The 67,306-nt window shown below is 53.6% G+C and overlaps 4 protein-coding genes across 11 annotated transcripts; 2 read left to right on the top strand and 2 right to left on the bottom strand.

Moving 5' to 3' along the window:
* Positions 1-1,862: 1,862 nt before the first annotated feature.
* Positions 1,863-12,635, top strand: SET (SET nuclear proto-oncogene). Of its 3 annotated transcripts, none has more exons than XM_044264751.1 (8): positions 1,863-2,037; positions 8,393-8,450; positions 9,127-9,269; positions 9,624-9,727; positions 9,833-9,946; positions 10,698-10,868; positions 10,957-11,103; positions 11,718-12,635. In XM_044264751.1, the coding sequence occupies exons 1-8, from the start codon at positions 1,929-1,931 to the stop codon at positions 11,739-11,741; spliced, it is 870 nt and encodes a 289-aa protein (XP_044120686.1). In that variant the 5' UTR covers positions 1,863-1,928; the 3' UTR covers positions 11,742-12,635. The 3 variants fall into 3 exon arrangements, with proteins under 3 accessions (XP_044120686.1, XP_044120685.1, XP_044120683.1); XM_044264750.1 differs by having other exon boundaries at positions 1,877-2,037; positions 10,957-11,062; XM_044264748.1 differs by lacking the exon at positions 1,863-2,037 and adding an exon at positions 6,482-6,834.
* Positions 12,636-17,579: 4,944 nt separating this feature from the next.
* On the top strand, positions 17,580-28,478 carry PKN3 (protein kinase N3). 2 transcript variants are annotated; one of them, XM_044264744.1, is made up of 22 exons: positions 17,581-17,843; positions 20,010-20,250; positions 20,459-20,604; positions 21,090-21,201; positions 21,295-21,422; positions 21,638-21,821; positions 22,971-23,117; positions 23,201-23,310; positions 23,416-23,559; positions 23,944-24,019; positions 24,104-24,266; positions 24,443-24,545; positions 24,652-24,719; positions 25,008-25,071; positions 25,222-25,313; positions 25,583-25,759; positions 26,671-26,733; positions 26,836-26,912; positions 27,328-27,470; positions 27,558-27,665; positions 27,836-27,916; positions 28,019-28,478. In XM_044264744.1, exons 1-22 carry the CDS (start codon positions 17,634-17,636, stop codon positions 28,229-28,231), a joined length of 2,850 nt encoding a protein of 949 aa, XP_044120679.1. In that variant the 5' UTR covers positions 17,581-17,633; the 3' UTR covers positions 28,232-28,478. The 2 variants fall into 2 exon arrangements, with proteins under 2 accessions (XP_044120678.1, XP_044120679.1); XM_044264743.1 differs by having other exon boundaries at positions 17,580-17,843; positions 21,090-21,422.
* ZDHHC12 (zinc finger DHHC-type palmitoyltransferase 12) lies at positions 28,415-31,797 on the bottom strand. Of its 3 annotated transcripts, XM_044264746.1 has the most exons (6): positions 31,659-31,797; positions 30,086-30,222; positions 29,634-29,711; positions 29,269-29,435; positions 29,213-29,226; positions 28,415-29,112 (listed from the first exon to the last, which is right to left on the bottom strand). In XM_044264746.1, exons 1-6 carry the CDS (start codon positions 31,756-31,758, stop codon positions 28,796-28,798), a joined length of 813 nt encoding a protein of 270 aa, XP_044120681.1. In that variant the 5' UTR covers positions 31,759-31,797; the 3' UTR covers positions 28,415-28,795. The 3 variants fall into 3 exon arrangements, with proteins under 3 accessions (XP_044120681.1, XP_044120680.1, XP_044120682.1); XM_044264745.1 differs by lacking the exon at positions 29,213-29,226 and having other exon boundaries at positions 28,415-29,083; XM_044264747.1 differs by lacking the exon at positions 29,213-29,226 and having other exon boundaries at positions 28,779-29,061.
* A 3,371-nt stretch (positions 31,798-35,168) lies between these two features.
* On the bottom strand, positions 35,169-65,680 carry ZER1 (zyg-11 related cell cycle regulator). 3 transcript variants are annotated; one of them, XM_044264737.1, is made up of 16 exons: positions 65,542-65,680; positions 53,498-53,750; positions 51,024-51,174; positions 50,380-50,816; positions 49,902-50,078; positions 48,969-49,083; positions 48,661-48,807; positions 48,144-48,317; positions 43,973-44,188; positions 43,229-43,270; positions 42,949-43,068; positions 41,824-41,939; positions 41,326-41,514; positions 39,831-39,928; positions 38,118-38,220; positions 35,169-36,867 (listed from the first exon to the last, which is right to left on the bottom strand). In XM_044264737.1, exons 2-16 carry the CDS (start codon positions 53,653-53,655, stop codon positions 36,810-36,812), a joined length of 2,301 nt encoding a protein of 766 aa, XP_044120672.1. In that variant the 5' UTR covers positions 53,656-53,750; positions 65,542-65,680; the 3' UTR covers positions 35,169-36,809. The 3 variants fall into 3 exon arrangements, with proteins under 3 accessions (XP_044120672.1, XP_044120673.1, XP_044120671.1); XM_044264738.1 differs by lacking the exon at positions 65,542-65,680 and adding an exon at positions 55,284-55,398; XM_044264736.1 differs by lacking the exon at positions 65,542-65,680 and having other exon boundaries at positions 48,150-48,317.
* Between the last annotated feature and the right edge of the window lie 1,626 nt (positions 65,681-67,306).

Here is a 67,306-nt window from a genome sequence, read left to right as displayed (position 1 = left end):
CTCGGTGGCTCAGTGGGTTAAAGCCTCTGCTTTTGGCTTGGGTTATGATCACAGGGTCCTGGGATCGAACCCCGCATCGGGCTCTCTGCTCAGCAAGGAGCCTGATTCCCTTCCCCTCTCTCTGGCTGCCTCTCTGCCTACCTGTGATCTCTGTCAAATAAATAAAATCTTAAAAAAAAAAAAAAAAAAAAAAAGACCAGAAACCTGGCCACAGAGATTTCACGAATCAGACACAGTGACGTAGCAAGTCCGAAATCCAGAAACAGGAACCCAGAGGACTCCAGAGGCCCCTGGTGCCCTCTTTTCAATGACATCTCTCCTCAAGGCTAGTTTAGCTACTCTCCAGACTTCTCCTAAGCATTGATCAGTTTTGCCTGTTTCTGTACTTTATATAAATGAAATCACACAGCCTATCCTATTTTGTGGCTTGTGTCTTTCGTTCAACACTACACATTGTAGGCTACAGCCACATCATGGCATGTAGTTGTGGTTTGGTTATTTTCATTGCTTTATCATATTCCATTGTGTGAATATTTCACAATGTATGCATTCAAGTATTGATCGTTTCATTTTCAGATTTTTACTACTGGGGCCCCTGAATGGCTCAGTCATTAAGCATCTGCCTTACAGCTCAGGTCATGATCCCAGGGTTCCAGGATGGAGCCCCACATTGGGCTGCCTGCTTCTCCCTTTCCCACTCCCCCTGCTTGTGTTCTTTCTCTCGCTGTGTCTGTCAAATCAATAAATAAAATCTTTAAAAAAATTTTTTTTTACTATTGTGACTCTTGGTATGAACATTCTTGTACATGTCTACCACACATATTAGAATACATTGGTAAGCATTTCTGTTGGGAATATAACCAGGAGCCGAAATGCTGAACACGAATTCAGTTTTGGTGGAGTTAGCCGTTTTCCAGAGTGGTTGTACCACTCTGCCTTCCACTGGCTCTGGTGAAACCTAGTTGCTTGCTTATTCATAGATATTATCTGACAGGCTATGAGCTCTGAAGTTTGTGACCTCCCCCCACCCCCACCCTGACACCAACTCCCCAGACAAGATGCCTTCTAAAGATTCTTCAAACTCAACCTTCTTTTTCCAAAATGAGTGTAGAATGAGATGCTCCGAGTCTTCTCAAGAGCACCTTCTTTTCCCTCTTCCTTTGTAATTCTTGACTGGGAATCCTGTATTTCAGTGTTCATTTCTTTCTTTCTTTCTTTTTTAAGATTTTATTTGTTTATTTGACAGAGATCACAAGTAGGGAGAGACCAGGTGGCGGCGATGGGGGCGGGGAGCAGGCTCCCTGCTGAGCAGAGAGCCCTATGGGGGGGCTCAATCCCAGGACCCTGAGATCATGACCCGAGCTGAAGGCAGAGGCTTTACCCCACTGAGCCACCCAGGCACCCTCAGTGTTCATTTCTGTCTCCAAGCTGAGACCTGGAGTTTGGGTGGGGGTTAGCCAGACACGGATGAGAGTGAAGGTTATGGCTCTGAGGAATGTTCCAGGCTGAGGTGAAGCAAGGGTATGTTTAAATCTAGAAGCCAAAAGAAAAAAAAAATTAAGAAGAGGACACGTTCTCAATAGGGTCAGGTCTGCCTATCTAGAAGATTTAGGAAAGGCTCACTAAGGAGAGGGTCTTAGAAGACACAGAACTTCTCCCACAGGAAATACCTCCTCCCGCCCACCGAGAGCCGAGAATGCCCCATAGGGAATTGCAGAGAGCAACTAAAAGAAGTTGATCTTGATTGGAGGGTGGGAGAGAAGGGATGAGACGGGGGAGGGGATGGGGTGGGTGTCCCACTGTCATGTAAATATCCCTTCCTGCTGGCCGCGGCTCCGGTAGATTTAAACCTCGCCACCTGGGGCAGCTCCAGCAATCAGAGCTTCCAGACGTTCCTCTCTCCCGGTTTCCTGGAGTTTCCTCGCAGCATGGCCCCCAAACGCCAGTCTTCGCTCCCGCCTCAAACGAAGAAACCGAGACAGCCTCCTGCCCCCAAGCCAGGGCAGACATCAACATCTCAGCACTTGCATAAAGGAGGTAAGTTCCTACACTAGACTTTATGGGAGACTTACAGGATTTTTTTTTTCTTCCCAATGCCTTTTGAGATATGACCCCAAACACCTTGAAGGCTTTCAGCACAGGGTGGGTGACTGGATTAGGGTGATGTGAAGAAAAAACTAGAAGGCAAAACTGAGAGACCAGGAGCACGTGGGAGCTCATCCCTGCCCCCAACCTAACACCTAAGCTGGTCTATCTCCCAGCCCCCAAACTCACTCCTCTTGGGTTCCCGGTCTTGGTAAGGGGCACCCCCAGCCAGCCTGAGGCTGGGTGATGCATGACCCTTTCCTCTCATTCACCGCCCCCCCACCCCCCACATCCAGACAACTCCCCCAGTCCTGGTGGTTCTACCTCCTGAATACCTCTCAGATGCGTCCACTTCCTTCCTGCGGCTGCTGCCTGGCCACAGCTCTGGCCGGATTACTGCCACTCCTCTGGCTTCCAGCTTCCTCCTCCTCCCGCCCCCCACCCACCCATCCAGCCAGTGCAAAGCCAATCACGTGACTCCCTGGTTAAAAACCCTTGCCTCCCCATCACCCTCAAGGAGCCGACTAAGAGACTTCCCTTGTCCATCTGGCCCCTGCCCACTTCTCCAGGTTCCTCCTCCTTCTGGCACCTTTCACTGCTCTTCTCTCTCTCTCTCACCTCAAGGGCTGGAAGCCCACTTTTCCAATGCCTGGATCACTCTTGTCTCCTTACCTGCGCTCCTCTCCTTCTGCCCTTTCTGCTGATAAGTCACTTCTTGCCGGTGTTCTTTGAGCCACAGCTGCTGGGTGTTAGGAGCCCCCTTCTGCCCTTGTAGCGAAGTGCCCAGAGTCCCCCCAGCCTCCCCCTTATCTCATTACATTGTAATTGTCTGTTTCACGTCTACCCCTTCCCCTACATTAACTGTTAACTTGGAGGTAAGGTCTGTGTTTTCCAGACACACTGCTTGGAGCCAGTCACAACGTGGTCTGTTTGTGAGATTAGGTCTCTCCCAATAGAGTGGGGATATGTGGGGCCTTCGAGGGAGCTGGGTCCCGATACGTGGAAGACAGGAAAGCGTTGCCCTAGGAAAATGTGACAGCATGCTGCCTAAGTGCAGAGGGGAGCAGCTCGGAGCCCATAAATATTCCTAATTTGCTGACATGGCTGAGATCCAGTCGTGCTTGTGGAAGGAGCACTGGATGAGGAGTCCATATCTTGGTGCTCCCGTGGGTCTGCTGGGTGACCTGGCAAGTTTGACTTGAATGGGTCCCAGTCCATCCCCTTCCAAATGAGATGTGAAAGACCTGCCCAGCTGATGCCTCCCTGTGATAAAGCTGGACAGCCAGGGTTCTAAATCTGGCTCTGGCTGACTGTGTGATCTCATTGGGCAAGTGACATAACTTGTGCTTCCTTCTTCTGCAAGATGGGCTCAACAGAATCCCTCTGTTAGGCTTGCAGTACGGCTTAAATAGATATGAAACACTCAAGACATCAAATGGCTCATAATCAGAGCTCTTGATGGCTCGTAAATTTCTTCCCACTTTTGAGCAGTAAAATATGGATGAGACCTCCTGGTCACCTTCTGTTTAGCTCCTTGGGAGAATCGACAGGACCGAGATGGATTAGAAGATAGAACCATAGCTCCTCCAGGCTGGTTCATCTAAATCCAGATGACAGCTCATGCCTCTCCCTGGGCACCCATCAGGCAGGCACATCAGCTCTCAAAACAGAAGTTGTGAATAATCCCATTTGACAGATCAGGAAAAGGAGGCTCAGAGAGGTAGACAGGATAGGTTTCGAAGGCCATCCTTGCTAACATTTCCTGGTCATCTTGGGACACTGCGGTGTTGTAGAGAATTCCCACATCTTTCTGACAATCTTTAAGTTGCGGGGCTGTCCCCCCTCAAAGAAAGCTGGGGAGGAGAAGAGAGAGGTCAAGGAGAGAAAGCAGAGCTCATGGTGTTAGATTCGGGGAGACCACAGTGACTAATTCAGCATGGGTGAATTATCTCTTGGCGTGTCCATGCCACTCCCTTGTTTACTGAAAATCTTGCCCTTTTGCTTTCTCTTTCTCTTCCACTTCCTAGTGTGGGCTCCCTGCATTCATCTTGAGAAATGTTGTGGGAAAGGTCAGGAAGAGGAGCGGAATGCTTCTAAGGGCTGGGATGGTTGGAGACGAGACTTGGAGCCCTGGCGGATGTGTGGGATATTCAGGTAGATCAGACACTTAGGAAATGCTCTGGGTCACTGGTACTCAAAACCTGTGAGTAGGCTTTGTCTGAAAACAGCAGCCCTCAGCACAGTGTTTTTCAGACCATTTCATCTCATTAATGGGTCACAAAATCAATTTAGTGGAGTGCAACCTGCATTTAAAGAAAATAAAATAGAGTAGAAAATTAAGAGGCACATCACACTTAGTAAGGGTAAGTATTATTTTGTGTCTAGGTGTCTAGTGAGTCCTGATGTCAAATGTCATGTCAAAAAATGGAAAAACGATCTTCGGGCAGGGGCCTTATTATCTGCTGGTGTGCCACTCACATCAGAAAAAGTTGGATTTAGCTGCGAGATGAGGATATTAATACTTGCTTTGTATTTTATGAGGATTAAATGAGAAAACACCTATAGGTTTTTTTTTTTAAAGATTTTATTTATTTATTTGATAGACAGAGATCACAAGTAGGCAGAGAGGAGGAAGCAGGCTCCCCGCTGAGCAGAGAGCCCGACGCGGGGCTTGATCCCAGGACCCTGGGATCATGACCTGAGCCGAAGGCAGAGGCTTTAACCCACTGAGACACCCAGGCGCCCCAAAACACCTATAGTTTATCACAGCCTGTGGCCCAGGGTGCATTCTTCAGCAGTGCACTAGAGCCTTGTGTTTTAACTCAGAATTGTTCAGTGACATCACAGTGGTGGCAGGAAATTGGCCAGGAGAGTACTGATACACCACGGAAATCAGCAAATGCTACAAATCAGGGGTTTTGGTGCGTGTATGTGTTTTTTCCCTTCTGGGAAACGGTTGTCAAACATTGACCAACTTATCACTGGTACTAATAATTCTTCCTTTAAGAAGCCTGTCCAACTGAGACAGGTGCGGGATTGAGGTGGGCTCGGTCCCAGGGAGCTAGTTCAGGCTTTTTGTGGTCCACCTTTTGGGGCTATGGAAGAGGGAGTAGAACAGTGGTGCATTTGCATTATCTGAAAAACATTATTTATTAGAGAGAGAGAAAGCAAGAGAGGGGAAAAGGTTAGAGGGAGAAGCAGATTGATGGGAGGAGCTGGGAGCCAGGTGCAGGACTCCATCCCGGGCCTTTGAAATCATAACCTGAGCCAAAGGCAGACACTTAACCGACTGAGCCACTCAGGCGCCCTGAAAAAGATTATTTAGACAGACATGTCTTGGCGGTTGAAGCAGGTCTTGTAGGTCCCTTTCCCTTCTCTGACGTGGTGAAATGAATTTAACACCGTCTACGCCATCGGACATTTGTGCGCCTCAATGAGATCCACTCCTATTGCTGTCTCCTAGCCTTCGGTACTGTTTCTCCTAAGCGTTAGGCACGGAGTTGGGCAGAAAAGGCGCGGATAAATGTGGTATCTCCCTGCCTTCAGAGGACGTCCAGTTTGGCACCAATCACACAACGTTCCCCCTTGTCAGCCTTTTTTTGAATTACATAATTTCACAACAGAAATAGGCACAGAGAAGGAAAGTGACCTGCCCAAGTGCACACAGCCGTCGGGGAAGAGCTTGGACTAGAAGTCAGGAAAAGGCCTTGTAAGTGGACTGGACACCTGCGGGGTTTGCAGAGAAGCTTGAGTGAATCCCAAGGGCAGCTTCCCCACCTGGAAAATAGGATGGAGATGCCGTCTTCCTTCACCCACTGAGAGTGATGCCCCAGCAATGTCCCAGGGCGCCGAGCCCGGGGTGCGTGTATTTCTGGGCCCCGGTGTGAAGCTAGGCTACAACAAGGCCTGCACTTCTGGGGGGCTGTAACACCCCACTCCCCCGCGCTCCGCGCCACCCGGCGGAGAAGGGAAGCCGCTCCGCCACCACGTGATACGCCCGCCGGGGGGCCTGCGCGCAGCCCGGCTAGGCCCCGCCTCTCGGGCCGCCGCGCGCCCGTAGCGCGCAAATGTCCCGGGTCGGGCTGGAGAAGGGGAAAGCGGGGGAGGGGAGCGCGGCGCGGGGGGCCGGCCCCGTACGTCGCGGCGTTCCTTCCTCCCGCCTCTCGGCAGGGCCCTGTGTCTCCTCGCCGCGGCTCCGCCCCCTCGTCCCGGAGCTCCAGCCAATGGCGGGCCGGCGCGAGCCTCTCCGGCCGGGGGCGGGGCGTGCGCGCGGGGCCTGGCGCGCCTGCGCCCTGCCGCCCGCCCCTCGCCGTGAGGAGGAGGTGGTGGAGGAGGCGGCTCGGGGAGAGCGAGCAGCGAGCTGGACCGCGGAGCGTGAGTGAGGGAGCCGAGCCGCCTGCCTGCCCGCCCGCCGCCGCCTCCCCTCCGTAAGCAGGAGCCCGGGCCGGGGCCCGGCACGCCGCCCCAGCCCCTCCCTCGCCGTCAGGCCGCGAGGGCAGCGCGCGCGAGCCAGGGGGAGGGAGAGCGAGCGAGCGAGCGAGCGAGCGAGCGCCGGGAGGAGGCGGCCGGACCGAGCGAGCGCCCGCGCGTGTGGCGTGAGGGGAAGCCGCTGCCCGCCCCCTTCGCCTTCCCTTCTCTCCCCCTCCCCGCTCCCCCCCCGACCGCGGAGCAGCACCATGTCGGCGCCGGCGGCCAAAGTCAGTAAAAAGGAGCTCAACTCCAACCACGACGGGGCCGACGAGACCTCAGGTGAGGAGCAGGCGAGGCGGGGGCCGGCCCGCGCCGCCATCTTCGCCGCCCGCCCGGCCCGGAGGCCGCCGGCGGGGCCCGGGGCGCGCGGGGGGCGCTGGGCGGACGGGCCGGCGCGCGCCTCGGCGCCCTTTTTTGTGCGCGCGGGGCCGGGGCCAGGGTGGCGCCGCGGCGGCGGGCGGCGCTGCGAGGCGGGGGCGCTGCGGCCTGCTCGGCGCGGGCGGAGGAGACCCCCCCTTCCTCTCCCCCCTCCCTCGCTCTCCTCCCCCTCCCTCCCTCCCGAGAAGCCTCTCTTTATTGTGCTCCGCCATGATGCCTCGCTCCCATCAGCCGCCGCCGCCGCCACATGGTGCGGCCGGACGCGGCCCCGCGGCCGGGCCTCCGCGCGGCTCCCCCTTCGCGCCCGGCCTGCGGGCGGCGCCCCCGCACCCGCACCCGGAGGCCGGCCCCGGCGCGGCCCTCCGCCTGGAGCTGGGGCGGGGTGGGGGCGCGGGGGAGCACGCGGCCGGCCGCGCACTGGGCCTGGGCCGCCCGGGAGGATGCTCTCGCCGGCCCGGGGCACACTTCCCACGTGGGGTAGCCACCCCGTCGCGGCAGAGCGCTGTGAAACCTGGCCCGGCGGCCAGCGTGTCGGAGGGGCTTTACAATGGCTCTCAGCAAACCTCCCAGCCTTGGCCGTAAAGGCTTTCTCGGCAGGGGGGCTGCAAAACCCGGGATGGTTACCGGAAATGAACCGCGCGATCGGGCCCCTTCACGCCCACTTAGCTTTGTAGGTTCTGCAGTCTTCGCCGGACAAAAGGGCACCTCTTCCATAGCACACCCCTTTTCCTCCTCTGCCTTCGGTGGCTCACAGTTCTCAGCCTTCATGCTTGCTCCCTCTGAGTGTGCTCCTGAATCGTGTGGGGCCGCGTCTGAGATAAGCCCGCCTGAAACTGGGTTGGGGAGGGGAGAGAAAGGTCAGGGTGGAATCCCAAGGTTCCTATTCTAAGAAGGTAAAGTCCAGTGTTTACGATGGTCGGGTAGATTCAAGGGTCTTACCTGTCAGGCGTGTCTGATGTCTTAATTGTAATCGATGCGGAGCGGTATTTTCAACTTTGTGTAAGAAGTGATTCTACCAGTAAGATAGGTGGTGTCCCCATTTTCCTTATGGTCTTGGGTTAGTTTCCGTATTGGCATTAACAGCTGGCATCATTTCTGTTAGCAGGTATATAATTTGATAAGAAACAGTAAGAGTTTTTGAATAAGGCTTATTCCTTATCTTTCATAAGAGAAACTTTGGTAACTGGTCTTGTTCTTGGAAGGGAAGTCTTGAAAAAGTGCTGCAGATATTTTGAGTAGCCTAGCAGATTGCATTTGTGAATAGTCTTTTAATTAAAAAGCAATTTGTCAACTACAGGCATGAACACGTGGAGAGCATGCCGTGTAGTAGGCAGTTTGTTTTTTGCAAAACTGCTTTATTGATATGTCACATCACAGACTCTGTTGACCTCAGGAAAACTAATTTTATATTTTAACTGGTATTGAGTCTTGTATATCTTTTTTTTTTTTTTTTTTGCAGAAAAAGAACAGCAAGAAGCAATTGAACATATTGATGAAGTACAAAATGAAATAGACAGGTAAAGTTTTTTGTAGTTTACTTTGCAGAAGTTTTCTGAGATGCCACTTACAGTCTGGTAATCATTGAAACTATGGTCAAATAAATCTGTATCCACTGCCTAAGTGGAGATGGTTATAATTTGGTTGGAAATGTTTTGAAAGTTCAGAGTTAGTTTCCTGTGAAATACTTGTATGTGGACCAAAAAGTTTTTGAGGAAAGTACATTGACCTCCTAAAGCCAGGGTTTGCTTTCAAAGGCTACAAATTGTCTGAATTGCAGTGCCTGGACTTCTGATAGTTCGGTATTATGGCATCAGTGTTGCTCCCACTTGGGTTATAACTTTGTTACTTTACTGGCAACTTTTTTTTTTTTTTGTAAACAGTCTGTTTGAGGTTGAAACAGTTGAAGTTAGTCTGGAGATAGAGTTGGTGATGTAAATATACAATGTTACCAAAATGCTCAGTTTGGGCACTTTGAGAACTGTTAATTATTGAGAATGTGTGTTGGTGAAGCCCATCAAATTGCCATCTTTGTTTTGACTTGTGTCTCTAACTACAAAAATATAGGTGTTTCGGTTATTATAAATAAGTACTTTGTATTCTTCTAAAGCTAATAAGTAAATATTCTGGAGTTTCAGCAGTTTTTGTGTTTGTCAGTAACCATCATCATCAACATGGTTTTTTCATTTGCTTCAGACTTAATGAACAAGCCAGTGAGGAGATTTTGAAAGTAGAACAGAAATATAACAAACTCCGCCAACCATTTTTTCAGAAGAGGTCGGAATTGATCGCCAAAATCCCCAATTTTTGGGTAACAACATTTGTCAACCATCCACAAGGTATGTTGTATCAGAACATTTATTCTAGGGTATGGGATGTCTGTGCTTGTTAAAGTGGAGGGACTTGGCTGGAGAGCTTAGTTGAACATGTTGGTTTTACAAAGATTAAAACACTTGAGAGGGGAGGCTTCCTTTTAATGCTTTCTCTATTTCAGAAGAGACTGTATTGTGGTTTGAGATTCTCTTTAATTACTTGGTAAAAGATAGTGACGGCTCTGACACTGATCTGTCTGGTTTGCATTTAATGGATTTATGAAGTCAAAGATAATCCTTTGGAAAATTTTTAAAGGCATCACTTGAATTGTTTGTTAATATTTGTTTAATACTCATTTGACCTATAATTTGGTCACCTAGTGTCTGCACTGCTTGGGGAGGAGGATGAAGAGGCGCTGCATTATTTGACAAGAGTTGAAGTGACAGAATTTGAAGATATTAAATCAGGTTACAGAATAGATTTTGTAAGTATCAGTAACTCTTCTTATTGGCCAGGGTGGAAATGAATTGGAGCTTTGGTTTGAAGACCTGTTTGTATTGATTTCCAGTTCTCCCATCTTTTATTATAGTATTTTGATGAAAACCCTTACTTCGAAAATAAAGTTCTCTCCAAAGAATTTCATCTGAATGAGAGTGGTGATCCATCTTCAAAGTCCACTGAAATCAAATGGAAATCTGGAAAGGTATTTGAGGAATTGTTGGGTGAAGGTATCATTTCGTGTATTTTGGTTTAGTTAAACCACTTAACCAATACTGCTGCTTTGGTAATGTGTGTGATACAAGTCCTTAATATAAAAAAAGAAAGAAAGAAAGAAAAAATCTCTAGTGTGTTAAAGCCAAATACCATGGCTTGGAGCTGTTGTTACAAATTCTAGTGCAAGTCTTTAAAGAAACAGGCTGCATTGTTTTGATTTTCATATTGGTGGTTGAGCTTTTTCAAATAAATGGCTTGCTACTTCCCAAGCTGCATTTATGTCTGCGTCTAAGTGGTGAACCCATTTAAAAATTTTTTTAAAGATTTTGTTTATATCAGAGAGGGAGAAGCACACTCCTTGCTGAGCTGAGAGCCCTATTCAGGGTTCAGTTCCAGGATGCTGAGCCACCCAGGTGTGCCTCCCCCTTCCCATGTTAAGTTATTATACTGTGTTATGGTAGTGGTTGTCAAACTGGACCCAATTTTGTTAAAAAGCCAAATTTATATGGTACCTTTTCAGGAAAAGCTTCTATAAACTTAACAAGTCTTTGCAGACCTAGAATTCTAGGATTTATTTAACTGCTATTGGTTTCATAATTTGTTTTAGATAGCAAGTGTAGATAACATATAAGTATTACCCCCACCCCCCACCCTGCTTTTGGGTTAAAATCTTAATTTATAGGGAATTTAGGTGTTGTGGAGAACCTGTCTCAAAAGTTCTTCTATCTTCATTTATTTAGGATTTGACGAAACGTTCAAGTCAAACACAGAATAAAGCCAGCAGGAAGAGACAGCATGAGGAACCAGAGAGCTTCTTCACCTGGTTTACTGACCATTCTGATGCAGGTGCAGATGAGTTAGGAGAAGTCATCAAAGATGATATTTGGCCAAATCCATTACAGTACTACTTGGTGAGTTGAGAATGTGCCTTTTTTCAAAGTTGTATTTGTCTCCTTTGTTTGAAAATTAGTTCCTCAGGTAACTCTTGGTTTTTTTAAGGTTCCCGATATGGATGACGAAGAAGGGGAAGGAGAAGAGGATGATGATGATGATGAAGAAGAAGAAGGATTGGAAGATATTGATGAAGAAGGAGATGAGGATGAAGGTGAAGAAGATGAAGATGATGATGAGGGGGAGGAAGGAGAGGTAAAAGAAAGTTTGGTTAAGTCCAAAAAACGATCATCTCAGGATTTAGCTTGTTACTTTGTGGGTTTAAATGTATTATATGATAGAACTGGCCAACTGATCGTGGGAGGATTTGTAGGTGAGATCAGCTATTTTGTTGTCTGGGATGGAAGGAGATTTTAATAAGGTCCTTGTCTCCGTGATGTAACTATAACTAGTTCTGCCTTTGTGGTTAGTACTCCATCCTGTCCTTCCCTGGCCAGTACTTAATGAAGTTGATACGGATAGTGCAGCTGGTCAGATTCTGAGAAATCTAAGTAACAGATTCACATGTTTTGGGCAAACATTAAAATTCTCAAAGTGCAATTGAGATAGATGGGTTTTTGTTTGTATTATTTGGTGTGAAAGAGGTGAGTGATTTTAGTGAGTGCTGAAAGGTTAACTAATTTATCTGAAACAACATCACTGTGTTTTTCAGTTGAGATTTGATAAAGACTGATTCGTAGGTTCGTAAAATTAACGAGTACCGGTAACGTGGCAGTAGGTTCTGTGGAAGTCCGTCAGTGTTTGTGTGAATGTTGAGAAATGACTTCGAATTAACCCTGAAGATTGACTGCCCACTTTTTTTCTTCCAGGAGGATGAAGGAGAAGATGACTAATGGAACACTGATGGATTCCAACCTTCCTTTTTTAATTTTCTTCAGTCCCTGGGAGCAAGTTGCCGTCTTTTTTTTTTTCCTTTTTCTTTTTCTTTTCTCCTCTCGTGCTCATTCGCCCTGTTTTTTGAAGTCTCCTTTTTCTCTCCCTTTATACCATGGTTCTCAGCTTATTTTGGGGGGAAATACCTTGAGCAGAATACAGTGGGAAAAGAATCTCTACCCCTTTTTGTTCCAAATTCATTTTTGTCCCTTCCTGTCTTGACAAAAACAAAAACTTTATGGAATCAACACCACCGTGCTCTGTGGGAAAAAAGAAAAACCTTCTGCTCCCTTAGCTCTGCTGGAAGCTGGAGGGTGCTAGGCCCCTGTGTAGTAGTGCATAGAATTCTAGCTTTTTTCCTCCTTTCTCTGTATATTGGGCTCAGAGATTACACTGTGTCTCTATGTGAATATGGACAGTTAGCATTTACCAACATGTACCTGTCTACTTTCTCTTGTTTAAAAAAAAGAAAAAAAAACTTAAAAAAATGGGGTTATAGAAGGTCAGCAAAGGGTGGGTTTGAGATGTTTGGGTGGGTTAAGTGGGCATTTTGACAACATGGCTTCTCCTTTGGCATGTTTAATTGTGATGTTTAACGGACATCCTTGCAGTTTAAGATGACACTTTTAAAATAAAACTCTCTCCTAATGATGACTTGAGCCCTGCCACTCGATGGGAGAATCAGCAGAACTTGTAGGATCTTATTTGGAATTGACATTCTCTATTGTAATTTTGTTCCTGTTTATTTTTAAAATTTTCTTTTTGTTTCACTGGAAAGGAAAGATGATGCTCAGTTTTAAACGTTAAAAGTGTACAAGTTGCTTTGTTACAATAAAACTAAATGTGTACACAAAGGATTTGATGCTTTTCTCTCAGAACAGGTGTATTTAATATGATTTTCCAAGTTTGACTTGTATAACGTATTGTCAAACTTTGTCACCCTGACTCCGTATTTTTTGATACACACTTTGCAGGGTGACCTCAGGGCTGTGTGGACTGAGAAAGGGATCTGAATCAATGTATTAATGTCTCCAAAGCCAGGAGCCATCGTGGGTACAGTTTGCCATCAGTTTCTGAAATCTTCCACATCAGTCGGGATACTCAGTTCTGATTATGTTGTGCCCTTGATTTGTGTCTCAAATTGGCATTTTTAAAAATGGGCCTTTATTCACCTGGATATAATAATAGTGCCTGCCTCCACCATCAGACAGACCTGGTGCTCTAATGCCAAGTTACACACAGGGCAGTTACTGGCGCGTCTTCGTTGGTACTATGAAGTGTGGCCGAGAAGACAGACTCTCAGAGTAAGAAGTCCGTATTGGTGGTAAGAAACTCAGGAGTACTTTTGTCTCAAAGTACTAGTTATTTAGCATATAGCTCTCAAGCGAGGCCTGTCTGTGTGAATCCGGGTGAGATGACAGGCCCTGCTCTGCTAAATGCCGTTGTGCATAGGATACCATTTTGGGAAGCTACCTAATGCATAAGCTTTTTAATGCTGTAAATTATAGTAGCTAAAATTAAATGCCACTTAACTTTTTCAGAGATGAATTAATGGACAGCCTGGTCAAATTCAAAGCTTTTTGATGTATAAAACTTTATAAATGGAACTATTCCATCGATAGGCAAAGTGTAATGAAAACCTGTCTAGATGGATAGTATGTAATTTCTGCACAGGTCATGTTTAGTAATACATTACTGTATACCGGTCAGGAATCTTGCTCCAATAAAGGAACATAAAGATTTTTTTTGACTGGGGTCATTCTCCTTGTTTTGTAGAGACATGTGAACTTGCTCTTGGATTGAGATAATAAGGAAGTTCTTCTGTGTGACTTGCATTCATAGTGACTGGGAAAGGGGGGAACCGCTCTTCAAATTGTCCAGTATAGCAGAGAGAGCATCTGTACGAAAGGATAGATACAAAGGTCATGGAAAAGAAACTTCTTTGGAATGTAGTCAGTTCCTGAAGGGATTGAGTATTTTCCTATCAAAGTCTCAATGTTAAAGGACCTCTTGGCTAGCCAAAAAAACAGCAAGTAGTCACTTGAATTAATCCTTAAGTAGGCCTGTAATATTTGTTTCTCAAACTTACCCAGCTTACTAAAACTGACACATGGTGAGTTCAGAGCGCTGTTAGGTTATAGGTCACAATATAATCTTAAAATATTCCTTTACTTTTGAGCAGGTGATTTAAGAAAATAGCCCTTAAGAGATAATTTCCTCCCTTGGGGCACTTGGGTGGCTCAGTGGGTTAAAGCCTCTGCCTTCAGCTCAGGTCATGATCTCAGGGTCCTGGGATCGAGCCCCACATAAGTGTCTCTGCTCAGCGGAGAGCCTGCTTTCCCCTCTCTGTCTACTTGTGCTCTCTTTCTCTGTCAAATAAATAAAATCTTTTTTAAAAAAAGATAATTTCCTCCCAACTATTGAGACCACCTTTGAGACTGCCCCATCCCTGCAAATCTGTGGAGGATCCTAGGCTGTGAGGCAGGCAGGTGGCAATGTTAGTGTACTAGAAAGTGCTACAGAGTAGCAAGTGTGCTTTGTGCTCCATTGCAAGAGGGGTTCTCTGGCTGGGCCTTAGGTGTGTATTGGAAAGTGCCAAATGAGTGGCTTAAAACTCCTTTGGCACAAGGACATTTCAAATGAAAAGGGCAAGTGTTGGCTATTAAGGTACTTTCTTTGGGAAGAGGACATCTTCCAAAGCTCTGCCAGACTCTGATAAACTCTGAACAGGGGCACAGAGGATAATGTATCTATCTGGTTAGGTTTCATTTCAAACCTGAAGGAATATGTTATTTTAGACCATCCGTGCAGTTGAGGGGGTTTCTCCAAGGATTTCTGATTTCTGAAAGACAACCGTTCCCTGACCTCTGTGACAGGCCCTGCAGTTTGACCCGGCTGTGGCTCTAGGATGTAGAGTTGTAAAGGTCCGCAGAGTCCTGTCTCATGAGGTTGCCATTGGTTTTACATCTGGCCTGTTTCACTTGTGTTAGCTGTCAGGCTGCCGAAAGTTAGATTTTTGACTTGACGGATTTGGGAGGCCTTTTGGGCTTCAGAGGATTCCTAGCCAATTGTGTTTCTGAACTAATTTGGTAATTATCATTCCTGCTTTATAACAACTGGTTTCAGGGTTTCACTTGGTTCTAGAAACAAGTTTAGTTTTTCTGACTTTCTGTTAGGTTTTGGTAGGACGTCTCTCTGCCCATTTCAAGAATGGAATTCTGTTGCAAAGGGTGAAAACTTTCAGGGTTTCTGGAGATCAAGACAAGTTCTTTTTTTTTTTTTTTAAAAGATTTTATTTATTTATTTGACAGAGAGAGATCACAAGTAGGCAGAGAGGCAGGCAGAGAGAGAGAGGGGGAAGCAGGCTCCCTGCTGAGCAGAGAGCCCGATGTGGGACTCGATCCCAGGACCCCGAGATCATGACCTGAGCCGAAGGCAGCGGCTTAACCCACTGAGCCACCCAGGCGCCCCTCAAGACAAGTTCTTTAGGAGATAAATGAACAGCCGTTCCAGTTGTTTAAAGAGGACCTCTTACCCCTTGGAATAATACACCCCCCCCCCAACCCCAGCAGTGACCATTCCCTTTTGAACATGTATCTGTGTTCATGAAGACCTACGAGTGTGATCAGAGCAAGAAAAATGAGTGGAGGGTGCTGTCAACTTTATTAGTTGGTGACGTTGCGTACTCCTACCCAAGGGAGGCAAATCTAAACAGATGGATTGAAGTTTCCAATACCGGGGAGGAAAAAGTATAGAAAGGAAAACATTTTTAATGTACCCTGTTAGGAAGTTTTACATTTATTTTGGGTTGATGTTTATATAGTTTTAACAGCCAATTAGCTGGAGAGTTCAATTCAATATCCACTGGATACTGAATGTGAAGTGAACTTCAGTTTCTCAAGAATTAGTTTCATGAAGTGCCATCAGACAGAATGAAGCTATCTGATCGGACTCCTCCATCAGCCTAGGATTTGGTTTCCTTGTGGGTTTGCCCAGCCTAAGGCTCATGGATTCTGCTACTTCTGACCGCCTTTCCTTTATTGACCAGTTAGGCAGTGAAACACACAACAACGTTGGAAATCACATAATTCAGCTTTCTTGGCTGTAAAAGTAGATAAATGATGGGAGAGAGATACCCGCTGAAAAGGAGATTGGGGCGCCTGGGTGGCTCAGTTAAGTGTCTGCCTTCAACTCAGGCGGTGATCCCAGGGTCCTGGGATCAAGCCCTGCATCGAGCTCTCTGCTCAGCGGGAAGCCTGCTTCTGCCTCTCCAACTCCCCCTGTTTGTATTCCCCCTCTCTCTGTCAAATAAATAAAATCTTAGAAAAAATAAAAAAAAGAGCTTAGCTTTCCCTCAATCCTATGACCTACAGTCAGGAACTGATAGTCTTTTTTGCTTTTAAATTATCCTTAACATTCAGCTCAGTGTAACTTAATAATAACCCATTTAAAAGAGCCTACTATGTGCTGTTGTCTAAGCCCTCCCTGTGATGTGCTCATGTGTAAAAGTGTCTTGACTTGCCTCTATGAAGTGTGGGTATGTGCCCCCCCCCCACTAAAGCAGGTTGCCTTTGCATATGTTGGTGTCATTGGTTAATTTCCCATTGCAGAACAACCCAGGATTGTCCATGGCTTGTCAGTATCTCCACTCTGTTGGGGAAGTGGAGAGAATGAAGAGGAACTCACATTTTCTTCAGTAAAAGCACTGGAGGGCGCCTATTCCAAGTCAGCAAATCAGCCATTCAATATTTGACCCCTACTCCCAGCCACTTGGACCAGGCTCCTTCCAGTGAAGTCCTAGTCACAGTGCTGGTTAGCACAGGATTCTAGAATTCCCACACAGGCAAGCCACTGCCAGATGGGTCCGTGCCCACCTGTTGGCTTTCCTGAAATTGGGGATATTTCCCAAGATGTAAATGTGTCTTCTGTTTGGATGGGTTCTTTAGGGCAAGGAAAGAATGGTGGCTCTGGTTGACCCAGAAAGCTCCACTTTGGTTGAGTGGTGGGGGCCTGAGAGATGTTTGGTTTTATTTTTTATTTTTTAAGATTTTATTTAATTCTTTAGAGAGCACAAGCAGGGGGAGAGGCAGAAGCAGACTCCCCCCTGAGCAGGGAGCCCAGCATGGGGCTGGATCCCAGAACCCTGCGGTCATGACGGGAGCCAAAGGCGAATGCTTAACCATCTGAGCCACCCGGGTACCCCGACATGTTTGGTATCTTCACCTGTCATTTGTAATCTGGCGTGATTTGGGAGAAGCTTTACTTTTTTGAGACGCATACATTCTTAGAGTAGTGACTCTACACAGGGCCAAGACTTAGTGGGGCGACAGGTTTAGGATTAGCCCTTTTGACACAAGGACCTAAGACGATGAGGCGGGAAGCAGGTGGTGGCGGGGCAGCCTTCGGGGACCGGGCGGGCCGCACAGCAGGGTCCTGTGGCCGGCAGGCGGCGCTATCGCCGCCCGGCCACCCTTCAGGGCGCTAGAGAGCCCCGGCCCGGGAAATGTCCCTTCCTGCCCTTCTGTCCCGGGCCGGGGTCCGCGTCACACCGAGCGGGAACCGCGGCCTCAGGAAAGGGACACTGGGCCCCAAAGTCCGCGGGCCGTGGGAGCCGGGGAGGCGCGCGGGGCCCCGGGTTGGGGAGTAGGGTCCCGGGCGCTGACCTCTCGTGCCGAGAGGCGGCGCTGATCCCAGGTCCCGCGAGGGCCAGCGGACTTCGGGAGGGGGCGCCCGATCCCGCCGCTCCGGCTCCGCTTCCCGGGAAGTTTCAAGTTTGAAAGTCCTGGCGGAGGGGCCGGGGCTTCCGGAACGGCAGTGGTCGAGAGGAGGGGCCGTGCGGCGGGAGCGGCGCCATGGAGGAGGGGGCGCCGCGGCAGGTGAACTGCGCCGGGAGAGGCCGGGCTGCGGGCGCGGGCCGAGGGGCTCGGGAAGTCTCATGCACGCCGCGGGCGCCCCGAGCTCCGGCCGCGGCCCCGAGACCGGACCCCCAGCCCCTGCCCGGTCCATTCTCAGCCCCGGCCCCGGGCTTCGCTACACCTCGCAGGGCAGAGCTGAGCATGGGGGTGAGTCGTTCAGGTCCCCTGAGAACGTCCCTAAATCACCCCCAAGTGACTCAGAGCCTCCAGTCAGGCCATCGCATGAGCACGTCCGAATCCGCAGTCAGGGCCACCGAGATGGGCCCCAAAGTTTCCTAAAATCGGTTCTTCCCCGTGGGACCGTAAGACCATGGGAATCTGTCTGGAAAGCAAAGGGGGGCCGTGGGGGCACACAGGGACCAGTCCTGGGGGGAGAGGAATGTATGTGCGCTCAGGGGGAAGAGGCCCAGGGAGGGGACCAATGTCTGCGCACTTGCGGGGGTCCTCCCCAGATCACAAAGGCATGTGGGGATTGGACAGGAGAATGAGGGGTTCTGGCCCAACACCTGGGAGGGAACCTTGGGTCCACAGAGGGTTCTAGTCCAAATGGCGAGGGGGGGAGCCCAGGGTCGGGGGCTCGGGCAGTAGGGGCTCGTGGACACAGCAGCCAAAGCTGTGTGTTTGTCTGTCAGTGGGCGGGGAGGGGGGAGGTCCACCCAGAGCAAATGGGGTGGGGTCCCAGCTGTAGAGCTGAGAGGCGGCCTGTGTCCTTGGTAGGATGCCAGAGCAGTTAGGACCATGGGGAATGCCAAAGGTAAAGTGTCCCCCACAAGACTCCTTGAGAACCCCCACCCAGTGTCTTAGGCAGCCTTAAGCACTCCCTCCGCCCCCTCCCACCCCCTTCCTCCGGAGGTCCCTCAGCCTGTTTCAGCCGTGGCTTGTACACATTTTCCTATTTCCTGTGAACCTCCGCCCAACAGCGGCAGCTGGGTGACTCAGGACCCCGGTGGCCGGGCCCCCCGCTCCATGGGATCTTTGTTTGCTCAGGCCTTTGGCTCTGGCCCTCTGGCCTAGGGCCCTCAAAGGATTTCCTGAGTCCCGCCCCTGCCCTCTGACAGCCAGGCCAGCAGGCCAGCGGAGGCCTGGGGTCGGGTGGGGGGTGTCCCTGAGGCTGGGTGGCACCCCTAGCTCTGGGCGCAAGAGATGGAGACCCAAGAGGTAAGGTGGAGGCCCCAAAGGAGTTCATGGGGAGTGGGGGGCATCGTGGGTCACCCTGGGCTGAGGTCAGCTTTGGCACTGGTTGGTTCAAAATGTTGGCTTCTGAGAAGGAGGCTTTCCTCTTCCTTGCTTCCACCTGGGGGGAAGTGTGAGAAGGCTTCTATTTCCTCCTAGTAGCTGAGCTGGGAATGGCCTCTGGAGCCCTCCTCTGCCCCTCTCTGTGCCTCTGCTTTGCTACCTGCCGGAACATTCCTGGCTCCTACTCAGGCCTCTGACTGCCCTCTGTGTGTGACCTTGGGCGGTTCCCGAGCCTCCTTTCTGGCCCCAGATCTCAGCTGAATTGCAGCCTTAGAGAGGGCAGCCCGAGGGGTTGGTGGGCAGAGGGTGGCCTCCCCTTCTTGGTGCTGTGACCTCGGGCAAGTTACTCAGCCCCTCTGTGTCTCACCTTCCCCGTCTGTAAAATGGGGATTGCAACTATACCTACCTCGTGGGGTTGTTGTGAGGATTCGCAAATTAATGTCTGCAAAGCTCGGAACAGACCCCGGCACCATGTACTGTTGTCCCTTGAACAACGCAGGGGTCCAGGGCACTGACCGGCCCCCCGCTCCCCGGGCAGTTGTAAATGCACGTATAACTTTTGACTCCCCTAGAACTTAACTCCTAACAGCCTACTGGCCGGAAGCCTTCCCAATAACATCAACAGTTGACTAACACCTATAATGTGCATCACGTGTACCCTGCACTGTATTCTTACAATAAAGGAAGCTAGAAAAAGAGGAAATGTTATTAAGAAAATCGTTAGGAAGAGAAAATACATTTACAGCTCTGGGCTGTATGTATCGAAAACAATTTGCTTGTAAGTGGACCCATGTGGTTCAAACCCGTGTCGTTCAAGAGTTGACTGTAGGCAGGACGAATTTTTCCCTTTCCCTCCTCTCGTAGCAGAGGGCGGGGAGCACAGGTAGGGGATACAGCTTCGGGGTTCGCCTCTGGCCCGGGGACACTATCTGGAAGGTCGGAGATGCCGCCCGAGATCGGAGGTGGGGGGTTCCATCCTGGCTGCCGGATGGCACCAGGCACACCTCTGTTTGGGGGGGACCCGCGGCCACTGGTGGCTGGGATGGGAGGGGGCGTTACCGCTCTGCCATTCCACAGCCTGGAGCCGACCAGCGGCCCCCTGAGGATGAGAAAGAGGTGATCCGCCGGGCCATCCAGAAGGAGCTGAAAATCAAGGAGGGTGTAGAGAAGCTGCGGAGGGTAGCCACGGACCGCCGCCACCTGGGCCACGTGCAGCAGCTCCTGCGTTCCTCCAACCGCCGCCTGGAGCAGCTGCACGGAGAGCTGAGGGCGCTGCACGCGCGCATCGTGCTGCCGGACGCCGGGCCCGGCCTGGCTGGTGAGTGGGAAGTCGGACCCTCGGGGGCGGAAGGTGCTGCGCCCACCCAGCTCCTTGACCTCAGCCCTGACCCCTCTCAGAGCCTCCTCAGGTGTCGCTCTGGCCAGGAGGGGTGGGGAGGGGTGGAGAGAGTGAGGCCCCAGGGCAGGAGGCTCTGGGTCTGGGTCAGGGCCTGGGTCAGGGCTTAAGGACTCTGCGCTGTGCACAGAGCCTGTGGCCCCGGGCCCGCCGCCCCCCGTGGAGCAGCCCAGGGCTCGGCACCTAGAGGCTCTCCAGAGGCAGCTGCACGTGGAGCTGAAGGTGAAGCAGGGGGCGGAGAACATGACCCGCACGTATGCCACCGGCACACCCAAGGTAAGGCTCCTGGGGTCTGGGGGAAGAGGTGTGGCTCTTAGATTGTTCGGGGAGGGGCTGCCCCAGCCTCTATTCTGAGAGGGAATGGAGCCGGGCCAGTGACCCTCTAAGGGAGACACAGTCTTAGCCATTAGTCTGATGGGGGAGACATAGGCCTTAAATCTCAGCTCGGTGGGGCAGGCACAGCTTGACGTCCTCATCGAATAGAGAGGGCCCACCTCGGTCTAATGGGGAAACCCCAGGCCATGTTCCCGGTGTAGGAGGGAAGGCACAGTCCTGGCCCCGACTCCTCGTGGGAAGCCCGGTCCTGATGTGATGGGGAAGCTTGACCCCAGCTCTGGTCTGATGGAGGAGGCCTCCATCTGATGGAAGAGGCTCTGCCCCAGACCAAGGCTAACAAGGGAGGCTTGGCTTCAGCCCTGGTCCGACAGGGGAGGCCCCGGGCTGGCCCTGGATCAGTGGGGGCATATGTCACGACCCTACAGGAGAGGAAGCTGCTGGCAGCGGCCCAGCAGATGCTGCGGGACAGCCAGCTGAAGGTGGCCCTGCTAAGGATGAAGATCAGCAGCCTGGAGGCCAGTGGGGCCCCGGAACCAGGTGAGGCTTGGAAAGGCGGGGCTGGGCGGGGCTGGGCGGGGCTGGGCGGGGCTGGGCGGGGCGTGGGCCTGAGGGCTGACCCCCTCCTCCCAGGTCCCGAGCTGCTGGCGGAGGAGCTGCGACACCGGCTACGCATTGAGGCCGCTGTGGCTGAGGGTGCCAAGAATGTGGTGAAGCTGCTGGGTGGCCGGCGAACGCACGACCGGAAGGCGCTGGCCGAGGTCAGCCCGGGGTGCCCTCCCTTCCTGACCGCTCCTCTCTGAGGGTCTGCTTGTCCCCACGCCACCCTCTGCACCGTGGTCGGGCTGTGCGGGGCAGCAGTGAGGAAACCGGACACACGTTCTCTCTGGCCTTCGTTGCGGGCAGGTGGCCTGAGCCCCTGGGCCTGGCCGCCTCGTTCATGGGCCTATCCGCTCTGCCTGTTTCTGCTCCGCAGGCTCAGGCCCAGCTCCAGGAGTCCTCCCAGAAGCTGGACCTCCTGCGGCTGGCCTTGGATCAGCTGCTCGAGGGACTTCCTCCCGCTCATCCTCTGCGTGGCCGAGTGGCGCGGGAGCTGCGGACCGCGGTGTCTGGGAAGCCCCAGCCCTCGGGGGTGCTTGTGAAGCCCACCGCGGTGACAGGTAGCCGGGACCCCCTCCCACATCAGGGCTCCCCTTTTCTTCCAGCGAGGGCCCTGAAACACAGAAGGGGTCGAACTCTGGAGAAAGAGTTTCAATCCGGGTCCTACCACCCCCTAGCTGCGTGAGCTTGGGCAATGGACTTCTGCTCTCTGGACCCTCAGGTTTTGTTTTTGTTTTTGTTTTTTTTTAAAGATTTTATTTATTTATTTATTTGACAGAGAGAGAGATCACAAGTAGGCAGAGAGGCAGGCAGAGAGAGAGAAACAGGCTCCCCGCTCAGCAGAGAGCCTGATGCAGGGCTCGATCCCTAGATGCTGAGACCATGACCTGAGCCGAAGGCAGAAGCTTTAATCCACTGAGCCACCCAGGGGTCCCTGGACCCTCAGTTTATTCTTCCCTGTCAAAGGGGAATGACAACTCCTACTTCATGGGGTTGCTGTGAAAGTCAGCGAGTTGTGGCATGGGAAGTGCTAGGCACACTCTTGGCATTGTCCGCACACGATTGGCGAAGCCGTTATTGACATGGGTAACCATGACAGTGGTTAAAGCACCCATGTTCGGGGAGCTCACAGCCCTGGCGGCAGCGGTACCCAGTCCTGGGCAGTTTGAACTACTAGAAAGTTGTTTTTTATCCCTGAGCTGGATTTGTCTGAATTGTAGCTGAATTCTAATCAACAAACAATCTAAGCATGCTGACTTTGGAAACCCTGAACTTCCTACCCAGGACACAGGGCCAGCCAGAGAGCCCAGTACTTTCCCTGCTCAGAGCTGGTTCAGGGTTAGATAGGCCACATCCCATTGTGAACAGAGTTGAGAAGGGGACGTACAGGGGCTGCATAGGCTCCCTCATCTGGCTTTGGGAATTCAAAGAATGCTTCCTGGAGGAGGTGGTATCTACCCTTAGCTTTGAAGGACTTCTGGGAATTGGCCAAGTAGACGAGATGGGCAAGTCAGGGCAGGGCATGGCTGGTTAAAAGGCCTAGAATTCATCTGGGTGCTTGGGGCCACCTTATATATCCTGTCTCCTGGCTAGCCCCCCTTCACCCCCCGCTTAAGGTGGGCAAGATCTGGGTTCGGCCATCTTGGGGAGACCTGGGTGTGGCAGAGGGAGAATGACACTTCACGGTGTTCCCCGCACTCTCCCCACAGGGACACTGGAGGTCCGCCTCCTGGGCTGTGAGCAGCTGCTGACAGCTGTCCCTGGACGGTCCCCAGCGGCCGCGCTGGCCGGGAGCCCCTCCCAGGGCTGGCTCCGGGGCAGGGCCAAGCCGCAGCGTGGTGGAGGAGACCTGGCCAGTGAGTAGGGGGCCACAGGGAGCTGGGGACAGCAGACCACCTCCGCTCCTTGCGTGCCCTGAGCTCCCTGTCCGGCCCTGCAGGTGAGGTGCTGGCCGTGCTGAAGGTGGACAATCGTGTCGTGGGCCAGACTGGCTGGGGGCCGGTGGCCAAGCAGTCCTGGGACCAGACCTTTATTGTCCCCCTGGAGCGGGTGAGCCGTGGGGCAGGCAGGTGTGACCTCAGGCATGGGGCAGAAGGCCAGCCAAGTAGGGACACATGCCATGCCCCACTCCTCAACCTGGCCTCCCCAACGTAGGCCCGGGAGCTGGAGTTCGGGCTGCGCTGGCGGGACTGGCGGCAGCTGTGTGGCGTGGCCTTCCTGCGGCTGGAGGACTTCCTGGACAATGCCTGTCACGAGCTCTCCCTCAGTCTGGTGCCCCAGGGCCTGCTCTTTGCCCAGGTGCCCCCTACCCTGCCCTCTGACCTGACTAGAAGGGTCTTCAAGACTAGGTGACCCATCAGAGTGGAAATTGGGGCCCGAGGGAGGTGGTCTCCAGGAACTAAGGATTCCCAGCCCCTGTCTGAGGACTGCAGGGGAGTCTAGAGGCCCGCATCTTGGTCCTGACTGCCTAGCCTCACATGCGACCCTGGACAAGTGCCTCTCTTCTCTGCACCTCAGTTTCCCCACTGGTACCAATGCAGACAGTGAATCCCTCTCTCCGGGCCCCTCTGGCTCTTGCATCATTGATATTGGGGGCTCAGACTGGGATCCTAGAGATCAGGGAGGTACTCTGGTGGCAGGTGGGAGGAGACGGGTCTCCAGCCCTGCCCTCTGCCCCTGCAGGTGACTTTCTGTGACCCTGTCATTGAGAGGAGGCCCCGGCTGCAGAGGCAGAAACGCATTTTCTCCAAACGCCGAGGTGTGGACAGGGAGAGGGCTGTGCATTTAGGAGGCAGGGCAGGGGCCGTTGGGGGCCCTGGGCTGAGCCCCCCTTTTGTCCCAGGTCAGGACTTCCTGAGGGCTTCGCAGATGAACCTCAGCATGGCCGCCTGGGGACGCTTGGTCATGAGCCTGCTGCCTCCCTGCAGCTCTCCAAGCACGATCAGCCCCCCCAAAGTGTGCCCCGAGACCCCGTCCACACCCCGGGCTGACCCTGCCTCGCCCAGGTGAGGAGCCGCCCCACTCTGCCGCATCCATCTCTCTCCAGATGCAACTGCTGTCTTTCTGTTCCCGTCACTCCCCCTCCGACCCTCCGTCTGTCTGTCTCTGGCGTTGCTGTGCGTCTGTCCCCACGGCTCTTCCATCGGCCTGTGCCCTGCCATTGTCTGCTCTCTCCATGTAGTCATTTCCCACCCAAGAAGAGCCCCTTGGGAGAAGAGACAAGGCCCCCGCCCAAGCCCCCACGCCTCTACCTGCCCCGGGAGCCGACCCCCGAGGAGATCCCGGTGAGAGGGTGCTGATGGCCCCAGGGGGCTGCTGGATTAGGGGTGGCGGGCTGGAGGGAAAGAGGGTGGGAAGCCCGGCTCTGTTTGAGCCCCTCTGCCCTCACAGCGCACCAAACGTCCCCACATGGAGCCTAGGACACGTCTCGGGCCGCTGCCTCCTGCCTCAGCCACCAGGTACCCCCATCGGGCTCACTTTTATGCTTAAGACATTTACCTACTCACTTGGGGTGTCCATTCAGACACCATCTGATGCTCCTTGCTGTCAGGTTCTTACTCACTAAAGCCATATTACTGAGCTCCAGCTGCATTCCAGACTCTAGGAAACCGCTGTGCCTGGAACCCCCTACCCCCACCCCCAGCTGTCCAGCGTCATTGGTGGGGACAACCCAGGACTGGACATGGAGGGTTTGGAGCAGCTCTTCATGGAGGCCCAGCTCTTGTCCTGTGCCCTCTGTCTTGCAGGAGAGCCCCCCGGCTTCAGGACTTCCGCTGCTTGGCCGTGCTGGGCCGGGGACACTTTGGGAAGGTAGTGGGCCGAGGAGGGGACCATGGGAGGAGGTGAGCAGGCCCCAGCACCTGAGCTGAGAGGACGCTGTGATCCATGGGGCCGTGGGTGGGGGAAGCAAAGGCTGCCCTGTGCTGTCCACCTGGAGCCTGAGCTCTCTCTGGTCCCCAGGTCCTCCTGGTCCAGTTCAAGGGCACGGGGAAATATTATGCCATCAAAGCGCTCAAGAAGCAGGAGGTGCTGAGCCGGGATGAGATGGAAAGGTGTGTAGTCAGGCCTGTGGGCGTCTGGCCCTGGAGGGGATCCTGGATGGTGGCCTGGGCCAGGGGCACCAGAAGGCGCTGAGCCAGTCCTGGCTTCTCTTTCTAGCACCCACAGCAGTTAACTGGGTGCCCTTGGCAGGTCCTGCCTTCTCCTGGCCTGATATGTAGAACCCATCATTCTACCACCTGACACTTGGAAGTGTCAGAGGGCCAGGGCTCAGTCAGCAGGGGTCTTCCTTCCCTCCAAACACCCCCTCCCCCCATCACAGCCTGTATTGCGAGAAACGCATCCTGGAGGCCGTGGGCCGCACGGGGCACCCCTTCCTGCTCTCCCTCCTTGCCTGCTTCCAGACCTCCAGCCATGCCTGCTTCGTGACCGAGTTTGCAGCTGGTGGCGACCTCATGATGCAGATCCACGAGGATGTCTTCCCTGAGCCCCAGGCCCGGTGGGTGCCCACCCCTCTTGTCTGCCTCTCCCAGCAAGCCTTTCCCGGTCTCCTCTGCCCTGCTCCCTTCCCCCTGCTTCCCCCAGGGTGCCCAGCAGCAGAACAGTGTGGAGTCAGGGAAGCCTTGGTTCAAACCCTGGTTGTCGCGCTCATCAGCTCTCACAGCACCTCTGACCTTGGGCCTCAGTTTCTGGAGCTGTGAATGGGGCCCATGAGAACTAGGTCATAGGCTTGTTGGGTAGATGAACCCAATGTTTATAAAGTGTAGAGCACCGGAACCTGTGACTAGTAAGGGAATGGCAACTGGAGTTATTTCTGTTTTCTTTTTTTCTTAAAGATTTTATTTATTTGTCAGAGTGAGAGAGAGCGCGCACAAGTAGGGGAAGCAGCCGGCAGAGGGAGAGGGAGAGGCAGGCTCCCCGCTGAGCAGGGAGCCTGACGCGGGGCTCGATCCCAGGACCCCAAGATCATGACCTGAGCTGAAGACAGACACTTAACCGACTGAGCCACCCAGGCACCCCTGGAGTTATTTCTTGAGTAGCAGAGTTTGGGTCTGCCACTAGCTGTGTGACCCCAGGGGCATCCCTGATCTGAGTCTCAGATCCTCCTTTGAAAAACACATGTGATGAGTATCAGCGGTGCATGGCTGGTAGGATGTGGGAGAGTAAGGCATGAGGACACGTGGCATCATTCCTGGCACAATCTCAGAGCCCAGGAAGGGTAGGCTGTCAGCAGGCAGCAACCTTGGGGCCATGGTCTGGAGAAACACCCACTCTCCCCGCCCCCTCCCCCTGGCATCTGACTCTGGCTGGGACATTCAGGGCTGCCCGGGTTGGGGCCATCCTGGTGTCTCCCTGCCCTGGCCTAGACCTGAACTCCCTCTGCCACCCCCACCCCCATGCCACTCACAGGTTCTACCTGGCCTGTGTGGTCCTCGGGCTGCAGTTCTTACATGAGAAGAAGATCATTTACAGGTAACTTGCCACAGAGGTGCTGGGGGCGGGGGTGAAGGAGCAGCCACTGCCCTCCTCCTGTGATGCTCCAGGGCCCCTCTGATCTGCCTCCCTTACCCTCAGGGACCTGAAGTTGGATAACCTTCTGCTGGATGCCCAGGGTTTCCTGAAGATCGCAGACTTTGGGCTGTGTAAGGAAGGTGGGTCCCTGCTGCCCAGGATTCCCTGTCCTCCAGCGCTGCTCACCTAGCCCAGGCCAGCAGGGTTGTGGCCCCCCATCCCCACCCCGGCCCTCATTCCAGGGACCAGCTGGACACATCGGTTTTTCCTTCCCAGCCTGAGAGGCTCTTGAAGAGCCCCAGCCTGCCCTCAGCCAGAGGGAGAGGGCACCAGGTTCTCCTTTTCCTTCGTGACCTTGGCATATGAACTTGACTGAGGCTCTGCTTTCTCCTGTCAGATGGCGTAAAAACTGCTCCCCCTCCTAGGGTATGGGGCAGGGCTTGGCATGGGTCTCGGTACCTGGGGTCATGAGGGTTGGCTGTTGATTCTTGCACCCACTGAGGCTGTGTGGATGAGACATGTTGGGCCGGCACCAGTGTGGATGCTGGTTTGCAGGGATCGGCTTTGGGGACCGGACAAGCACGTTCTGTGGCACCCCAGAGTTCCTGGCCCCGGAGGTGCTGACCCAGGAGGCCTACACACGGGCCGTGGACTGGTGGGGGTTGGGTGTGCTGCTTTATGAGATGCTGGTGGGTGAGGTAAGCACTAGACCTGGGCTGCCGGGGCTGCCAGGTGGGGGTGGGGGGAGTGCTTATGGCACCCTGGTGAGCCCCCTTTCCCCCTAGTGCCCATTCCCCGGAGACACGGAAGAGGAGGTGTTTGACTGCATCGTCAACGCGGATGCCCCATATCCCCGCTTTCTCTCAGTGCAAGGTCTTGAGCTCATTCAGAAGGTGATCACTGCGGGGGACTGGGCAGGGCTGGGCTGGACAGCGGCCATGGCCCATGGCTGCCCCGTCACCACCCATTCTCTTGGGGGCCCCGCGGCCCAGCTCACTTGGGGAACATAGGTGGGCAGTGCCTGTGGCCAAGTGCCCTCGTGAGCCCCCGTCTTCTGGCCCAGCTCCTGCAGAAGTGCCCGGAGCAGCGCCTGGGGGCAGGTGAGCAGGACGCAGAGGAGATCAAAACCCAGCCCTTCTTCAGCGTGAGTGACGCCGGGTGCTGGGCGCCTGGCACAGGGGGAGGCATGGTGTGGCCGTGTGGCCGCTGTTCGTGGTCTCAGGCAGCTCTCCTCTTGCCCCCCCAGACCACTGACTGGCAGGCCCTGCTCGCCCGCACCGTCCAGCCCCCGTTCCTGCCCACACTCTGTGGCCCTACAGACCTGCGCTACTTCGAGGGCGAGTTCACGGGGCTGCCGCCAGCCCTGACCCCACCTGACCCCCGCTGCCCCCTGACCGCCCGCCAGCAGGCCGCCTTCCGAGACTTTGACTTTGTGTCCGAGAGATTCCTGGGGCCCTGAGGGCCTCTCGGGTGTGTCCGTCCTGTCTCCGCAGCTGCGTGCCCTGCCCCTGGAGGCCTGGGCCTCCCTGGGTTATTTGTGGGTCTTGGGCCTTGAAGTGGCAGTTGTAGGGGGGCTCTCCACTCCCTGCCACCACCACCCCCACCCCGCCCAGGAGACCTGGACCAGAAAGGGCAGCACAGCAAAGAGCAGTTGTTTTTTTTAATACTTGACTTGCTTTATAGATTATTAAACTTATAAAACTGTGCACTGGAAGCATCCTGGCGTGGGGGGCGGGGTAGAGGTCTCCGAAGCCCAGGTCTCTGGTGCCTGACCACCCCCCGACACGTCCTCTGCCTCCCATTCTTCCTTTACAGGGCAGACCTGCCCACTGACACAGGGTTCTGTTGCTCAGCTCTGCTCTGAGGCCTCGGAGGAGCAGGCAGGAGCAAAGGACCTCAGGGCCCTCTGAGGGCCGACCCCAGCGGGCTGCATCCCCTCTGGTTTTCAGGCACAAGATGGTGGCCTTGCCTTCAGGGACCCTACACAGCCTGGCTTCTGCCTTCCTCCTCCTCCTCCTCTCCCTCAGCCCAGAGGGTCTCCCAGGACCCTGAGGGCCATCCGCAGAAGAAGTGGGCCAGGTTGCGGGTCAGGCCGCGGTCGAAGGGGTTGCTGGAGCGCTGGCGGAGATAGGCAATGCGGTGCGAGGAGATGAGCTCCCAGGTGGTGGTGTTGCCGGCCACCAGGTAGAGGTGCGAGGCGAGGAGCAGGCTGGCCACCAAGGAGAAGAGGGAGAGCAGCAGGAAGGTGGCGAACAGCAGCCCGCTGGAGCGCAGCCACAGCCCCCAAGGCTGGAAGAAATGGAGGCCAGACCTGCGCGGCAGGAGACAGATGGGGAGTTACTGCTGGGGGAGGGCAGGGGTACCCCCGGGAGCCCCGGTGGGCAGGCTGCTTGGGAGGAGGTCCCAGGGCACGGAGAGGGAGGCCGAGCTCTCCCCCGACCTGGGGGACGGATGCTGCGGCCCAACCCCCGTAGCCAGGGCAGTAGTGGAACCCACCAGGCCAGGTAGAGGCTCCACAGAAGCACCACCAGCTGCAGCGCCAAGTAGGCCACGAAGAGCGGGTGGTTGCGCTCCCCCACGCAGTTCTCCATCCAGGGGCAGTGGTGGTCATAGCGGCGCACGCAGCGCCGGCATTCGCGGCAGTGCCGGGCCCGCAGGGGCTGCTGTGGGCAGGGAGGGAGGCAGGCTCAAGGCCAGCTCCCCTCTGGGCCCCAGACGGAGGGGAGTGATGAGGTCAGGAGGCTGGGGCCTCCATCAGGGAGGCCTTCCTGGAGGGGGGGAGGCCAAGGCACAGGGGGCAGGAGGTCAGGGAGTCTCCACCTTGGCCCCACGCCCTCCCGTGGAGGTCCCTGGTCACCCACCAGCACCAGGCAGTATCTGCAGCGCCGAAGGGGGATGGCTTGAGGAACCATGGCCGTCTGCTCCTCCTTCACCTCCTCCTGAAAGTGGGAGAGGGGTATAAGATCGGGTCCCCTTGGGAGGCAGATGGTACCAGTGGACATTTCCCTTGGGGACTAGCTTAGCTCCGGGTCTGCGCAGTTGGGTGCCCATCCCCTGTGTCTTGGAGGGGGTCTGGAGGGGCAGAATGCTCTGATCGGAGTAAGCGAAGCTGTATGACCTCTACCAGTTGTTTTTCCTCGCTGGGCCTTGGCGGTTTCCTCTTTGTAGGATGGGGTTCTAGGGCTAAGAGGATTCACTGAGGCACCCCCAGCAGAGCACTCTGCCCAGATCCTGGCATGAGACCGTTACGGAGGCCTCGTGTGTCCTGTTGGGGGGAGAGAGGGTTCAGGCCCCCAGGGGCCCCCGGGGTTACCTGGGGCTGGGGCTGGACATTCACATATCCCGGGTCCATGAGCGACACAGCCAGGTAGAGCAGCAGGGAACCCAGCACGAGGAGCAGGAAGGTAAGGGGCAGGAGCAGCTCCCCCTGCTCCTCCCACTGCCGCAGAGCTGGAGAGGCCAGAGGAGGAGAGTGAGGCTGAGGCCCGAGCTGAACAGGAGAAGGCTGTGTGCTGGGGGGTGTAGTTGAAGGTGGGGAGTCTGTCCCTGGCTGAACAAAAGCCTGGAGATGGGGTTTAATGAGCGGTCAAGTCTGCAAGTGTTGCCACTGCATAGGGTACAGGAGGGAGAGGTTTGGACCCCGGGTAGGGGGGCAGTTCATCTGCCTTTTATCTGGAAGGTGAAGGGCAGTAGGGAGCCATGGAAGCTTATAGGGTCAGAACTGTTTCTGAAAACCCTCCTGCTGGAGAAAAGATGGATAGGGGAGCGGGAGGAAGCCTGGAGACAGAGAGCTTATCCAGGAGGGCGAGGAGGGTAGCCAGACGAGGGCACTGGCAGGAAGAGTGCAGACGGGGATGGACAGATAAGGGGGAAGGGGGTGAAGGGGCCAGACTTGACTAGCTGTGTGGGAGAGGGAGGAGGGGTCCCTGCCTTTGGCTCTATGATGGGAGACCAGCCAGGTCTGATATGCCCATGAGATAGAGACAGAGGAGGTGCTGGCCAGGGACGGTCCAACTCATTGGGGTTGGGATTTTGGGGGGAGCAGGGATAAGGAGTGAGGTGCATGGGACAGTTAGGTGACAGTGTATGGACAGCTCAGGGGTCCCTTGGTTGTGAAAAGGAGCAGAGAAGGAAAGGTGGGTTGGGGGGGTCCTTGTTGCTGGGGAGACTGAGCACGTTTTTAGGCTTAAGGGTGAGGACTGTGGAGGAGGCTTGAGAAGGTCTTGGGAGGAAAGTGACAACAGCCCCGGTCCAGGGGCTGAGGCTGGAGCAAGGAAGGGGTAATGGGGCTACCCTAGCTGGCAGGGAGGGAGGGTGAGAACTTGGGTTGGAAGCAGCCTGGCAGGTAAAGAGGGGAAGGATGTTAGCGGGGTTAGGGACCACAGGGCAAGAAGTGAGGGCGGCGAAGTGAGGGGCGGGCCACTCCCCTCGGTGTCTTCTTGCCCCAGAGCGTGGGCAGCCTGGACCTGGGCAGCTAGTGGCCACGGAAATGGGTGGGGTGCCAGTCCTTGATCTACTTGATCCTCGGAATCTTACGGAGGGACGGTTGGGAGTCAGTTCCTGGGAAGGAGCGGGTGGGTCCCGGGATCAGGGGAGATGGGGGCTCAGGTCGGACGTCATATCTGGAGGGGAGCGGATGGGTCCTGGGATGCACAGGGCATCTGGCAGGGATCAGGAAGATGCTGGGATTAATTAGAGATCAACTGGGTATTAGGCAGAAGGCAGGTGGCTCTTGGAATGATAGATGGGGAAGAGGCTCAGGAGCTAGCGGAAATGGGGTGAATCCCAGGATTTCTGGGGCTTCAGCAGGAGACCCAGTGAGACCCAAACGTCTGGGGAACCACGCGGGATTGGGTGGGTCCGGGGTCGCGCGGGGTCCGGCTCACCGGTATCGTGCAGGAAGAGCACCAGCGTGATCCCCCAGGTCAGCACAGTGTGCCCGGTCCGCACCAGGACCCCTGGGCTGAGGAGCGCCCACGGCGCCATCTCCTCCGCCCGGGGCCCCACCCGGAAGCAGCGCCCGGAGGGGCGGGCCCTTCGAGAGAGAGGGGCCGCGGCCACCCGGGGATTGGTGGATCTTGGAGATAGGCGGGGCCTTATTGGGCCGGGGAGGCTGTCTATTGGATAGCAGCTGCGGCCGCGTAGGCCCTCGAGCCAACAGGTGCCTGAAGAGGCTGAGGGCGGGGCCGGCGCGCGCGCAGCTGGTAACTCCCCCAGCCCCAGCCCCCACCAGCCAGGTAACTTTCGAAAGCCGAGGAGCAGGCGCGAGTCTCGACCCCGCCCCCTTAGGCTCCCACCCAACCTTCCCCAACCCCACGGCCTCGCGCATGCGTACAGTTCTCTGGGCGCTTCCATGTTCAAGGTGTTTGGTGTGACTCCAGGTTGTGGACATGTGCGGGTTTCTAGGGTGTGATGCCTGAGGTCTCTAGGGGGGCAGGACTCGCCCTCGGGTGCTCCGTGGTGACACCCTTACCTCCTCGCTATTCATTTTTAGATACTGCGAACAGGATGAGAGCAAAGTGGTCGTCCCGGGTGCAGATCCTGGGTACGAGGGGCTCAAGTGGAGTCAGAGTGGGAAATACCAGCACTGCCCCTTCCTATCTTTGTGAGCTCGGGCAAGTTACTGACCCACTCTGAGCTCTGTTTTGTGTCTATATAGTGAAGACCAACGATACCATCCTCCTGACAGGGTGGTTGGGAGGATTAAATAATGCAAGGACAGTGTCTAGTATGGGACGGTCATCTCCCCCGCTGTAAGCCAATACCTCACCTTGCCCGAACGACTTGCCCAACCCGAGGCTTCGGGATATTCTAAAATGAAACCTCATCATCATTCACTGTTCACACTCCTTTAACTGTGTCCCCAAGGCACTCCCCATTCAGCTCTGCCTTTCCACCCACACTTCCCACTGATACCAACATCCACCTTCTTTCTCCAACAGATTGGCCCTATCGGCTCTTCCAGGACACTCTTCTGGCATCTGTTGTTTTGTCAGCTCAGCATCCCCTTTTCTGTTGGGGAACTGACTCTTCCCCATCCCATGTGGCTCTGGAGGAACTCTGTCCCTCACTCTTATCAGGTGGCAGGAGACAAGATGTGGTCATGTGACTCTACAGGGCCAAACCTGGGTCCCTATATCAATCTCTCTGGTGATTGGTCCTAGGTGCTGGACATGTGACTCAGCAGTGCCAATCAGAACAGTCTATAAGAGTACCATATAAATGCTGAGAGAGAAAGGGGCGTTCCCTCGTATCTCAAGCATAAGGAACAGGATGTAGGAGCAACTGGCAACTGTCTTTACACTACGAGGAGGGAGACTGCCAGGAGAGAATGAAGCCAACTTACAGAGTCACAGAGATAAGCAACACTGAAAGAGGGAGTGAGAGAGTCTTAGCAATGTGGTCTCGGCCCCTAGGTCCAGCTATTCCTGAAGCTGGTATTAATCTCTAGGTTCCCTTAATGAATTTCTTCCCACCTTTGACCAGCCTGGGTGGGTATTTGAGTTGAGTGACTGTCACTTGCAACTCAATCTTGGTTACTGCAATGGGTGGCTTAGTGTGCTGAATGGAAACACTTAAATCATGCCAAAGCTTCCATGAGTCATGCCCTGTGCTGATGTGAAAGATAGACAAAGTCAAACACTAGTTAGAGTGGTAAGGACAGATTTTCAACAGTAACATGCTACTGCAGTGTAAACTGAATGCGACTCTCATTTGTATAGAGGTGACTGGGTGTTTTAAAGGAACCAGGAGGGAGTGGAAAGAGAACAACGGTGGCTTGAACAGACTCAGGGAAGTGAAAAATTATAATGGGTTGGTTAGTGTAAATGCTGAGGCGGCCAGCTGTGTATGCGAGCTGGCAATAGCTGAAGTTAGGTGCCTGTCCTCCCACAGGGACTAGGAAATGGAGGCCTCATCCTCCCTGAGCACTGCTCTTTGAAGGAATGGCTTTCAGGTCTCCTGAGTTGTAGAAGACGCAAATACATTTCAAAGGGACAGAAGAAGGATTCCCAACTGTAAGCCCTTTTTAGCAAATCCTCGACAGGATGGTGTGTGTGTGGGGGGGTTGGGTCAGGTGGTGGCTAAAGCAAACAGTAAGTTCTTTTGGCAGCTTGGAGGCAGGCCCTTTAAGGGGGTCTGGGTCATTCTAGGGCTGCGACCTTGAGCTGTGAGAAACTGCCTTAGTGGTTTAGTGTTTTAAGGGAGGGAGGGAGAAGGACAAAATCACTTGTGTTGAGAGCCCCTAGTAGGGCTCTTAGAGGCCCAGGTTGAGGTGTAGTTGAGAACAGGGCTCAGGAGAGCCTGACTAGAGTTTGGTCAAGGAATGAGTCTTTGTCTCTGGGCACTGGCCACACACGTGCCTGGCATGTGGGGGTGGGGGTGGGGGGATGATCCCCTTCAATTGGCCATCAGCATCTAGACTGTTCTTTGGGGAACAGCTCTCCTCAATTGGGTGCAGCCTTGCTGGTGCCTCAGGAGCACAGAGGGCACTGTTAGCAGTTCTGCCGGGTCAAAGCCAGATGCCCAGCTGCTTCTCCAGGTCCTTCTGCTCGTGCCCTTGTTCCTTTGCTCTGCTGTGGCTTTCAGGGCCGGCTTCGTGGCTCTCCCTGTAAGGCCCCTGTAGCAGGCCCCTCTGTCTGCAGTGCTCTTTCTGTGGCTGTCACAGCCAGGCCAGGCAGGGCCCCCTTCCTTTTTAAAAGATTTATTTATTTATGTTAGAGGAGAGAGGGGCAGAAGGAGAGTGGGAGAGAGAGAATCCCATCAAGTGGGGATCCCAACCCAGGGCTCGTTCCGATGAATCCTGAGATCATAACCTGAGCTGAAATCAAGAGTCGGACTCTTAACTGACCGAGCCCTCCAGGCACCCCGCGGCAGCCTTGTCTTTCACTGGATTCAGCTCACACGTCTCCTCTTGTGAGAAGCCTCAGTGCCTGCTTGGGGACACCATGTTGTTTCTTACCTCCATGCTGAAGGTGCTCTTTCCCTCGCTGAAGCATGGCTGCCCAGCTAACCCGTCTCCCCGGGCCCTCCCTTCTACTCCTGCCAGCGCGCGGGAGGCGCCCTCTCCGTGCTCCCTGCTCGCTGCACACGGGGTCATCATCTCACACAGAACGTCATCTCTACCAACAGACTGGACCACCCTGGGCAGAGGGCCTGCTGCCAGCTGCATCCGGTGCCCGGGCATGGGGGTGTGGAGAGAATGGGAGGCGGCACGGACTTCAGGCCAATCCGCCACCTGTGTCCAGGCTGCAGTTCACTGGCCCTCCAGGCTGCGCACAGAGATTGGCCCCAGGCACCCTCCCTGCTGCAGGTCCCCTCATTCAAGGCCCAGTGCCCAAACTGCTTCCAGCCCCTCTCCTGACCCCATCCCTTCTGCAAAAAAAGACACCCTGTTCTTTCCACTTTGCACAAAAATGTATTTCTGTGACATCCCAAAGTACAGACATTTACCCAGGCCCCAGGTGGTAAAGCAACGCGATGTGAACTCTGCCCAGGGTCTGGGCAGGGAAGGGAGGGGCAGGTGTGGCCTGTCCGCCACGTTCAGGAAGCGCAGGGCAGCTACCCCTTCCCGGGGCTGGCAGGGACAGACTGTTGGGGGGAGAAGGCCTGGTGCCTTTCCCCCCGGGCTGCTCATCCAGCCTGTTCTGCCTCGAGGCAGAAATGCTAGGAGAATCCAAGAACAGGCCCAGGGAAGGAGGAAGGAAAAAAGGTCATCCCCTTGAGGATGCCTGCAGAGTTGGCCCTGCTCCCCCAGAGCCTTGTTCTGGAAAGGCCGCCTCGCTGCCGCCTGTCTCCAGAGAGCAATGCAGAGTTACATCAAGGGAGGACCACAAGATATTTCAAGATACATTTGCAGCTCACACTTCTCTGAAACACAGCACAGAGGTTCCCAAGGTAAAGCCTGGGGGCAGGGAGGAGGGGCTCAGAAGGGCCACGTGGGGCCACTGCAGGCTGTGCCCAGTGCTGGTCTGGAAGCAGCTACCTGTTGGCTGCGGGTCCGGCTGCAGTGGGGAACTCCTGCCTCACCGAGAGGCGTGTGGGGTCCTCCGGGCAGCGGGGCAGGGGTGTGTGTGTGTGTGTGTGTATGTGTGTGGTGGGGGGTAAAAGAGGCCGGCTCAGTTCTGCTGGTGGGGTGCCTTGGCACCATGGGTGCTGCGGACAGGGGAAGGGCTGGGGAGTGAGGAGCAAGCCCTAGGCCCCAGCGGTGCTGGCTCCCAGGGCTGGGGCGGGTGCTGAATATGTTTGGCAGAAGGGGCAGTGGAATCTGCCTGAGTTCTGACCAGCCCTGGGCTGGGGCCTTCAGTAGCCTGGGACCTGGTGGGAGACCAGCAGGCAGCCTCTATAGCAGCGTGGCCTCAGGCAGGTCTGGCCAGAGAACTGGCAGGGGGCCAACGAGAGCCCCACTCCTGAGGGTCCCCGGGGGCTGGGGCCGCCTGAGCACTCACTTCCTTGCCCCGGATGGCCGACGGCTGGGAGCACCAAGGCATTCGGGAGACCCAATGGGGCTAGTTTTCCTCCCAAACCCCATCAGCCACACCCAGGAGCCCAGATGGGGTTCTCAGGCTTTGGTGGCTGCGTTAGGGTGCGGGAGTGGGCTTTCAGAAGCCCGCTGCCTCTCCTAATGGGAGGCGAGGCCAGGGTCTGAGGTCACTGGGAAAGGACCAGACTCTCACGACGTCTGAGGCATTGAGTCTTGGGGGTTGGGAGCGAGTGGCAGCAATGAAGGCTTGGAGTTGGGGCTTGAGAGTGGCCGAGGAAGCTGCAGGGACTCAAGGAGTGTCCTTTTGTTTTTGTACAGAAATCATACACACAAAACTTCACACGTCCTAACCAAAAAAAATAATATATATATATATATATATATATAATATATATATATCTCACTAATGTTAAGGAAAAGCGTCGGTTGTGCAAAAGTCCCCGTGTCCCTTCATCCATCAGGAGGCTACCCGGAGGCGGTCTGCCCACTGGGCTGCTTGAGAGCTTCCTCCTGGCCTTGTGGTCCAGAGCAGTGGCGGCCGTGGGGGCGGAGGCCTCTATCTGGACGTGTCCATGTTCTCCTCTTTAAAGTTACTGCAGTGCCCAATCACCTTGCTGGAGACCACGGGAGAGAGGATCAGAGGGCGGCCTTGGGTCAGGGGTGGTTGGCTTCTCCCGGAGGGGGAGGCCACTGGATTTGGCAGCCAGTGTCAGCATTGATGCTGATGTGAGCGAGGAGGTGTGTTGGGGGGGGGGGGGTGGGGGGGGGTGCTGGCACGTGCCGAATGCCCAGGAAATGGCACCTGCGCACCCCAATACGATCAGCCCCCTGGGCCCCCTCCTTCCTCCCTAGGCCCCTCCCCTTCCCTGCCTCTCAGCCCCAGGGCCTCTCTGGTTAGGGGCTCCCCTGAATTGGCTCACACCTGACCTTCCCAACCCTCTCTGCTCCTTTCTTGAGTACCACCTGCCTTCTTCACTTTCTCCCTGCCTATTGGGGCGGCATACTCGTGGTCCCCAAATTGCCTGTGTGCCAGATTCCCCCAAAGAGCCTGAGCCCACGGCGGTCCAGGTGGGGCCAGGGCAGCCGTGCCAGTACGAGGGCCCCTGACACCCTCCAGCAGCCAGGGCCAGTGCTGCGGTCTCAGGAGCCACCACTGGTGCTCAGAGCCCCCGTCTCGTGTCCCCTCTGGACTGACCCATGAGAACCGCTGGCCCACTGCAGTCAGGTGTCGCCTGGGACCTCAGACGGCCTTCCTGAACAACACTACGCCTTTGGGTTGGTAGGGAGCAGGGGGTGGTACTCACTGCAGCCTCCATGTGCTAAAGAGGAGCCTACTGCCTCTTAGGAAGTAAGGGGTGCCCAGAGTGGGACAGGAGTGGGACAGGCGGAGTGACTTCTCAGCTCCCTCTTAGTGTCACGTGCACCTGCTTCAGACAGGCTGGCTGGCTCAGATACGCATCTCGGGTCTTACAGAGATGTTCAAAGGGACTGTGGTAGACGTTCAAAGGGACTGGCGGCTCTACCATATGCATGGCCTTCACACCTTCACTTGTGCAAACCCATTCTCACTCGTCGGCCATTTCTCTCGAATATTCTTTACCACATCGTGTCCTCTCTTGTTGGAAGGTCTTTGGCCAAAAGTGATGAATTCTGACCTGACTTGCTAAGGGCCAGGGAGGAGAGGATGGAATTTGTTGGGAGTGAGAGATGAAGCTTACAGAGGAGGGCAGTGATGCCCTGTGCGGGCTGGACAATCTAGTTTCTGGCCACACTGTGGCCAAAACGACACTCAGGGAGGGCCCTGACACCGTCCCCCTGCTCCCCCACACCAGGGCTGCAAGCAGAAACACTGTCCATCTCTTACCGGGCCATTTCCTTTGTCTCCTGCCGGGCGGTGGCCATCTTGATCATGTCCCTCAGCAGGGGCAGCCCCCCTTCTTTGATCAGCAGGGGGCAGTACTTGTCAGCTACGGGGAGGGGCAGACAAGCAGATCAGCTCAGACTTCCAGCAGCCTGTATCCCAGAACCCACCCTTGCTGTGAGGGCCACCCTCCCTGAGTGGTTGGGGAGTAGGGACGCAGGCCTGGGGGCAGGCGCTGCTGCACCAGGGAGCCAGCCGACTGGGGGAGCAAGGGGTGAGTCCTTGGAGAAGGCCACTTTGGGACGCAGCCATGATTCTTTCCACAGTTTACTCCACGGGAAATAACACCCAAACCAGTGGCTTCTTTTCTCAGAGATTTTATAGAAATAAAGATTCCTAAGCCCAGCCCTTGGGTATTCTGAGTCAACAGACCCAGGAACCTGTATTTATTTGTATTTTTAACAGTAAACTACCAGCTGATGCTGGTGGCCAGCCAGGCTGGAAACAGCATTCCTTCCTATGATTGGGTGGTTCACAGTCCATGGCAATAAAGAATATTCTAATGCTTAGGATCCTAGGGCTTTAAGCTCCATGGAGAACACGGGCACTTGAGTGGAGCCTCCCCACCCCTCCACCCCCGCCCCCTCCAAGCAGCTCTGTGTAGTCAGAGTCACTTTTATGCTCTGCATTTTATAGATGAAAGAACCGAGGTTCAGAGGGAGGAAACAATTCATCCAAAGTCACTCTGGAAGTTTGTCCAAGGGAGTCCCAGCTCAGGGCTCTTGCCTCTGGACTACACTGCCTCTCCAAGGTCAGGGGCTACACTTTAGTAAGACCAACCTCAAGTAGTAATGAAAAAGGCTGAGCCTTATCGAAGAGCTGGTATGGGCCAAGCACTGTTCCAAGCATTTTTTATGCCTTACTTCACAGCAATCCTATTTTTATCCCATTTTAAAGAAGAGACAGTTGAGGCACAGACAGGTTGAGAAAACTGCCCCAAATAACACAGCCACAGCAAGCGGGAGAGCCGGGGTTCAAAGCCAGATGTCTGCTCCCAGAGCCCACACTCCGAGCCACTCTGCTAGTTAACAGCGCTGAGCTAGTTAACAGGATCCAGGCACTGGCCTGGGCACTTCGTGCTGGTTCTCTTTTCACATCAATCTTATGAGGTAGGCATTATCGATGCACCCCCATTCTACAGGGGAGGAAACTGAGGCCCAGAGATGTTAAATAACCTGCATGAGGTCACATAACCAGTAAGAAAGAGATTGAGGGTCAAACCTCATGTCATCAAGGTCTCCTCCCCACAAAGCCACCCAGCTGATGGGATACTTTCCGAGGAATCAAGTTAGAATTATTTTAAAGTTCTCTCCCGTTCCTGTGGGAGTCTGTTTCCTCGGCAGTGCTTAGTTCTTTGTTTGGTCTTATTCTATCCCACAGAAGGCATGGAGATTTTTGACTCTTCCCTTCTGGGGAAGCAGGAAGCACTAAGCAGGCTATCTGGGAACTCTGGACGGCCCAAGAGGCCTGCCAGACTCGTTTCTGGTGATGAGGCAGGGCCGGCCATTATGCTGGGCGTCCCACAGAGGCTGGAAAGTGGAGGGCTGTGCTCCCGGGTACAGACTCTGCACCCCAGTTACAAGCTCCCCGGGGGCAAGTGTGCTTGAAGCCCAGTGAGCAGCCCCGTGTCTGAACAAAGGGCGAGTGGATACTCACGGTAGACAGACACCAGGTTGTACAGGGCCCAGGTGGCCCAGTGCTGGCTGACAGGGGAGATGCCCTGGGGAAGGAGGCGAAGAATTGGCTCAAATGACCTGTAGAGAGAGAGGTCAGGGTCACTTCTGCTGCCTGCCGGAGAGCTCTCCTGCCTGGAGCGGCCTACACACAGCCCGAGAGCCGGCTAGTAGGCTGCAGCAGAGGCGGAGGCATCAGGCCCTTCAGGATCCACAAAGGGAGCTCACTCGGGAGAGAGGTCAAGGGCGGGGGCATGCAAGGGTGGCAGGAGGGAAACATCATGTGGAGAAGAATCAGGGGACCTTGGCAAGGAGGAGAGAGCCGGTCTTGGGGAGGCAGGGAGAAGTACCCTGAGAAACAGAAATGACACCATACTTCTTATAGAGGCGTTCTACAGGCCGTCTGGAGTCATGATCCCAGAGACTGAAAAATGTACATGCAAACCCCCTGGGCCAGTGTTTCCACCTCACATCTCCTTGGGAATGGCAGTCACCGGAGCACAGACAAAGCCACAAGCACAAGCCTGCTCCTCCCAATATGGGATTTCTTTTCCTTTTTTTTTTTTTTTAAGATTTTATTCACTTGTAGGAGAAAGAGCGTGCACAAGCATGGGGAGTGGCAGGGAGAGGGAGAAGCAGGCTCCCTGCTGAGCAAGGAGCCCAATGCGGGACTTGATCCTAGGACCCTGGGATCATGACCTGAGCCACAGGCAGACGCCTAACTGACTGCGCCACCCAGGCGTCCCCCAGTATGGATTTTCGAGGTCAGGGTCAATCAGTACAAGATGGTCCATCCGCACCCAGAAAGTGACCCAGTCACAACACGAGGAGGGAGACCTATACCTTGTGGCTGCAAATCCAGCCACAAGACAGGAAAACGTGATGCCCACTGCACTGCCAAGAATGAAGTTGGTGCAGAGGGTAACTCCTGTGAGGGGAGGCGCCAGACTGTGAGAAGAGTTTCTCTGGCGGAGTGAGCTCAAGAATGGTTTTTGTGGGAGTCCCGCTTGGGTGGCTCAGTCGTTAAGCACCTGCCTTTAGCTCAGGTCATGATCCCAGGGTCTTGGGATCGAGCTCAGTGTCCGGTTCCCTGCTCGGCAGGAAGCCTGCTTTTCCCTCTCCCATTCCCCCTGCCTGTGTTCCCTCTCTCACTGTGTCTCTGTCAAATAAATAAATAAAATCTTAAAAAAAAAAAAAAAAAAGAATGGTTTCTGTTTGGTTCCCTGGTGCGCGTTGGTATTTTCCTCTTCTTTTCTCCTCCCACAGATAAACCCTCTCAAATGCTTGTAAACGGCTTCGGGTACACATGGGTGTGGATGTGCAGGAAAGGTGCAGTCAGCTTTCCGGGTGAGGTGTGTGCTGTGCGGGGACTGTCCCTCAGGGAGAGTGACAGGGGATGAGAGGAAAGGCCTTGTTGGGAACGAGCGTCCCCCTCGGACCCCTCTCAAGCACCCATCCCTGCCAGCGCCACTCCGCACCTGTAATTGATGTTTCTCCGAGAGTTGATGTCCCAGCTCTGGATGGCGGCCCACATGCGCTCCTCTACCTCCTCCCGCTGGGGCTCGCAGATGCCCCACGCCTCAGGCCCATCGAACATGATGTGGGAGAGGACGCCGCAGGCGTTGTACGAAACTTCGATCCCATCAGCCTTGCTCTCCAGCAGGTTGCTGCCAAGGGGAGAGAAAACTCCCTCCAAGTCCCTCTTCAGACACCAGCTGCTGGACCCCAGCTTACAAACTGGATGCCAGAGGTGTTGCCTATTATCCGTACCCAGCGATTATTCTAAAGATCTGAGGTTGCCGAAGACACAGCTACAAGAGGACCATTTATGGAGGCTTGAGGGAAACCACTTGTAGACAGAGGAGACATTTCTAACAGAGATCTAGGCAAAGAGTGGTTGCTGCAACTGAACACAGACTACAGCCCTGAGCATCCTGGCAGCCAAGGCAAAAAAGGGAAAGGGAAGAAATACCAACCTGAAGACACTGATGAACTGGGAAGTCATTAGCTGCGGCCGCAGCTCCTTCACCTCGGCCACGTTCCCTAAGAGTCCTAGCATGTTCCGATGCAGTTCCTGCTTCTCTGGGAATTCCTGGCAAAATGAGAGCCATTGGGGCCACGTCAATTAGTACTTAATTAGTGGCTGGTATGTTTTGTGTTGAAGTGTCTGGTACTGCTAACCTAGAAACTTTATGGGTATCTGGCCACTGCACCTAGACAAAGAGGGGGAGCAACACGCTGTCCTCACACCTTCTCCTGCACCAAGTACAGTGTGGGGTACGTACCGTATGGGATTAAGAAGGGTGCGGGCCCCTTGCTACCAAATCAAAGGCTGAGTGGAGATCTGACCTATAAAACTCCGAAGAGAATAAACATGGTTCTATTTGCCAAAAGCTCAAATATGAATTGAAGGGAAACTTCGTAGAAACTAGAGCAAGAAAATGAAGGATGAGTTTTATCTATTTTTTATAATTGCTACCTTTATTTATTTATTTATTTATTTAAAGAAAGCTCTATGCCCAACGTGGGGCTTGAACTCACAACCCTGAGATCAAGAGTCAGTCATATAAATGCTCTCCCGACAGCCAGCCAGGTGCCCCCAAGGATGACTTTTAAAAGACCATCCTAGGGGGCGCCTGGGTGGCTCAGTGGGTTAAAGCCTCTGCCTTCAGCTCAGGTCATGATCCCAGAGTCCTGGGATTGAGCCCCACATTGGGGCTCTCTGCTCAGCAGCGAGTCTGCTTCCCCTCCTCTCTCTCTCTCTGCCTGCCTCTCTGCCTACTTGTGATCTCTGTCTGTCAAATAAATAAAATCTTAAAATAAAATAAATAAAAGACCATCCTACTGGACAGAATCCTATGCAGCTGACATCCCAGGGGACCCCAGCCAGACTGCGGGCAGCCGGAGACCCGCTGGGGAGAAGCACGGGACTGGGCTTTCCCTCGGAGACAGGGGTGGGCCGGTGAGTCGGCCCCGCTGCCGTTCTGTGGGAACCACGGCGGGAGGGGCTGCTGACAGATCTGGGGGGCGGGACGCCTGCGGACAGAAGAGCGGCTGTGTGAGTGGTCAAGGAGGCTGCCGCCGCGGGAGACGGGCAGTACCTTCAGGCAGTCCAGGAAGAGCTTCATGCCGTTGAAGTTGAGGAACATCTCGCAGTTGTCGGGGGTCTCGTCCGTGATGTTCCACAGGGCGCTCCAGGAGAACTCCATCACCTGGTCACACTGAAGGGAGAGGGCGCCTCAGCACAGAGGCCTGCAGGGCCCGCGGGCTCCTGGCACCCGTGAGGGCGCCCCCTCACAAGACATGGGCATCCTCCAGGGGCAAACCAGCCCCTCTCGGGGGAGGGGAGGGGCAGAGGAGCTTCATGAAGGCTCAACTTACTATCTTGTCCAGCAGCTTCTTCTGAATCAGCTTCAGCATGGTCTGTGGACAGAGAAGAGAACTTGGGGGGGCAGGGCTCAAGAGGTACTGTGTCCCCCAAGACCAAGAGGGAGAGAGGGGAGCCAGCCCTTCCACTCCCGGCTAATGCATCCCGACAAGACCGAATGTAACTATCTGCTCTGGGGGGCCTGCAACCCACAGACGTGGTCCCTAGCCTCGGGAGGCCTGGGGCTGGTCCAGCTCGGGGCTGGTCCAGCTCGGGCCTGGCTCCCTGGGTAGCGCTGCGCCTGGCCCTCCCCTCTGTGGGCTCCAGCCTCTCCATCCAGCGCGAAAGAGGAGGAGACCAGACGCTCCTTCCTCACTCTTCCCTGCCACCTTGTGCCCGGCCCCACTCTAGAAAGTGCTGGGGAGGTCATGCTGGAAGAAGGAACAAGCATAGTGTCTTCCCTGCAGAACTCACAACCCAGTGGGGAGGCCGACATTAAACAAACGGTCCCTCAGACACTTATTTAACCCCAGTGAGAAAGACCTAACAGGGGACCTGGTCTGAGGAGCCAGGAGGGGCTTGAACGGTGGGACCAAATGCGCGGCTGCAGCAACCTCGAGAGGATGCCAGAGTGTTCTGAGCGGAGCAAATCTACGGGCAAGCTCCATTCATGGTGAGAAGATTTTTCCTCTGGTCTAGCCTAAATCCGTCATGGGGCAGGGGGGGCTCTGGAGAAGGGGCAGCTCGAGGGCACGCACCACAACGAAGCCCATCTTGCCCACGGCCTCCTTGTGGTCGTTGTCCACTTGGCAGACCAGGGCGTTGCACAGGTGCACGGCGATGCGCTGGATCGACTCGTCCTGCCGCGTGGGGTTGAGGATGCTGAGCAGGAGCTCGTTGACTCGGCGGTACTGGAACTCCAGCTCCTCGGGAATGCTGAAGTTACAGAGGGTCAGACAGCAGTTGCGCTGGACCTGGGTGGGATGGGAGACAAGGGGAACACAGTCAGGGTTGGACTCGGGAGCTGGACCAAGAGGTGTGAGATCATCTGGAGCTGTGGTGTGGCTTTCTGGAAGAGGAGATTCCAAGGCTTTTTTTTAACATTAAAATTAAAAAAAAGTGAAATATAATCTTCATACAGAAGAGGGCATAAAACACAAATGTATGGTTTTACGAGCATTTATGAAGCAAAAAAACCTTTTTTGGCAACCATGGAACCCCCAACCTGGGTCAGGAAATAGAAAACTGCCAGCATCCGGAAAGCCCCGCAGGTCCCTTCCTGGCCTTCAGTTCCTCTCCCCACTAGAGAGAACCACCGTCCCTGCGAGTGCCCACGGAAGGTTCTCCAGCATCTTGCTTACTCTTGTTTACCACAGGTTTGTAAGAGCAACTATGTCATCACACGCAGCTGAAAGGCATTCATTTGTTCACTGTATCACGGTCCTTGAATTTACTGGCCCATCCCACCGTTGGTGGACATCCGGGGGGGCTTCAGCGTGGGGTAACTTCCAACGATGTTGCATGTTGGCGTCCACGCACAGCGGCTTCTGGGTCACACGCGCCATGCATGTCTTCAACTTGACCCGGTGACACCAGACTGTCTGCCGAAGTGGCTGCAGGCTCTACAGTCCCAACGGGCAGAGCGGGAGGCCTCACGCTGCTCAACAGCTTCAATTCCTTTTTGCGCTGTCTGTGGGCTTTTTTTTTTTTTTTTTAAAGTATTCTTGGAGCATTTGCCTGTAATTTAATTTCCTTCCATCCTTTCTCAGATTTTGGCAGATCACTGTACTTCATTAATTATGTAATTTCGAGGGTGTATCACTCTTAGTTAGCTCTTTTTTTCCCCTCAAATACACATGTACTTTTTAATCTGAGAAAAATTTTATTTCAAATTACAAGAGACAATACTTACTCACCGTAAAAAGTTCAAATAGTAGTATTTGAGAGAAAAGTTAAAGTCTCTCACTTTATTCCCCAAAAGTAATCACTGTTAAAAGTTTGGTGCATGTCCTTCTAGACTTTTCTAACATGTAAATACAAATATATATTTGGGGGAGAGGTGAGGCAAAAAAGATATTATACACACTGCTCCAAAACCTTTCACTTGTCAACATGCAGTGGACATCTTTCCACATTAGGAACGCGCAGATTTGCCAGAATATCTGATTGTGGGGGTATGTTACTTCTCCAGATCCCTATAGCTAAAACATTCTGGTTTCCTCTACTTTATTTTTATTTACTTATTTTTAAAATTTTATTTATTTTTTTGACAGAGACACGGCGAGAGAGAAAACAGAAGCAGGGAGCGTGGGAGAGGGAAAAGCAGGCTTCCTGCGGAGCAGGGAGCCCGATTCAGGGCTCGATCCCAGGACGCTGGGATCATGACCTGAGCCAAAGGCAGGCACTCAACGACTGAGCCACCCAGGTGCCCCTCCTCTAACTTATTTTTAATTAAAAAGCAAAGATGTGATCTTTTTCCTCTAAAAAACATTTGAATCATGGAATACATAGGCCCAAAGATCAACGCATTTACAGTTTTGGCAAATTCGGCCAGTTGGCCTCCAAACAGGCGGTACAATTCCTACCTCAGCAGGGAGAAGTATGCAAAAGTAATCTCCCCTGACCTCTGTCAATGTTGGGGATCCTTGGTCTCTTGAGATAAAATGTGGTGCCTCACCATTTTAATTTCCATTTCTTTGATAGAGTTTATGAATTTGTTTGGGAGTCTTCAACTAGCAATTTTGTAAATAAAAACCAAAAACCAAAAAACAAACAAAAAAACACACCCCTTTTACCTGATGATAAAATCAATCTCAAGGTAGAAAAAAGGTTGCTCTAAAGTCTGGAGTTGGCAGGCAGGGGGAAAGCAGGCCTTCTCACCCCTGCAGAGACTGTATCTCTACTGTGGCCTTTCTGGAGGATAATTCAAGACTACGTCCCAAATGCTTTAAAAATACACCTTCCCATTCATGGCCCCGGCAATGGCAATTTTAGTCACGTATTTTAAGGATTATCAATTGAGTAGAGTCAGGAAAGCCTTCTTTGAAATAGCAAACAAGAAAAAAGTCACCTAAATGTTTGCCCACGGGGGGCCAACTCCACGATTGCCACTTGGGCCTATGGGGCAGCCTGGCCTGCTACTCTGTGGGGAAAGGGTTTGGCCACTGTGTCCCAGCTCCAGCACACGGTTGGCACCCCAGTGGCTTTCCCTGGATAAGGACACTGAGCATTATGCTGACAACTCACTTTGTAGTTAACACATTTTCTCTTTCTTTTCTTTGTTTTTCTTTAGGATTTTTTTAAAAAGATTTTATTTATTTATTTGAAAGAGCAGAAAACCATAAGCAGGGAGAACAGCAGGCAGGGGGAGAGGGAGAGGCAGACGCGGGCTGAGCAGGTAGCCAAAGGCGGGGCTCGATCCCAGGACCCTGGGATCATGACCTGAGCCCAAAGCAGATGTTTAAGCGAGTGAGCCACTGAGGCACCCTGACACATTTCTGTATCACGGTCAACCATCAGACAGCCTGAGGGTTAGGGGCTCCAATCTCCTCCCCACCTGCCGCCAAGCAGCTGAAAAGCCACCTGTAACTTCTGACTCCTCCCAGAACTCCACCACGAAGAGCCTACCTTTGACTGGAAGGAACCCTTCCTGATAACGTCTATAAGTCAATTAACACGTTTTGCACGTGATATGTGTTACATATCGTAGTCTTGCGATAAAGTAAGCTAGAGCAAAGACAACGTAAGGAAATCATTAGGAGGAGAAAATACACTGACGGTGTAATCTGTATTTGTCAAATAAAATCTGATCCAGGGGCGTCTGGGGCTGCTCAGTCCGTTAAGCGTCCAACTCTTGATTTTGGCTTAAGTCATGATCTCAGAGTCGTAAGATCGCGCCCCGTGCTGGGCTCAGTGCTGGGCATGGAGCCTGCCTAAGATTCTCTCATTCTTTCCCTCTGCCCCTCCCCCCACTCCTACTTGCTCTCTCTCTTTCAAAAAAAAAAAATCTTTTTTGTTTTTTTAAAAGGAGCATCTGAGTGGCTCAGTGGGTTGAGCATCTGACTCTTGATTTCAGCTCAAGTCATGATCACAGAGTCATGGGATCAAGCCCTGCATTGGGTTCCTAAATAAATAAATACATACACATATAAAATCTTTAGAGAAGAATTCTGCTTCTGAGTTAAAACCCATGTGGTTCAAGGGTCAATGGTGCTTAAATCTGTTTGTTTTCTAAGCATTAGATGTCTTACTTTTGTAATTGGAAAAGAGACATTATTTTAGAAGTTCTGTTGCAGAAATGTTTGTTGATCTGGGAGATGTTCACATTCATAAGACACTGTTGTAATAAAAATCCACATCATGCAAACAGTAAGTGCGGAATGAACCCATCTACTAAATAAACATGCAAAGGCGAAATCCAAAACAACAGGTGTCCAACACCAACAGTGGCTCTCTGCGTGGAGGGATTACGAGTGGTTTTTTTTTTCTTCTTTCTGTCTGTAATTATAGATTTTCTAAGGTCAAAATTTTTGTAACTTTACAATAAAAGCAGCTATTGGAAAACAATCCCCTGCCGGCAGAGTGTTACTGGGCGGAAGGGCCGAGGAGTCCGCGTGAGCAGAGGCCCAGAGACAGGAAAACAAGGTTCCTGGGTGGGGAAGAGTGGCCATGGGGGAAGGACTAGTCAAGTGGGGCCAGGTTACAGGGTCCTGAATGCCAGGTCCTAGAGTCTGGGAGGGATGCCATGGGTAAGGGGGGAGGTGACTGCGGCAGGGGTGGGGGGGTGCTGCAGTTCAGAGCCAGGCGAAAAAGGGTGCAAACAAGCACGGCCCCCCGAGGGCCCAGGTCAGTGAGGCTAGCACACAGGGTGCGCAGGGAGAGGAGGGGCTGGGCCCGAGCATGCAGGGCTGGCACGGGCAGGGGGCTCACCGTCACCTCCTGGTAGGATTCCATGCCATTCAGCACCACCTGGATGACCTGCCGGCGCAGCTTGACGCTCTGCTCGGAGCGGTACTCGGAATTGGTCAGGTAGAAGAGCGCAGCACTGCCCGTGACCTGGATGTTCTTGTCGTACTTGTGGCACTTGAGGGCTGTGATGACCAGCTGTGGGAAAGCAGGGTGGGCCTGGGTTGGCCAGTCCTGTTCAAGCCATGCCAGGCCAGGCCTAGGTCTCTGCCAGGGGGCTGGGACAGTTGCTCTGGGGCTCAGCTTACCCTGATCCTATTCCCCGAGAGCAGAAGTGCGGGATGGGGGGCAGAAGCTAGACGGGGCCACAGGTCTGGGGTAAGGTCAGTGCTGGGACAAGCTAGGCCTGGGGCTCGGGGGTAATGCTGCTGGGGGCCTGGGGATGAGGAGGAGGCGGAGAGGAGGGACACGCCTCAACCAAGTCCAGCGCCTGCCAGCTGGGGATGGGCAGGAGGCTGGGCCCCCCAGGGTTCCGGCTGACCTTCAAGGCCCGAAGCAGCTGATTGCAGCGCTCGATGCGTGCGATGTCAAAAAGCAGGTTGATGGCCCTCGAGGTGATCTCAGGCCGGTGCTCCGTGTAGGCCTCTATGGCATTCAGCACCTGCTCCTCGTTTTTGTCACCACTTACCTAGGAACGGAACATGCTCAGAAGCACCCGGAAGAGGCCAAGCGGTGGGCTCCCCAGACCCCAGGGCCATCTCTACCCCCAGGGCAGACACCATGGGGCCCCCAGCCGACCCCCTTGTCCCAGGGCCCCCTATTCCTCCCCTCCCCGACTCCCTCTCTCACTTTGTAGGCAGGAATGTGTGTGAGGCGGCACAGGGAGGTCTCAAAGAGCCCGAGGAACTGCAGTGGCCTCTTCAGGGCCCGGAAAGGCATGATGCTGCTCTTGGAAGGCTCAGTGCTGGGAACAGAGGGTGCTGGGGTCAGTGGCCTGTGGACTGAGGCTGTCCTGGGTTCAGAGTGCTTCTCCCTGGGGGTGGCTAGGCATTTACGTGGGGCCCTCTTCTAGGCCTTCCTGCCTCATCCTTTGGGACACAGACCGCCACCTCCTGACGGAGAGGTGGCAAGGTCACACTGTATAACATGGGGGATGGGAGTTACTGTTGCACCCATCTTTGGAAAATACTATGTGCCCTTCTAGTGAGGACTTGTCACCCTTGTATAATGTCCTAACCGATGATCAAGAGACATGCACATCAACCTAGCCCCGTGAATGCACAGCTGGGGACAGGGCCCATAGTCCATTACAGTCGGATCGGTTTGAATCCGATCTCGATCTCCCAACCAACCAGACCAGGAAGCAACCTATCTGCTGGGATACTTAAAGCAAGGGAGACGCTGCTGGCCATCCTACCGCCACCACCGTCGCTAGCCAGGCTGAGCGTCCTAATTCTCCGCTCGCCCCTCAAGCTTACACCTTCTAGCCTTTGCTGTATGCTGTTCCCTCGGCTGGAACACCTTTCCTCTGGCAAACTCAGGAGCTTTCAGGATAACCTGGATACCATTCCTCCTCCTTCTTGATCCTCAGGGCAGTCCCACAGTCCTGCGCCTCCCCTACCACTGTCCTGATAAGGACTCCTTTGCCCCCGCTAGCTCGAACAGACTCAACAGGGCAGGGCCTGGTTCGGTTCTTTATCTCTGGCACCCAGCACAGGCCCTGGCTTGGTAAATGCTTGTTGAATGACACCCTGCTGGCAACCACCACGGGTGGGTCCCCACCTAGTCTGCCCCGCCTCCTCGTCCATCTTGGAGATGCTGCAGTTCTCCAGGATCATGTGGCCAGAGATGTCCAGGGACATCAGGTTCCCCAGCTTTTGCACAAAGAGGCTCAGCACCTTGCGAGTCAGCTTGAACTTGTAGTAGCTGGAGAGGCGGTCTCGGGAGATGTCCAGGTGTCTGGAGATTGGAGTGGGGGCCACAGGTCAGGAGCTGGGGCTGCCTCAGAGAGCCCCGCTCCTTCAGCCCATGGCAGGGAGGGGAGAGCCCCTCCCTCCCACAGCTGCTCCAGAGCATTCTGGGGAAGAGCCTGCTGGCACCCAAGGTCCTGAACAGGCCGGATGCAGCCAAAACACTGGGCTTAAGGAAGGGGACTGTCTCTTCCAAACCCATCTGTGCCCGGCCAGGGGCTTACAGACCTCCGGGACTGGCGACCCCCACCCTCTCCCCGCCCCTAGCGAGCTCTGAGCCAGCAGCTCACCGCAGCTTGTGCAGCTGGACGATGACCCGGATGTGGTCGTCCGACAGGTCCATGTTGTAGAGCACAAGGGACACCAGGCTGTCTTTCCACTGGGTTAGGAAGGCCGCGTCGCTCGTCTGGATGCCCGAGAGGTCCAGGGCAGCCAGGGAGCTGAGTGGCCGCAGCAGCGACTCCACAGGGACCCCGTCGATCATGCGCCCCAAGTTGAGGAAGCGGAGGCGGCTAAAGCCCTCGAACGTAAAGTCCTTGACCAGCACCTGGCAGGTGGGGTTGACGAGGCACTCGTCTTCACAGCCCCCTGGGTTCTCCTCCTCATAGAAAATGTTGGCACAGCCGAAGAGGCTCAAGGACACCAGGGTGTGGCTAAAGCTCCTCAACGTCTGCAGACTCTTGGCGGACAGCTTCTCGCAGTTGGTCAGGTACAGCTCCACCAGGTCCTGGGAGCGGGGACAGCTCCGTCACCGCCACAGCCCGCCAACCCCCACCTCTGGCCACCCCCAGGCCCGAGCCCAGACCACAGGTGGGCTTCAGGAGGGGTGTGTGCAAGGCGCGGATGTGCTGGATTCTTGTCCTGGAGGGGTCACTGACGCTCTCTGGCTGGCCTCCCCATGGCCGTCCCCACTGGCTGGCGACGTAGGTCTCACCTGCTTGCGGATGGCCTCCAGGTCCTGGTCCTGCACCAGGTCCTCACGAAGGTGGATCCGGGTGAGGCGGGTGCTGCGGGGGTCCGAGAAAAGGCTGAAGAAGCTCTCGTGTGGCTCAAAGTTGCAGGCGGCGTTGACCAGCTCCACGTACCTGGGCGGGAAGGGAAGCCTCGCTAGTGGAAGGGGCTCAGGGGCCTTCGTCCTCCCTCAAGGCTCTGCACTAGCCCTCCTGTTCCTGAAACCTTCCCTCGCCACCCATCAGCAACGCCCATCTCTTCCAACCCCTGTCCCTCTCTCTAACAGCATCTGCTTGGACCCTGACCGCCCTGCAGGGGACATGAAGATGCTCCCCCAGGCATGAGGACAGCAAAGATAACAAAGGGTTCTCTAATGAATAGCAAATCCCAAACGCTTCCTCCCAAATCTGTAACAAACACAGGCGTCCGCACTCCTCGTCTTTCAGCCAGCTTCTGTTCCTGATCGGCCCCTCCCGGGACCCTTTTCCAACAGGAAGATTAAGCCAAGGGGTTTGACATTCCCAGCTGCGTGCAGGCCAAGCACTGAATAAAACCCTGTTTGAGATCCCAGTTGATACAACAATCCTGGTCTGGTGGAAGAGGCTTGGGAGTCAAACACTGGGCTCTGAATCCTGGCTTGGCTGTTTACTACTTGGACAACGTCACACAAGTAATGGAACTTCGCCAGAATTTAGTCTCTTCATCTGTAAAATGGACATAACTCAGGTCTGCAAAGGGTCCAAGCGAGTGCCTGAGCCACATCAAATGCCCAGAACATGATTACAAGTCGGGCTCCATCCTGGGGTCACACACCAGTTCCCACTCTTTCTTCTTTTTTTCAGATTTTGTGTTTTTAAGATTTATTTATTTGAGAGAGAATGCGAGCGAGCAGAGGAGGGGCAGAGGGAGAGAGAGAAGGAGACTCCCTGCTGAGTGTGGAGTCCAATGTGGGGCTTGATCTCATCACCCTGAGATCATTACCTGAGCCTAAATCAAAAGTCAGCCACTCAACCAACTGAGCCACCCAGACGCCCCCTATTTTATTTTATTTTTAATTATTTTATTTCTAGGGGCACGTGGGTGGCTCAGTCGGTTGAGCAGCGGACTCTTGATTTCGGCTCAGGTCATGATCTCAGGGTCCTGGGACAGAGCCCTGTGTCAGGCTCTGTGCTCAGCAGGAAGTCTGCCTGGGGTTCTCTCCCTCCCTCTGCCTCTACCCCTCCCGACTGTGTGCTCTTTCTCTCTCAAATAAATAATCTTAAGAAAAAAAAAAGATAATATTTTTAAATAGTCTTCACACCCAACGTGGAGTTCAAACTCACAACCCCAAGATCAAGAGTTGCATTCTCCACTGACTGAGCCAGCCGGGGGCCCCACAAGTTCCCACTTTTATATGCAACTATTTGGTCTAACAATTTCCCTTCTGGGGGGATCCGTACTGACCTCCCTGAGGTGAGTGAATGCATGTCCTATTGCCAGGAGCCTCTCATAGTGGGGAGTTCCTTGGAGGGCCCAGATACAGATTTTCTGAATGATTCGATCCCAGATTTTCTGAATGATTTGATCCCTGGTCATGGGTCCATTCTTTACAGTGCACCAGTGAACGAACATGTGTGTGGCTCTGTGCACACACAGACACGTGTTTGTAGGCACAGGCATGTGCACATAGGCACACGGAACAATCAGAATTCCTTTGTATGTATAGGTTTCTTTAAGATTTTATTTATTGAGAGAGAGAGTAGAGTGAGAGAGAGAGAGAGCATGAGCGGGGGGAGCAGCAGGCAGAGGGAGAGAGAGAAGCAGACACCCCACCTCAGCAGGGAGCCTGATGTGGGGCTCGATCCCAAGACCCTGGGCTCATGACCTGAGCCGGAGACAGACGCTTAACTTACTGAGCCACCCAGGCGCCCCCCCATATGCAGGCTTCTATACCTTCTCGTAGATGTAAATGCACACTTGCAGTCACACACTCAAACACACCCCATGCGGGCGCCTGGGTGGCTCAGTGCGTTAAGCCGCTGCCTTCGGCTCGGGTCATGATCTCAGGGTCCTGGGATCGAGTCCTGCATCAGGCTCTCTGCTCAGCAGGGAGCCTGCTTCCTCCTCTCTCTCTCTGCCTGCCTCTCTGCCTACTTGTGATCTCTCTCTGTCAAATAAATAAATAAAATCTTTAAAAAAACCCAAAAAAACAAAAAAACACACCCCATGCTGCAGAAACCCACGTGTATACATACGCCCATTCCTTCACATGCACATCCTTCCACACACCACCAATGTGCATACATGTAGCTTTATGGTTACAAATATACCAGTGTTCTCCGCACCCGGAGACAGCCACGTCCATGCACACACCCCCCACACGTGTGTATCCATAGCCCCGTTCCTGCATGGTGCACACCACGGTCCCAGAGCTCATGCTAAGACTGACGCCCACGCCCCAGCCCCCTGCCCGCTCACTCATTGACGAGCCGGTCACAGATCTCGCTGGGCAGGAAGATGTCTGGGTGGAGCCGCAGGGTCTCCTTGTCCAGCAGGTAGCCCAACGTGCCATCCAGGTTGCGCAGGCAGAAGTCAGTGCAGAGGGCCATCAGGGACTCAGGGGTGTCGGACGCCATGCTGGGGGGCAGGCGGGTGGGCCAATCCAGGACAGGAGCCCCTAGGGGCAGCAGTGACTCCCCAGCACTCACAGGGTCATTGGCAGAACCACAGCCTGGGGAACAGGAAGAAGCTAAGTGAGCCACAACCACCAGCTACCCTATGCCCACTCTCTGAGTAGGGAAACTGAGGCCCCAAATGTCACACTCAATTGAGCAGCTTAGCAGAAACATGCCCCAGGGCTCCTGCTCCCTTTCCTGGTCCTCTCTGCGCCGCCACTAGCTGTGTGTGATTTGCCCTGCGAAGAGCAGGGGCCTTGTCTGGGCATCTTTCTGCCTTCTCAGTATCCGCGGGCAGACGTGCATGTGTTGGGGGCTCAATGCTTGGGTGAGGAGGGGCTTTCATTAATAGCTACACTGGGGCATCCCTTACTGTGTAACCTAACCTGTAAATAGTAGTCACCGTGTGAACATTCAGTATATGCCAGGCCTTCATAGACATGCTGTCATTGAATTAAACTGTGTATGATTAAGAATGATTAATCATGTCTCCCAAGGGAAGTGAAAATATACATCCACATAAAAATCACACATTCATGTTCACAGCAGTACTATTCGTAATAGTCAGGAAATGGAAATTACTTTCCATCAACTGATGCCCGGATAAACAAAAATGGTCTATCCATACAACGGAATGTTATTCAGCCATAAAAGGAATGAGGTACTGACACGTGCCACAGCATGAATACCTTGAAACCATTATGCTAAGTGAGAGAAACCAGGCACAAAAGGCCATATGTTGTACGGATCCATTTACACACAGTGTGTAGCCAGAAGAGGAAATCTGTAGAGTCAGAAGTAGATTCGGGTGGCCTAGGGCTGAGGGCTGTGAGGCATAGGCAGTGACTGCTAACACTACGAGGCTTCTTCTAGGGTGATAAAAATGTTCTAAAATTGATGATGGTGACAGACACAGAACTCTGAATATACTAAAAACCAACGAATTGTCTATGTTAAATAGCTATAGCATATGGTTTAGGAATTGTAGCTCAATAAAACAGTTATTAAAAAACTAAAGTCAGGGGGCGGGTGCCTGGCTGGCTGTCAGAAGAGCATGTGACACTTGTTCTCGGAGTTATGAGTTTGAGCCCCACCTTGGGCGTAGAGCCTAAACAAACAAACAAACAAATAGGTAAATAAAGTTGGGGCCCTTGGCTGGCTCAGTTGGTAGAGCATGTGACTCTTATCTTGGGGTCATGAATAGAGATCACCAAAAACAAAATAAATAAAAACTTAAAAAAAAACCCAAAACCCTAAAGTTTCCTACTATCTTCATGACCTTGAACGAGGTAAAGATTCCTCAAATAACACTCTTGAGGGAAAAATGATAATCCAGTCTGCACTGAAGTGAAGAAACTTCGTTCATATATACAGAAAAATTAATCTAAGATGTGGGCACCTGGGTGGCTCAGTGCGTTAAGCCTCTGCCTTCGGTTCAGGTCATGGTCTCAAGGTCCTGGGATCAAGCCCTGCATCGGGCTCTTTACTCAGGAGGGAGCCTGCTTCCCCCTCTCTCTCTGCCTACTTCTGATCTCTCTCTCTCTCTGTCAAGTGAATAAAAAAAAATTAATCTGAGATGGACCACAGACCTATAGGTGAAGGGTGAAACAACAAGATTTCTCGAAGAAAACACAGGAGTCTATCTTGTGACTTTAGAGTAGGCAATCATTTCTTAAACAGTTCACCAAAAAGCCCCTGAAACCATAAAGAGAAAAAAATTGCACTGCCTTAAAATGTACATCATTCATCAAAAGATATAATTTAAAAAAGAGAAAGGATAAGCCATTGACTAGAAAATATTTCCAATAATATATCCAACAAACAACTCATATTCAGAATATATAAACTCCTTCTACAAATCATTCTTTTTTGAGATTTTTCAATTTTGAACTGGATGGTTCAGTCAGTTAAGCAATTGTCTTCAGTTCAGGTCATGATCCTGGGTCCTGGGAGTGAGCCCTGCTTCTCCCTCTCCCTCTGCTGCTCCCCCACTTGTGCTCTCTCTCTCCCTCTCTCTCACTCGCACACACACATACATACATACACACATACACATTTAAGCAACATCTACACCCAGCATGGGACTTGAACTCACAACCCTGAGATCCATAGCTATATGCATGCACCACTGACTGAACCAGCCAGGCACTCCCAAATTGATTTTTTAAGATTTATTTATGTGCAAGCGAGCAGGGTGAGGGGCACTGGGAGAGGAGAATCCCCAGAAGACTCCCCACTGAGCATAGAGCCCCACACTGGGCTTGATCTCCCAACCCCAAGATCACGACCTGAGCTGAAATCAAGAATCAGATGCTTACTGATTGAACCACTCAGACAACCCCCCCAAACTCATTTTTTTAAACATTTTTTTTTAAAGAGTTTATTTATTTATTTGACAGAGAGAGAGGTCACAAGTAGGCAGAGAGGCAGGCCTGGGGGGGGGGGGAAGCAGGCTCCCTGCCGAGCAGAGAGCCGGATGTGGGGCTTGATCCCAGGACCTGAGATCATGACCTGAGCCCAAGGCAGAGGCTCAACCCTCTGAGCCGCCCAGGCGCCCCTTTTTTTAAACATTTTTATTAATTACTTTTATTAACATATAATGCATTATTTGCCCCAGAGGTACAGGTCTGTGAATCGTCCGGCTTACACATTTCATAGCACTCACCATAACACATACTTTCACCAATGCCCATAACCCAATCACCCTCTCCATACCTCTTCCTCCCAGCAACCCTCAGTTTGTTTTGTGAGATTAAGAGTCTCTTATGGGGGCTGCCTGGGGGGTTCAGTGGGTTAAGCCTCTGCCTTCAGCTCAGGTCATGATCTCAGGGTCCTGGGATCGAGTCCCACATCGGGCTCTCTGCTAGGCAGGGAGCCTGCTTCCTCCTCGCTCTCGCTCTCTCTCTCTGCTTGCCTCTCTGCCTACTTGTGATCTTTCTCTGTCAAATAAATAAAATCTTAAAAAAAAAAAAGTCTCATGGTTTCTCTCCCTCCTGATCCCATCTTGTTTCACTTTTACCTTCCCTACCCCCTAAGTCCCCACTTTGCCTCTCAAATTCCTCATATCAGGGGCACCTGGGTGGCTCAGTGGGTTAAAGCCTCTGCCTTTGGCTCAGGTCATTATCTCAGCGTCCTGGGATCGAGCCCCACATCAGGCTCCCTGCTCAGCGGGGAGCCTGCTTCCCCCTCCCCCTCTGCCTGCCTCTCTGCCTACTTGTGATCACTCTCTCTCTGTCAAATGAGTAAATAAAATCTTTTTTAAAAAATTGCTCAGATCAGAGAGATCATATGATAGTTGTCTTTCTCTGATTGACTCATTTCGCTCAGCATAATACCCTCCAGTTCCATCCACATTGTTGCAAATGGCAAGATTTCATTTCTTTTGATGGCTGCATAGTATTCCAGTGTGTGTGTGTGTGTGTGTATACCACATCTTCTTTATCTATTCATCTGACCCCAAAACTGTTTTTAAAAGGACATAGCATCCTACTAAAAAATGGGCAAAAGACTTGAATAGGCATTTCATAAAGGATAGAGAATATATGGAAACATATGTAAAAGTGCTCAGCTTCATTAGTACCCATGAAACCACAATGAGATCCCATTTCCACCCACCAGAACGGCTCAACTGGAAACGATCCAGGCAATACACCAAGCTTGTGCTGTGGTGACAATGGAACAACAGGGTGTCACCCACGCTGCGGGTAGGAGTGGCCACTGGTGCAAACTGACAGTGTAACGGGATACTGTTCGACACTATCACCAAAGCTGAGTATGCACACGTGTTCCATGTTCAGCAACCCCACTCCTAGGCACACACCCAGCAGAGATGCACAGAGATGTTCCCCCAAAGACGCAGACCAGAATGTTCACAGCAGCATTATTCAGAACAGCCAAAACCAGAAACAAACCTGAACGTCCCGGACACTGGTATGAGTAAGTTCAGTACACTCACCCGTGAACTATTAAGGGCAATGAGAACACACCAACTACTGTTAACGTAACAGCTTGCATGAACCTCCCGAATTTAGTGAAAGGAGTCAGACGGAAAACAGCATATATTGTATCATGGATCAAATGAATCCAATCACATTTTATTCCATGAAGTTAAAAAAAACAAAAACATCAACAACAAAAAATGAACAATCTGATCTGTGATGGCAGAAGTCAGGACTGAGGTTACTTTGAGGATTTGGCCAGGTGCCAAGAAGCTTCTAGTCCCGCATCTGAGTGCTGGGTATACAGGTGTGTTCACTTTGTGAATATTTGGGAGCTGTATACCATGGCGTGATTTTTAAAAAATGTATATTGTAATTCAGTAAAAGTTAAGAAAATGGCCTAGACACCAAAAGGGGCCCACATTTGGAGGGGACTGGGGTTCAGTTAAGTGATGCTCTGATAGTGTAGGTCCTCAGCGACAAGTGGCTGAGACAGAGTGAAAAGAGAACCTTCACATTCAAATTGAATGACCAAGATAGAAAACAATCAACCATTTATAGAACCAAGGAAAGTCGGGAATGAATCCCAGACCATCTTCCTACCAGAGTCTGTACTGGAAAGGGGGGGCATAGGCAAAAGGAACCCATGGTATTAGAAATCAGGGTAGCGATTCCCTTTGCAGTGACACAGCGATGAGAAAGCGGCAGTGGGGCCTCAGGGACAGGTGTGTTCACCTGTAGACATTTATCAAACTGTCCCCTCATGCTTTCCAGGCCTTTCCCTAGCTACATTATACTTCAATAGCTTCTTTTCTTTTTCTTTCTTTTTAAGCATAGGCTCTGTCATCAGATAGATCTATGTTTCAACCCAGTTCTACAACTCACTGTAAATTACTTAACCTCTCTGGACCTGTTTCCTCATCTGGAAAATGGGGATGATCATTCCCACCTCATGGGGCTGCCGGAGTAAATGAGATGTCGGGAAATTCTTGGTCTCAGGTTTGATGAGACTGAGCACGCAAGAAATGCTGGTTATGATCCCATCTTGCAGATGAGAAAACTCAAGCCCAGAGAGGCTCCTCTGTCCAAAGTGGGATTTGAACCTGGTCTCTCGGACTCCATCACATCACCCCTTGGAGAGCTTTGAAGGAGTCTGGAGCCCCCACGTCCATATCTGAGCCTTCAGGGCCGCTCTGGAAGTCCGATGGGCGGCCCCAGAGCCCCGTGCCTTCTGGAACCACAAGGACTAAGTTCTGGCACCACCACTCACTGCGCCCGTGCTCTGGGAGGTCGGGAGTCAGGCCCACCCAGCTTCCAGGCCCAGCCCTGCTGCTTCAGGGCAAGTGAACTTGGGCAAGTGTCTTCACCTCTCTGTGCCTTGGTTTCTTCTCTAAAACAGGGAGCCCTATGTGAGGGTAACATGGAGTATGTGAAGAGCTTGGCCTGGCACCTGGTCGGTGGTAACTGCCCCAGAAGCAGCAGCTACTGTTATAATCACGATTACCACCATTGCCACCATCATCACCTTCTCTGCCTCACCTGCCCTGGTCCCCAACAGAGCACCATCTGCTCCTGCCAGTTGCAGGCCTATGCTCCCCAGGCCTGTGGTGCCCGCTGTCCCACTGGCTGTGGGCCACCCTTGATGGAAGACACAATAAACAGGCTGCCTGGGCACTGGGCACAGCCTTCCTTTACCTTCATTCACTTCCCGATCTTCCCCAGGCAACAGGAGCCCAGGGAGCACCACTGGCAGGGAGGCGCACCCCGCTGGCAACCGAGTCCCCTCTCTTCAAGCGGTTACTCAAGGCTTCCTGAACCGCAGCCAGCCTTCTGGCCCACTTGGTGCCCAGTGGCCCCTACAGCAGCCGGCCTGGCCTCCTTCGTGGTACTGGCAACAGGCCCTAAGCACAGGGTCACCTTCAGACCTTTGCTCAATCTGTTTTCTCTCAACCGGGAGCATCCCAATTCAACGAATTATCCCACTTTCTATTCTGAACACTACTCCCACTGCCCCCAAAACACATCTGCGTCCCTCCTCCGGGAGGCATCCCCGCCCACACACACGCCAGCCCACACCACCTCTGAACACCCCTTCGCGAGCTGCTCCCCGTACATCTCCGGCCTTAGTATCGACATCGCTTCCTCTGGAAGCCTTCCCTGACCCACCAGGGTGCTCCCCTCCCCGCCCCGTGTGTGCCCATGGCCCCACTGTGACAACTAGCACTTTGAACTAATGTTGGTTTAGTGATCAGGCTTCCTGGCCAGATGGCCGGTTCCATGAAGGCAGGAACCGGGCTGTCTTGTGGGGCATCGCCCTGCACTGAGGCCCGGTCACTTCTTCACCCACTCAGCAGCTGTCTGATCGAGCACTGCGGGTTCAGCGGTGAGCGAAACTGAAAGGTCCTTGTCCTTATGGAGCAAACCGACTCCGAGGGAGACAGACATCCACCTAAGCAGAACACAAACCCCATGCCATGTCACTGGGACCAGGGTTCTGAAGGAGAAGAAGGTACCTGGGGCTCTGGGTACCTCGCCAGGGGACCTGCCCTGGACTGGGGAGTCATGGGCAAGCTTCCTTGGAAGTGACATTTCAGCTGCAACTTGAAAGATGAGTCATAGTTAACTCTAGCGGTGGGGAGAGAAGGGAAAGGCATCCCAGGAGGAAGGAGCAGATGTGCACAGACTGAAAGTCCAGAGGGTATGGGATGCTAGTGTCGCAGGCCCAATTCCACGACAATTTGCTGGACAAAGGAAGTGATGAACCCCTGTGCAAGCCTGCTACACTGTAGGGTTTCCACACATGACCTGTGGAAGGGACGAGAGGGGCTTGCAGGTTGAGGCAGAAGTGGCAGGCACCCAGGGGACAAGGCGCACCCTTGTACCCTCCCTGTCCACGGTGCCAGGACAGTAGAAGGCCCCGGTAGCCACAGACAAACCTTTATCACTCTGAACAAGAGAGCAAGGCGATGGGTTCTGCCTTTTCTGCAGGACTGGTTCCAGCTACCCAGCTACCCAGCAAGCCTTGACCCTGCTCCCCAGGGGGAAGAAACACCACCCTTTCAGCCACTAAGGTCGCCCAAAGACAAACCAGGCTGATAGTACCATTTGCTAACCACCCTTGGACAGTGGGACCCTGCTTCTTGGGCCTGGGGTGAGCTGGGGGAGGAAGGGGCCATCCTCATCTTGGCACAGAGGTGGAGAGGCCTGGGACACCCTGCCTCTGGCACCCCCAGGAAGTTGCCATCTCTACCTCCTCACGCCCACCCGCCAGGGCTCCTCACTCCTGCAGCAAGCACCGGCCATCTGGGATTCTGGCAACTGGGGACAGAGGGAACTCTGATTCTGAGAGCACACTGCACGGTAAGAAGAACTCTGTGTCTTCCTCCCTCCCTTCTCTAGTAGGTTCTTTACACTGGCTCCATCTTGAGCTCTGACGTGGGGTCGGGGCAGGGGGGAGGGAGGCGGGGAGAAGAGGGCAGAAGGCAGGAAACAGAAGCAGTGACCGCAGCCTCCACTCTGGACCTGGGGAGCACTGAGCCCCTCACGCTTTAGTGCATACAGTTCCTTATTTAACCAACAAACCACATTCCCCAGGATCTGGTACTTGAAGCTAATTGACACTTGTATAACAATTGCCGATCACCCTTCCCACAGCCCTGTAAGCTCGGGGAGGAAGGGAACCCAGCCTGCTTGCAGGCTCCGGGATCCTCTGTGCCAGCCTGTGCCTGGTACGCATCAGAATAAAGGTTTGCCTTTGCCCTGACCTCACTATAGCAGCTGAAGTACTGACTACTGGCTGTTACCCCATTTGCTGATGATGACACTGAGGGTTGTCTGAAATCACAAAACGGATGACAGGGGACACGATCCTAAACCAAACCCGTGCACCTCACCGTACCATTGGGTCTTCTGAGCATGCAGCCCAAGGGCTGGGGGTGGGGGTGGGGGGATGGGGGACTATGGTCCAGAGGGAGCATGGGACCCCCACAGGCGACCTGACACCCTGCCAACAGAGAGGCTGGGGGGGAGCCAGAAGCTTCAGTCTCAGAGCAGCGCCCACCCCCCCCCCCGGTGAGATATTAACCCAAGAGCCGGTGGAGGGGGGGAACCCAAACAAATAGCCTATTTACAGAAGCTGGAAGCTTTCCAGGAAGGAGCAGATCCCAGGCCAGATACTGGGTGGTGGGAAGCTGCTGGGAGGGGAGTCAGGGCAAGTACCAGGGTCTCCCAGGGGCCAGGGTGCAGTCCAGGGGCAGAAAGCATCCTAAATTGTCACCTGCCTGGTGGCTGGCCTACCCGGCCTACGCCTACCGCACCTAATCCGCAAAGTGGGGGACATTAAGAAAATGCAGAAATAATAAGGAGGCGGAGACGCACCTCCCTGCTCCCTGGTGCCACCTGGAGGCAGAGGAGCGTTGCAGAATACCTGGGTTCCGGGCTTGCAACCAAACTTAACAATCACACCCAGACCCACACCATATACCAGGAACTCTAAGTACTTGATATCCACTAGGCCATTTAATTCCCTCAGCAACCACATGGAGCAGGAGTTATTAGAATCTACAACATGCAGATAGGCAGCAGAGGAGTGGCAAAGTAATCGCCATGGACTACGTACGGGTTCAAGGTTCTATCCGTACGTAGAGACACACAAATAGGTACGCCTTAGTTCCAGACCCAAAGTGCCGAGCTTTCCATACATGTTCTCACCAGAGGCACACATAACCTAGGAGGGACACATTATTTTGTTTTCCAAATGAACAAACTGTGGTTCAAAGATGTGTGAGGACCTGCCCGAGGTCCCCCAGCAAGTGCCTGGCTCTCTTCCCCACGACGCTATGGGGCAGGAACTCTTTTCCTCCACCGCAGATCTTGTTTCTGTCCAGGAGGCTCCACTGACTCCTTAAAACTCTACGTGTCCTCAGGCGCCGAGCAGAGATGATCTTTTACCGCTGGTAATTGTGCTACAAGCATGTGTCATTTTGGCCACGCGACTCAAAGCTTCTTGGCGGGGACCTTGTGTGATCCATGGAGGCTCCACGACACAGTGAGCCTATGGCTGGCTAGTGGCAGAAGAAGGAGCCTCAGCTGCACGAGATCGCCAAGCGGTATTTACCAGCCTCCGTACTCATCAGGATCCTTATCAAGTCAACGTGTGGCGAATAGCACCTACCTTGGGGTTGCTGGGGAGATGCCGTGAAATAATGGCAAGGAGGTGGTGAGCAATCATTATGGAGTGATCTCCCAGGAATCATGCCTGGGGAGAGCCTTCTGTTCATTCTGGCAGGTTTCCGCCTGCCAACCAACAGTTTTAGTGATTGAGCCAGATAAAGAATGACAGTCCCCAAACCGATGACCCAGCAGGGGGCCCTGAAGTGGCATTTCAGGAGTCAAAAACAGCTGAGACACGCTGACGACGGCAATAATAACAAAAACCGTTCTTTGCCTTTGTAGAGAGCTTCACAGTGCACCCAGTGCTTTCATGACCGGGGTCTCGTTTCATCCTTCCAACAGCCTTCAGCGTCAGAACACAGATAGGAAAACTGAGGACCACGCAGGCGATGGAACTTGCCCAAGTTCACAGTGAGCCAGACACAGAGCTGGGGCTTGAACCCAAATCCCCAGGTGGCTGATCCTAGGATCTAGCCATGATAGCTGCTCGAGTAAGCTGGCTCTCGGCATCCAAGCGCTCTGACTTTTCATTTTTAAATCATCTGGCCTGGTCACCCTGTTCAGCTTATGACCCAGGTCTGATGATATAGTCCAGGCTTAGGGGGTGAGGAGGGAGATCAACCACTGTTCTGCTCCCTATAAGGCAGGCTGCAAAGTCTCAGCTTCTGCTGGGTCCTTCTTGGATTAATATCCCCCATCAGCAGATCTGCCACACGCACCCCAACCGCATGTCTGAGGCCAGCAAAGACTGCCCTTCCCAACCTGTCCTCATGTCACATTTATGTCAACACCAAAATTTTGTCAATTTTACGTGGTAGAATGGGGAATTGCTTTGCTCTTTTTAAAAAGCCATCATCTTCTAGAGGCACCAAGACCAAGCTACCATCCTCCCTGTAGAATATGCAAGCATTGTTGTCACTGAGGGGGGACAGTAAGGGTCCACTGTGTCTCCCCTCACCCTCACTGTTCTCCAAAATTCTACTAGCTCGGGGAGGAAGCCAGAGCTGGTGGCACCACCAGCTGGTGCTAAAAAGAAAGGCTTTGAGGTAGACACATGTAAACAGTTCCTCCTCATGGCCACTGCCATCATCACAACTGTTATATACCGAGCACTTAATCCATGCTAAACAGTGCACTAAGCACTTCAGTGTGTGATGTCCCTCATTAAGCCCAACAGCTCTATTTTACAGATGAGGACACTGAGGTGGTCCCTTGCCCAAGTTCTCACAACCAGGCAGCAGCTGCAAGACCTGATTTACCTCTAGTGCTCCATGGCCGTCCTTTTTGTGTTAATTCCACCAGCGGTCACCACAAAGATGGAAGATCACTTATAACACCAAGCCAGAGCATAATGGCTATTTGTCATCTGAAACAACTCTATATTTTCTCTGACTACCATGTTTGTACAGATCTGAAAGGATGCCCCTTTAGATACTCTGGGACCCTGCATCGCAGGGCCAGCCCCTGACATTCTGCCCACCATTATCTGGTTCCCACTCTTCCCCTCCTCCAGTCCCATTGTCTCCTTGTTGTTTCTTAAAACCATCAAGTCTATTACCTCATGACCTTTGCACTTGCTGTTGAATGCTCTGCCCGTAGACAGATGCATGGCTTGCTCCCTCCCTCCCTCCAGGACTTTGCTCAGATACCACCTTATTAGAGACCTTCTCTGATCAACATCTCCACAAAGGTGACTCCACTCTCTGGCTCTTGCCATGGCCCTTCTTGCTTTATTTTTCTCCATGACACCCTACATATGTTTCTTATTTTCTGAATGAAGCAATGATCAGAAACAAAGACCCCCCTCACCACTGCAACCACCTCCTGCTCTAAGCATAGCCTCTTGTTACTCTTTTTAAAGCTGCCTTCAAAGCTCATTCTAACCATTTTGAACCCTGAAGAAAAACATTCTGTGGGAAAGATGAAAGGGGGTGTTTTTCCCTGTGGAGGCACTAGGCCTTCCTCCCTCCCTTAAAAAGCAAGCGCGCTGACAGGCACAGGCAAAGACTGGAAATCTTGGATCCCTGGTCCAAAGAGCTGCCAAGTCAATTTCCACACACAGAACTATAGTAGCCAGCAGTCAGTTTCACTTTTAACTCACCTATCAGGCTCCCTTGGCCCTCAGGTTTGCAACCCCAACCCATCCCTTTCCCATCCTGTTGGATTTCCTGCACCTTGTCATCCCTTTTGGGAGCCGTTCCAGAATCCACGCCGTTCCCGAGCTCTCAAGCATTGCTTTGGAGGAACTTAAGCTCGTCCAACAGGTAGGAGGGACAGAGGCCGGCCCTTTTTGCCCTATATCGATCCCCCATTTTGTAGGGACATCCGACAGGGCGTCATTTTCTTTCTGGAGGAAGGGAGCTCAGTTTTAAGGGCACGTTTCTCAAACCTGGCAGCAGGGGCAGAGAAGGGAGCCCTCCACCACGGGCCGAAATGGACCTGTGCAAGAGGTTGCAGCGGCGATGCCCCGGCGCCTGAGGCAGAAGGGGAAGGGGGGAGAACGCGGATAAATACCCTGGGCACCGGGAGCCGAAAGGATGGTTGTTTCCTCTGCGAGGAAAGCCGGGGATGTGACCCGGAGGAATCGGGGGCCAGAGCGCCAGGGAGACAGGGAATCTCGCCCAGCTAGGGCCGGGGTCTCCCGGAGACGGGGGTCGGTGGGGCGGAGCTTGGGATCCCGGCGACTGGAGCCCCGCGCAGGAGGGGGTCGCGGCGGGGTAGACCCCGCGGCCGTTACCTTGCCCTTAGGGCTGCGGGCGGGGCTGAGGGCCGCCGGGTGCTGGCTCCGGGGCCCGGCCCCTCCCCCGATCCGGCTCCTGAGGCTCGGAGCCTGCAGCCGCCGCCGCCTCCGCTGTCAACAAACCCCGGGCGCGTCACTTCCGGGGCCGCCCCTTAGCAACAGCGAACGGGTTCCCCCGACGGGTCCCGCGGCGAACGAGGGCGGCGGCGGCCGAAGGTTCCGGGGCGCGCGGCGGCTCCTCTCCCGGCGGGACCTGGTCTGCGGGTGGCGGAGTGCGGGTGGGTCCCACCGAGCCTCGAGCACGGTGGTCCCTGGCTGCGGGGAGACCCACCGTGTGACCCCGGCTTTGGGGCCCGCTCTGGCCCGCGGGCCGGCAGAGCCCGGGCAGTGGTGACGGGCGGGACGGACTCCACCTCCCGCGTCACACCGACGTCTCTCTGCACGCCGCGCCCCCCCCCGCCCCAAGCCCATAGAGCGTCCCCCGCCGGTGCTCCGCAGGTAGCGCTCTCCCACGCGGCCAGACGCGCGCCGGCTTCGCCCGCCACTTAACGGGCCGCCACGTGGGGGAGTGGGAGTCGGCCTGGGCCCCTGCCTTGCCCTCAGCTCTGGTTTCTGTCGCCCAGTCCCGAAGATCGCGCAGACCAGTGTCTCTCCTCCATCCTCCTCCCCCGCATAGTGCGCGGCTTCGTCCGGCCGCATCTCCTCCCCGCATCCCCGCGGCGGCCTCCTCACGCGCCCTCCCCTCCAGCTCTTCACCGTCCCGGAGGGGTTGTTCCCGAACTTGGAGATCAGCGCACTCCCCTGCTTACAGCCCTTAACATAGACGACTGGGGTCACCTCTCCAGCCTCTTGTCGTCCTCCTCTCTCTTGGCCTCCCTTCCATTCTCCAATCAACGCAGCTTAAAGCATCTTTGGGTCTTGGAATGATCCTGTAGGATCTCTTGGAGAATCTTGGATTCTCTCCTGTAGGCTCAAATAGTTTCTTCCCAACTGAACGCTCTTCTTGCTATATCTGTACCCAACACACTTCTTGCTATCTGTATGCAACACGCATATAGTTACATATTATATGTAATATATTTATAGTCCTTTATAACCTTTAGTCTTTTATTATACATTTTTATGTATATAATATGCATGTGTAGCTAAGAGCTAAAACTATAAAACTTTGAGGACAAAATATAGGAGTAAGTCTTGGTGCCTGGGTTTAGACAATGGTTTCTTACATGACAGCAGACGTATCAGTGACAAAATGTAAACAAATTGGATTTCATAAAAATTTAAAACTTTTGGGGCACCTGGGTGGCTCAGTCAGTAAGCATCCGCTTTCCACTCAGGTCATGATCCCAGGGTCCAGCGATTGAGCCCTGCGTCAGGCTCCCTGCTGGCTGGAAGACTCCTTATCCCTCTCCCACTCCCCCTACTTGTGTTCCCTCTCTCACTGTGTCTCTGTCAAATAAATAAAATCTTTCAAAAAAATTTTTTTTACTTATGGGGCGCCTGGGTGGCTCAGTGGGTTAAAGCCTCTGCCTTCCACTCCCAGGGTTCTGGGATTGAGCCCCACATCAGGCTCTCTGCTCAGCGGGAGCCTGCTTCCCTTCCTCTCTCTCCGCCTGCCTCTCTGCCCACTTGTGATCTCTGTCAAATAAATAAATAAAATCTTAAAAAAATTTTTGTTTACTTGACAGACAGAGATCACAAGTAGGCAGAGAGGCAGGTAGAGAGAGGGGGGAAGCAGGCTCCCTGCTGAGCAGAGAGCCCG

This window comes from Neovison vison, chromosome 9 (assembly GCF_020171115.1).
Source record: "Neovison vison isolate M4711 chromosome 9, ASM_NN_V1, whole genome shotgun sequence".
Lineage (NCBI taxonomy): Eukaryota > Metazoa > Chordata > Mammalia > Carnivora > Mustelidae > Neogale > Neogale vison.
This window is presented reverse-complemented; position numbering and strand designations above follow the sequence as displayed.

Excerpts from the sequence above, each read along its gene's own strand:
- SET (XM_044264751.1), top strand. The coding sequence starts at position 1,929 with ATGGCCCCCAAACGCCAGTCTTCGCTCCCGCCTCAAACGAAGAAACCG. Across the intron at positions 9,270-9,623 it reads ATTTGTCAACCATCCACAAG|TGTCTGCACTGCTTGGGGAG; the intron begins GTATGTTGTATC and ends TTGGTCACCTAG. Across the intron at positions 11,104-11,717 it reads ATGAGGGGGAGGAAGGAGAG|GAGGATGAAGGAGAAGATGA; the intron begins GTAAAAGAAAGT and ends TTTTTCTTCCAG.
- PKN3 (XM_044264743.1), top strand. The coding sequence starts at position 17,634 with ATGGAGGAGGGGGCGCCGCGGCAGGTGAACTGCGCCGGGAGAGGCCGG. Across the intron at positions 20,251-20,458 it reads CGCCGGGCCCGGCCTGGCTG|AGCCTGTGGCCCCGGGCCCG; the intron begins GTGAGTGGGAAG and ends CGCTGTGCACAG. Across the intron at positions 21,423-21,637 it reads ACCGGAAGGCGCTGGCCGAG|GCTCAGGCCCAGCTCCAGGA; the intron begins GTCAGCCCGGGG and ends TCTGCTCCGCAG.
- ZDHHC12 (XM_044264746.1), bottom strand. The coding sequence starts at position 31,758 with ATGGCGCCGTGGGCGCTCCTCAGCCCAGGGGTCCTGGTGCGGACCGGG. Across the intron at positions 30,223-31,658 it reads GCTCTTCCTGCACGATACCG|CTCTGCGGCAGTGGGAGGAG; the intron begins GTGAGCCGGACC and ends TGGCCTCTCCAG. Across the intron at positions 29,712-30,085 it reads ATGTCCAGCCCCAGCCCCAG|GAGGAGGTGAAGGAGGAGCA; the intron begins GTAACCCCGGGG and ends TCCCACTTTCAG.
- ZER1 (XM_044264737.1), bottom strand. The coding sequence starts at position 53,655 with ATGGCGTCCGACACCCCTGAGTCCCTGATGGCCCTCTGCACTGACTTC. Across the intron at positions 48,808-48,968 it reads CACACATTCCTGCCTACAAA|GTAAGTGGTGACAAAAACGA; the intron begins GTGAGAGAGGGA and ends TTCCGTTCCTAG. Across the intron at positions 41,515-41,823 it reads CAGTTCATCAGTGTCTTCAG|CAACCTGCTGGAGAGCAAGG; the intron begins GTTGGTATTTCT and ends TCCCCTTGGCAG.